General features: G+C 38.0%; 1 protein-coding gene across 1 annotated transcript; it reads left to right on the forward strand.

The window, feature by feature from the left end:
- Nucleotides 1-15,174: 15,174 nt before the first annotated feature.
- Nucleotides 15,175-60,600, forward strand: PPP4R3A (protein phosphatase 4 regulatory subunit 3A; the record flags this gene model as incomplete). The annotated part of the gene is made up of 15 exons (XM_082485379.1): nucleotides 15,175-15,316; nucleotides 23,792-23,847; nucleotides 33,649-33,747; nucleotides 36,521-37,138; nucleotides 46,041-46,118; nucleotides 46,220-46,336; nucleotides 46,833-46,949; nucleotides 48,314-48,445; nucleotides 48,540-48,642; nucleotides 49,927-50,085; nucleotides 51,319-51,488; nucleotides 53,311-53,453; nucleotides 56,033-56,223; nucleotides 56,749-56,975; nucleotides 59,316-60,600. 15 exons carry the CDS (start codon nucleotides 15,175-15,177, stop codon nucleotides 59,427-59,429), a joined length of 2,466 nt encoding a protein of 821 aa, XP_082341505.1. The 3' UTR covers nucleotides 59,430-60,600.
- Nucleotides 60,601-62,133: the final 1,533 nt, after the last annotated feature.

Raw genomic sequence — 62,133 nt, forward strand, 5'->3', positions numbered from 1 at the left:
ATGCAAATGTTTAAATCATAGTCATCAATGACGAAAGCACCTGTGCCAGACTTTCCACTTCAAGTCTATTCTCGTCACCACTGGCAGAGGTGCTGATAAGATGTCGTGAGTTAAAATAGAAAGACAGGAGAGGATATCTGTAAACCTCGCTCTTTCCCTCCAAAAACACTGTTGTTAAAACAACTGGCATAGTATGCCAGTCATGATAATTCTGAAATTGTAAGAAATATGGGAAGAAAAAAAGGTTTTTAATCAAGATTTTCAAATAGAGGCTTTTAAACAGATCGTTGTTTTGTGTGTTAATAAACCTAAAAAATTAAAACAGAGTTGACACCATACCAAGAAGTAGTAGAAGTTTTATGGCTCCTCTGTGAAGATGTCATGTGGAATCTGCTCATAGGTTTTTTTAACCCTTACCTCCCTCTCCATGTTCCTGGCTTTTGCCTACACTACAAAAGGCTTCTAAACTTTAAAGATCTCTCCTTTATAGACACTTTGTAACAACTAAAGCACAGGTTCACTTTCTGCTTGTCCTGGGAGAGGGAAAAGCCCATTAGACGGCTTGTCACCATTTTGTGAGTCTAACAAAGTAGAACCTTTGGCGATGGGATGAGCTGGGGCTGACTAAAGGAAATCTCAGGTGAGCGGCTGGGTTATTCAGGCAGTGCTGGCTTTAAGCATAAGAACAGAAAGCCAGAAATTTACAGGGACAGAAGAGGAGCTTCCCCAAGACCATCCTCCCCAAAAAGCTCCCTTCGTACCAGTACGGCTCTGAACTCACTGCTTATGCCCTTGGTCCCAGTATGCATCTGCCTCTATTCCTGCTGCCAAACTACGGAAGGGAGAGTCCTATGCAAGCAGAGGTATTCTCTCCAGCAATGGAAAGCAGGAAGATGGCATAGAAGTTCATCTTTCCCCTTGCCTTCTCTTCTCCTTCTTGGTTTGGGCAGGGGGAGTTGGATCCATCCAGTGCTGGCCTTTTTGCTTTCCAAAGAGTCTTTTAGGAATTTCAAATACAGTTCATTTTTCTTCCCTAATGGAGCAATTTTCTGCTGGAAAATCCTGTCTCATCAAAACAAAGAATACCATCAACATTTTGACAGAAAATTACTGAGATTTTAAAAGGTCAGAATTTTTGGATGTGGCAATATCAGTGGAAACAATGAAGTAGAGATGAAATTTTTAAATCTTCACAAAAGCATTTTGTAAGTCTGAAAACCTTTTTTTTAATATCACATTCTTTGAAAAATCCTATGATTTCAATATTTTTCCTGATTAGAAATGAAATAAAAATTTTGGCCTAGTATCTGTTAGTATCTGCTTGCAGGAAATATTATTTTGAAATCACCTACACCATATAGGGATAGTTGCATTGGTTACTCATTACTTCTTCTGTAAACCCTTAGTAAAGAAACTGAGCTAGAATCGGTTTTCATGGCCTTTCCACAGATTCCTGAATTGTATAAAAGTGTGCTAACAAGTCATCTTGAGCTGAATACAACTGCACCTTGACTGAGAGAATGTCTTCACTTCCAGCTTTCTCAGACTGTACAGAGAAGGTAAGAAATAAACCAGAAATGTCCAAATTATTGTCTCTAAGCTAAATTGTGGTACTTAGCCAGACACCCAACCACTATTGGAGTAAGAACTGCTCAAGGAAAATTGTGCTCAAATGAAGGAGACATTCCAAACCTTCACCGAGGCTTGAAAGGCTTAATGAATGCCTGAAATAACCAGAGCAGTTTTTCCTTCAAATGTAGCCATAAAACAACATACAACTTAAATTTCAGGTTCTAAGAATGAAGTATCCAGTTACAATGCTTCCAATCTGTTTCCAACTTAAGCATTTCAGGTCCATCAGTAAGCTGTCATTGCCTTATTTTGTCACAGTTACTGAAGTCAGCCAAAGGACAGGCTGGGAAGACAAAGGTAAGGATAATTTTAAATTTGAAATTATCGAACAATTTTGAGCCCAATGAGTCCATGGCAAAACCCAGTAATTTCAGTGAAACCAGGAATCATGATATTTAAAGGTCATTGCATAACAACAGAAGCCAGAAATCTTTCTGAGTATTACTCTAAGAAAAGCACCCCTTTCCCTCCATACTGTTACTTCTCTTGTGCCCATGCCTTCACCATAGTTTGTGGTTACAGTGGGTTCTCTATACAGTTATTTTGCAATATTATCAGGAATCTTTTTCTCCTTGTCACTCATCATGCCTACAAAGAGGCTAGACTGAACTAATGACAAGGCTGTGTGCAGGAATCCCCAAAAAGTCACGTCCTGGGAAAACTTAGAACAGTGTTTGCAATGTGAAGAAGAAAGGGCACTGTACATGGGATAAACCAGAGGCTGATACATGCTAATTGATAGGGGAAGTAAAAAACACTGAGAATGTATTTGGCTTGAGGAGGGAACAAAGTTGTGTAGGACCTTGCAAGGGTAGAGATTAGTCCTATAACAGGGGATATGGTAAAGCAGACATTTCAGACTAGTGATGGGTATGAACAGAATGACAGGTGAGAACATAAACTAAGCACAAATCATTTGGGTGTGCTGAAAGGAATGAGGAGAAATGCAGTAAAGATAGAAGGAAGGCAGCTGCATGAGTGAAAGAGGGAGATGATCATGATTGGATCCATGGTTTCCTTGGTGAGATCAGGAAAGGGTTTTAGTGCTGGTCCGTGTGATATATAAAAGGTGACAGGAAAGCATAAATCATAATCCCAATGATTTGGGATTATCAGAAGTGAGAAGCACAGAGGAAAGCAGGAAGGGATCAAGGCTGCAGCTTTACTGAATGGCATTAGTCTTGTTTTCCTTTATCTCTAGTTGCCCTAGGATTCTGTCATGCCTGCAAAGCACTGTGAGATCTTTAGGTGATCAGGGCTCTAGGGCGGCAGTGTCAGGGGACCTATTGGCAGCTGGCAATTCTGTTGTTCCCAGACATATGCATTAAATTGAATGGCTATGGTACCACATATTTGAAATACTAGAGAATGTCTTGAAATCAGCGAGCCTCAAACACCTATGGAGGCTAATAAAAATCAGAAAACCCTAATAGGCAACAAATGGAAGTGAGGAAGAAATCAGGCCCACACATTTTCCATGCACTGCTGGAAGAATGTGAAAAATGGATCTGACACCTTCTGCTGCTGTTTATATACCACATTCGTCAACTGAGTAGGGGGGGTTGATTGTTTATCCACCTTACCCTCCAGTCCAGTACTGGACTCCCTAGATCATGACCCCACACAGCTTTCATAGCATCCCGAGCCACGTGCTGACCCAAAGATACAAGTCCATGGCTACTGAAATGTCTCAGTCAGTATGAACATCACCTACAGCTGCCTGCAAGGAATTTGGGCTTGTTTTGTAATGGGTCTCAAGACTGTCCGGCACTGATGGTGGTCAACCAGATTGAGCTGGAGCCTACGAATGATGCCTCGGGTATGGACCCTGCATCACATGCTGGGTTTTATTCTCTTTCTCATGAAGATTCACTTTATATATTTGGACAATCTCTCACAGTCAGCAGATTGCTCTACTGATCCTTGAGCATTGTATTGGAGACAGGATTCCAAACAATCCCAAATGCCTCTGTCAGTGGTGACTGTAATCTGTCACCTAATGGAAGGTAGTGCTCAGTGCCTCACAGGAATCAGTTAGAGGAAAAGATAGAACAAAAATAAAGAAATTAACTAGTTCTCTTTCCCTATCTGTCTGTGAAACCAAAAACTACATTAGGTGCATTTAATAAATCTGGGGGAAAAAAAATAAAATATTTTTGAAGTGGTGTAGGTTTTTTTTTATTATACAGGTATCGATGAAGCACCAGTAATGTTAAAAATAAAAGACTAATCAGGAAAAATACTCCAGACTACCATATATAATCCAGAGTCTCCATTTTTAAATGTATCTGTAAGTTTTATAATTTCAATTAAAATAAATATTATGACCAGAAATGGGTATAAGCCACAGTTGCAGAACTAAACACTATTTACCTTTGAGACAGTTCCAATATGAATTGAAATATCTTTTCAACAACATATTTATAATTGAGCCCATAACTAGAGAAGATAAATTGGGCTTTATATTTTATGCGTCACGTAATCTTTTAAGATGGTAGTCCCAGAGGCTATGAAGGAAACTTTTGATTGGTCTTTTGTGTGTGAACCTTTGGAATAAGTTGCTTTAACTTGCTAAAACTTGCTTCATCTTGTTAAAAATGCTGCCTTTTTTAACTAACCAGTTTATTCTACAAACCATCACCTAGATTTTTTGCCTTAGAAATACAATTTATTAATCTGTGTGATTATATTGATATATAGATTTTAGAAGAATAAGAATGCCTTATTTGAGTTAATTGAATTATACTAGTTGATTTCGAACCCTGTAAACGTCTTCTGTCTTCTCCTAATGCACTGCCTTATGGGAATTGTTGTCTGGACCTGTGTCACCTGTGTAGAGCTGGGCTGTGATGATGAGGCTACATCTCCTGAAGCAGAATGTGGTCCTGCTACCCAAACTAGGAAACTGCACTTTTATTTCAATCTGACTCATAAGGAAACCTTTCTTATCAATCAAGAAGAAATAAAATATGTAAAGAAAACAGTGACCCAGCTTTTGGTCTGCTTGATAGCAGACCTTTTGTGAGCACCACAATACAAAAAATACCCATGACTAGACAAAATTGTTAGTTAACTGAAGGTCCTTATTTAAATCTTGCTTGATTGTTTTTAAGAGCAGCATAGGCGTGTTCCTTCCTAGCCTTGCTTTTGCTAGATTCTGTATTCAAATTTCAGCAGTTCTTATGGAACTGACTGAAAATGGTGTCAAATGTTTCTGCTCAGCAAAGCCTACATTTTTTTCTTTTTTTCTGCAAAACAAAGAATCCATCAATGACAATGATGATTTCTTTTAAAAGGTATCTCGGCTTTTCCATTTCAAAGTATCAGCTATTCCTGGACTTTCCCATTGTCACCTGTCTGATGAACTTCAGGTACCATAAATAGACTGTAATTTATGTAAATTATAGTCACCTTATGTCATCGTGTCACTATAATTGAGTGTAATTTCAAAATAACAATCATACCATTTCATATGAAAAACAAATGAGTTACATCAAAAGCTTCTCTGTGCAAGTCCAACCTCAACTCACAGTTTTGTTGAACAGTGTCCTGATCACGCGTTTGACGATTTGCAGAATTAGTTTCCCTCAAATATTGCATTATAGCTTTCTAAACATGGGAAGCTGAATCTGTTTTGGTCAAATTCAAACTCCATCTAGACTGTGCCTGCCAGTTGCATAGAGCTCTGGAACCCCTTCAGCTCTGGTCTTGTCCCTGGGGCTTGTTATGGCTTGTGACCTACCTCCTCTTAGCGCGCATCTCTAAGGGGAAGGAGTCGGCACCAGGGTTGCGCATTACCTCCCACTCAGTCTCCAGCCCTCTGCCTACCTGCAGAGAAGTTTCCACTACAAGGTACTGCTGGCCTGTGACCCTTGGGACCCCAAAGATGTTCGCACGCAGTGGACCTTCATCAGTATATATTATTTGTTAAGATGATGTTTATTGATAGTTGGAATGCAGCTAGAAAGTGCTTTTAAAAGTTTATTATCATTATCTTTGTTTTTCAGTTGGAAAATGATAACACACATAGATCCATACTGGGGTTTGGGACATCATGATTCAGCCCTTAGCTCAAAACACCTGTAGTCAAAGGAAACACAAAAAAAAGGTAGAATAAGGAACTAATGAAATGAATATCATTCTAGCTCAGATTTTAATTTACAAAATACCATGTTGCCATAACACAATTGATACCAACTATGTAAAAACATCTCTTTCGATATGCCATCACTGAAATTGCTTTCCTGTGGTGACCATCCACCTCCCACCTTGCAACCTACTGATTTTGTTCTGAAATACTGAAGCAGAACAAAATTTCTGCTGAGCTCCCAGATTGTTTGCATCTGAGAGAAAAAGACCGGACTCTTCCACCTCTGTGCTGAGAATAATTTTGGTTTTGAATTAGAAATAATAAATTCAATGCATTAAAACTTTGATATGGAATGTTAGTAATAATTGAATAACGGATATTTTAAATGTTTTCTGTTTCAGATTTATGTCGATGCTGTGGCCTTTTCTGAAAAATATTTTATTTGGATATTAGCAATTGTATTATTAGTGGGCACTATCTTTGCAGCATCTCTGAGACAAAATTATGATGGAAATGGAAATTCAGGAGGAATAACAAAGGATCACCATTACAAACTTCAAATACCACAACTGTTACTTCTACCTAGGTGGAGAAGCGGGGCTTTCAAATTACGTACACAAGAAGTTACCCAAAAGATAAATTATTCCTTTCCCTGCATGTTTATTGAACCTCTTACAGATTTTTATGTTAAAGGTAGCTCCCGATTTGATAATATAATACTAATAATCTGAAACACTTATTTTTACATATGTGACTTCTCCATTAGAATTTGACTTACCATTTCCAAATTGTTTTTGAAATCTCCAGAAAGTATACATTTACAAGATTTTTTATGCAGAAGATTTCAGAAAATGTGAAGAATTCTCTTCTCACCGTACTGGTTTAGTGAGTATTAAACACAATTAAACAGGTAGGAATGAGATATATTCTTATAGATTCTCTCATGATTATTTTCTCAGCTTCCATCACCAATGAAAATTTTAAACCTCATAAATAAATACTGCATGTTAATTAGTTTAGACAATTGTGAGTTAATATTTAATAACTATTCAGTAATTTCTACATAGTGACAAGCTGTAGTGATGATTACCGAAATGGTGTGCACTTACACTGTCTTTGGGAGCAACATCCAAGAGTGCTCTTAGTGGTATTTATCTGGGACTATTTATTAGTGCTGTTTATTTAGTACTATTCCTAGTCCTTTTGGCACGCATCAGACAGCTGCCCAGCAGAGGCCTCAGGGCCCTGCAGCATGTGTGACTGCACTCACGCTACACTTCAACGCACTGGGGCGTGAAAGCTGCCATAGCCCCTTCGCGCCTCACTGCTGCAGACCTTACTCGCGCACAGACCATTTCCAGCCTTCTTCCTCCTGCACATCCGCTGATAATCCCCACATGCCACTAATGCCTTTGCCCATCAGTCACAGAAAGTCTCTGCCTTAAGAGCTCTGTTTTGAGGCTATCCATACTCTCTGTGACACAGCCTGGTGGCAGATTAGTACATTGGACTAGTGCATCGGACTTCAGCATCCATGTCACCTTGCAGCACAGCATTCCGTCATTTTCTTCAATGAGGTATGAAAAATACCTTCTTTTTCTTGTTTTGACCATCCTACCCACCAGCTGGACTTCTTGCTCCTCAAACTGACCCTTGCTGACTTTCTTCATGCCTTTCAAGATGTTACAGATGTCTGCCACATCCTATCTCTGGCACAAGCCAGAAAGGAGCCAACATGTATGGAAAATGAGTGAACGAGGCTGGGAATGTAGAATCAGGAGCATTTCAATGGGACTATGGAGATACACCCATTCCAAAACAATTTAGGTTGTTATTTCTAGGTGACAATAAGAGCAAAAACTCCAATTTTGCATTTGGTCTGCTGAGTTTCGCTATTGGCTAGAGAAGAGATGCGATGTGAGGACAGTGCACATTTCCCTCCCTAAATACCTAGCGTCTATTACTGCAGAGCTCATCCACAGATTACAGAGCCTGGGTGTCAGGTTCTCACCTCTGCTTCATTAGCTTTATATGCCAAATGGAAGATACTAGAGCTGACTTAGCTAATTAGTTAAGTAATCTCTCTAGTAGTTGGATGTGCTCACAATCTGCCTGCTGTTCATATTACCTAGTTGCAACTTGTACCACAATCGTTCCTGCTCTGTGCAAGTCTCCAATTATTTGCATTTTTAAGGCCATCATTGTCATGAACACTGAAGTGACTCATAACTTTTTAAAGTGAAAAAATAATCCTATATTTGAGTTGCTGTCAGTACAATGGCTGATTCTAAAACACTTCCTTCAAAAAAATCATCTTCCTCCTTTTTACCAGAACATTTTTTCAGGTTTCTGACTTTTTTTAACATTTATTACATTTTATTACATACAGAAGCATTGTTAGCTTCAACAGCTTTTGTCCAAGAACCTGATCCTAAATTTCCACAGGTCCAGTCCAGTCATCCCAGACAGCTGCTGTAATTAAAGCATCAACTTAGTGAGTCTCCGTGTGTGAGTGTGTATGGCTGAGTGTCTACCTGGCTGCCTCCACGTGCTGCTGTCTTGCTCTGGCTCTGACAATGGCCCTTCTCCTCCCCTTTTGATCTTTCTTCCTTTTCACTCCAAATCCACCTATGTAGTTCTTATTTACACAAACTGGAAACAGATTTAACAGGTACCACACTCACCTCAGGATGCTCCTAAGGTAATGAGGAATTTATTTTCATGTCAGTATTGCATTGGTTAGTAATTTTTTAGGTGATTAGGTAGATCCATAATAGGAAAATTGGCTATTTTTTTTTCTTTTCTGGATTTCTAGTGGATTTTCAAAGCTTCTTGGAAGCAAGGTTATGATGTGTATCTCATACTTTCTGCCTTTCTATCCATCATTTTCTCAAAAGACTTTGCAGAAGCCTGTTGCAGTCTGAGTTACAGACAAAGTACTGAAAATCTTGTTAGAAAAAAGGATAGGATACATGGGAGCAAAAGTTAGCAATAGGAAGTCTGCCATAGGAAAAGGAGAAAAAGTACTCAAAAACTTCTTACTAAATGGCTTACAAATACATAATAATACATGTAAAAATAGAAATATGCATACAGACAGCTAGCATAATTCACATGTCTCGAGTTCCCCTCTCAGAAAAAGGGGAATTTTCACTATTGGATGAATAAATGACCCAGACATATTCTCTGCATTCAATAGCTTCAGCAGTGTTTTGAAGTTCTTCAGCCTCTGATGACAAGGCCTACATATTTAGATAAAGTGCAGCATTTCCAGAGAGGCATGCAGGAATTCAAAACAAACACAGCCTTTGCACGACTGTGCAGTTGCAGAAAATTCTTAAAAGGAAGCTCTGCTTGGAAGAGTAGGGTCTTTTCAGCACTGTGAAATTTAAGATGACAATATAGGGTTGAAAGAAAAGAGATGACATTTCTGTTGAGGGGATTCGTACGTACATTATGCAGGAGGAAGAGTCACAGAATTTTAAATGCTGACCTACACAGGGTCAGGTTTGTGGTTCAGGCACAAGAACGGGGCTAGTGCTTCTAGGGGATCTGTGGCAGGATGTGAGCTGAGCAACGGCATCCGAGACATGATTCATAGGGTATACTGCAAAACAGTGCACGCTGCAGGAATCCAAGGAGTTCAAGTGCAACAAATGCATCTGCAAAAAAATAAAAGTTCTTCAGAGAGGTCCTTTCTGACCATTTTCAATTTCTTAAAATCTTGTAACAATGAGGACACCAGAATTATAGAACATGGCATTAAAGCTACTTTTAGTCATGATGTTACGTTCTTCCACAGCTTGCTATGACATTCTTCCACAGCTTGCTAGCTTAGAATACACCCAAAAGGTATTAGATCTTACAAATTCAGCGTGATATAAGAAGTTTGTGTTGGATTGCTTGTTTACTATTCAGCTCAGCTTCTTTCAGAGCTGCCTTACTGTTTATTCCCATAGGGGTGACCTTGTCTTTGGCTGTATCTGAATGGCCCCGTTTAGGAGGTGTAAGTCAGAGCACAACCAGACGTTCCCTAGCTAACCATGGTGCCCCCACTCTGCCTGCCTGAGCTGCTCATACATTGACTCTCGAATCAACACCGTTTACAGCTCAGAATTTTAAGTTAAAGTGACATTGTTTGCCTTAAAAATGCAGTGATGACTGCTTATGAGCTCACAGGCATTTGTAAAGCTGGAATAAGACAGACGCAGCTGCCAGTAACCTTCCCAGCTGTCCCAGCCATTCCTTATCCTCCATCAGAGCCTTCAGTAGGTGAACCTGTCTGTTTCTGACCACTCTGTCCTCAGCAGTACGTATAACTCTTCCAGGCTCTCCGAGTCATACACAGTTTTTATTCACGGAGATTTTATATTGACTTTCTAATTATTACTACAAATCCTGCATAGCATCAGTCTTACTCTTGTTTTCTCCACAATCATCTAGAATCATCTCTACTGATCAATAATTCTTTTTGAGCCATGTTGGTCACCCCATATCTGACCCATGCAAAGCGAGCTTTCTTCATAGAATACAATGTTAACTTTCCAGAAAAAAAACTATCCAAGTATATTATATCAGCACCATTTCCCTTAGGAGCAACTTTGTAATTTAACAAGAAATTAAACATTTTTTTCCATAAAGCTGCGTCAGCTGCTACTGCTATATTCTTATCTTATAATTCCTTATTGCATCCTGTATCAGCATTTATTGCTGGTGATTTACATCAGATAAATCAGTGTATTATTATCTGTGTTCTCACTTGTCCAATTTGAATACTTGTAGTCAGTCTTCATGTCTTGCAGAATTTCTGCAATAATTTAAGCTTTATTAAAAAATTAATATGGTTTCATGCTTCCTGAGATCACACATGCAAAGTCGTTTAGGAATCTCAAATTCCAGTTCTTTAGGACCTGTGTACCTTAAAATGTTTCTCTTTAAGAAAAGTTGTTCACTATCTTTCTTAATAATGACCAGGAAGGCACTTAGTCATCATCATATGATACAAATACATCACACATTCTTTCAAGTATAGAACAAATTTATTTATTAGAGTTCTACTTTTTTTGTATCAACATTTTTTTTAAATCTAGATGTAATAGGCCTATAACAGTGTTAAGATTTTGAAAACTTGAGTTGTTCCTAAAACTGCCAACCATGCATATTCCTTGATGTTCTCGTCCATTTTCCTATGCTTGATAACTTGTAGTGATTGCTAGGTTTGCCTTTTTTCTACATCTTGTATATGTTTATTTCAAACTGCTGTGTTCACTTCCCCACTAAACTACAAATGTATTTTTCTGAATCTCCCTTCTTTCTTGATCTCAATACCCTGACATATGTCCATCTATTTCTTCTTCATTGAGACTTTCTACTTTGATACAATTTTTCTACGCAATTTTTCTTTTCACTCAGTCATTCCTTTTCCACACCTTTTTTGGGAACAAGTCCAAACATATGTCTTGGGAACAAGAAGACATAGCCAGTGTCTAAGTGTGTGTATATGGTATGGCTTGTAACCTTGTTTGCACATACTGAACGTAGCCCATATCTAAATATTCAGGCAAGCACTTTCACTCTAGTAGTTATCTTTACCACAATAAAGTCTGAAGTTGTTAATTTCCTTATTTTTCTATATTTTTGGTTTGGTCAGAAAATCATTAGGTAGGGTTTTTTGGAACTCCAATAATGCTTTAATGTGTAGCTCCAAGTTAGGTATCTGATCTGAAGTTCCTCATAACAATGTAATTTTCTTTCACAAAATTATGAAAGAAAAAGTTATCTTGTTCTTTAGTCTTGACTCCTGTGCAAGAGGCCCTCACTGGTAAACCCATTTTAGGCTTATTACTATTACATTGATCCATATGAATTTACTTTCCTATGAATATGAGAAGGTTAAAACTGTATTCAATACTCCATTTCTTCATTTATTACTCAATTCCTGGTGGGCCAAAACCTCTGCCAGGCAAAGTCCTCAATTATTTACAGGAATAAAGGGAGCCTAACGTTTTAACTCCGTTAAGAGTGGCTTCTCATGGTCCCTGAACATATTCCTTCTGGACATAGTCCTTCAAACCTCTGGAAATGGAGAGAAGGAATTGATATGTGACCTGGCACACTTTTGCCTTCTAACTTATGACACTAAAAACATAAACTTTTTTTCTTTCACAACTGCTTTCCAGCATGGGAAGTTGCCCTCAATGCCCAACCTTTCTTCTGGAATCACTGGGGTGGAAATGTTTAAAAAAAATAAAACCCTTGGCAAATATAATGAGAATTGGGATAAAACCTGACAATTGGGCACTACTGTTGGGCTGAGCATTGTTCAGACTGATATCAAAAGAACACAAGGCCAACGAAAAGAAGCTGAACATAAAATTTTCATAAAGCAAACTATGCAAACTGAAATCTGATTGAACTTCTTGTTTTCAATTCACAAAGAAACCTGAAAGAATCAAACCCACAATGAACAGTGGCCTATGCTTAATCTGACGGCCACAAGAGGGTACAATTTGTAAATTGTAAATGAGTGCAATGGTCGGTCCCACGGAGGTTTCCCCAAGTGACAACAATCTTTTTTGAAGTCACAAAAATCCCTTTTCCAGAACTGCCTAAAAGAAATTCTGGCACGGCACCTCCCCAGGTATATCCCCCCAGGAGCTCACAGGTCGCTGAAGGCACCCACTTTCTGTGTGCTTGCTGCGTGATGGTTTCCCTTTAGCAAGGCCCATCATCTGCTGTTTGCAGACAACTGAAGCTTTCCAAACCTTTCATGCCATTCAAAAGGCAGCCAGCCAAGGGAGGTGATTCTGCCCCTCTCCTCTGCTCTGGTGAGACCCCACTGGGAGTACTGCATCCAGCTCTGGAGTCCCCAACATAAGAAGGACATGGACCTGTTGTAGCAAGTCCAGAGGCGGGCCATGAAGATGATCAGAGGGCTGGAGCACCTCTGCTGTGAGGACAGGCTGAGAGAGTTGAGGTTGTTCAGCCTGGAGAAGAGAAGGCTCCGGGGAGACCTTATAGCAGCCTTTCAATACCTGAAGAGGACCTCGCAGGAAGCTGGAGAGGGACTTTTCACAAGGGCATGTAGTGATAGGATGAGGGGGAATGGCTTCAAACTGGAAGAGGGGAGATTTAGATTAGATATTAGGGAGAAATTCTTTACTCTGAGAGTGGTGAGACACTGGCACAGGTTGCCTAGAGAAGCTGTGGATGCCCCATCCCTGGAGATGTTCAAGGCCAGGTTGGACGGGGCTTTGAGCAACCTGGTCTGGTGGAAGGTGTCCCTGCCCATGGCAGGGGGGGTGGAACTGGATGATCTTTAGGGTCCCGTCCAACCTAAACCATTCTATGGTTCTACGATCAGGCAAGAACACTGTATTAAGAACAACTGAGCACAACATACACTATGGGTGCCCAAACAATACTCTGAAGGCATTTGTCCTTAGGCATTGGAGCCAGGCCCAAAAGCGAAGGCCCAATGGCTCCATCTGAGCACATCTGGAAACTGGATGCCAGTTCTGGAGCCAGACACTGCCTTTCTGTTGGGGTGAGCAAAACAGAAGATAGAGAAAGAAAAGTGGTACTTGACTGGAGGCTTCCTTGTGATGTGTAATTAATTCTGAGGTGAAAGCTCGTAATCTGTGGTTTTGGCTCTAACCAGCCCCCATGTAACTCACTTTGATAAACAAGTATCAAAACTTGTTTATAGAATAGAATCACAGAATGGTTTGGGTTGGAAGGGGCCTTTAAAGCCCACCTAGGCCAACCCCCCTGCCATGGGCAGGGACATCTTCAACTGGATCAGGTTGCTCGGAGCCCCGTCCACCCTGACCTTAAATGTTTCCAGGGATGGGGAATCTCCCACCTCTCTGGGCAACCTGTTCACAGGAAGTTTGAAAGTATAAAATAAAAATAAAGTGCTCTAATTGAGTATATAAACGACAATGAGCTCCCACATATGTAACGTATGTAGAATGTACTCTGAAATGGATTCTCTCATGCAGTGGCGTGTCTGTGGGGTCCCAAATGCACTCGTATTTTTCCATATTTTAGGGAAATCTGTCAAGCGTATGTCCTGATGTCAGCAGTAGTGGCGGCAAAAGCGGCGACTCGACGGCTTCTGTCGGTTACCGCCATTGCGAGACCCCGCCCCCTCTGCCCACCGAGACCCAGGAGCCGCTTAGCTTTCGGATCACTCAGCAACGCGTGACAGAAAAAAAAAAAAAAAAAAAAAAAAAAAAGACAGGGAAAACAGTCCCGCCGCGCTGACAGAACCAGGCCGCCCCGGCACCCGCGCTCCGGGGGTCGCTGGCCCTTTAAATGCTGGCGCGCGGCCCCTGCCGCCGCTGGTTGGGAGACCCCGCGCCTCCAGTGAGAGGTGAAACCAAGATGGCGGCCGCGCAGTGACTGAGGCGGAGCCGGAGGGAGCCGGGCTGGACGGGCCGAGCCGCGCCGAGTTGAGCCGCATCGCGCCGCCGCGCGCCCCTCGCCCCTCTCGGCAGGGCAGAGCGCTTCGCTGCCGGCCGGGTCGCTGAGTGACTGGAGCGCAGCCACGTCGCAGAGCGCGGTGAGGAGTGGGGACTGAGCCGCCGCCGCAGCACCGGGAGGAGGAGGAGGAGGAGGAAGAGGAGGAAGAAGAATATGGCGGCGGAGTCGGGCTGGGAGTGAAGCCGCCGCCCGCGACGGGAGCCCATGGGGGAGACGGGGCGCTGAGGCCGCCTGCCCGCTTCATCCCGGCCCGGGACAGGCAGTGCCCACAGGCCCCGGCCAGCCCCGGCGGGAAGGAGGGCGGCTCCGCGCAGCCCCGCGCGGACGGACGGCGAGCGAGGGGCTTCGGGCCTGGGCAGCTGCTGCACAATAGAGCCGAGCTCCAGGCCGGGGCGAGCGGCCCCTCTCCCGCCTGCCTCCCCCCTCCTGCTTCACCCCGGCCTCGCCAGCCTCCCGCCTGCTTCCCTCGTCAGGGCCCCGGCCTCCAGGGTCGCCGGCTCCTGTCACCCCGGGCCGGCTGCCCGTTGCCGCCCGTGCCATCTGCTGTCCACCGCTGCTTCCACTCCTGTGGATCCTCTTCTTCTCCGGGATCCCTTCTTCGCCGCCTCTCCTGCCCGCCCTTCACCCTGCGAAGAGCCTCTTTCCTCTCTGCGGCTCTCCCCTGCGTAGGCTCGCTTGCCTTTTGTGCAGCGCCTGACTGTGCCTGGAGCAGCTCCTCTTTCACATCTTCACCTCTTTTCTTGTTCCCCCTCTTCCCCTGCGCCCCCCGATGCTGTAACCCTCGATAATGAGGATCCCGTTGGAGCGCTGAAGAGGAGCAAGAAAAGCTTGTTTGGCGTGCCCGTGTGGGGCTGCTACCTTCTTTTCCGCTCCCCTCCTTTGAGGGGGGCCTAGCCCCCGACCAGCCTCCTGCTCCTCCAGCAATTGCAAGCCAGAGTGGTGGCTGTGGTGTGGCAGGCGGCAGGATGACTGACACCCGGCGGAGGGTGAAGGTTTACACGCTAAATGAGGACCGCCAGTGGGATGATCGAGGCACAGGGCATGTGTCCTCTTGCTACGTGGAGAGGCTGAAGGGCATGTCTCTGCTAGTCAGGGCAGAGAGTGATGGTAAGTGTGTATGTCTGAAGGTACAATCTTAACTCATCCTACCCAGAAAGGAACTGGGCTTAGCTTTGTGTCTGTTGCCTTAATGTTTTGCTGCTTAATTCAAATGTGATTCCTAAAAGCAAGTAGGTGCTAACCATAGTTCATTCGTGTTAGGCCAAGTGAAAGAAATGGAAGGTTGCCATCAAGTGCAAGCGTAGTAGGCACTTGGTTCATAGTGAATGCACGGTGTCTCATACAAAATATGTTCAGGTCTTGTTGTAAATCTTGCATGGGTTTGGATATCTAGTGATCTGTCACTAGATGCCTGATGTACTCCAGTTTCAAAACTGATCACTGTGATGTATTCTTCCTTAGATGTTTCTGGAAAAGATCCCCTCGTGAAAGGAGTTGTTCAAAACTTAGGTCGTATTTTTTTAGTACGAATTTTTAAAAGGTCATTGGATGGCCAACACCCTCTTTTTCTTCTTCCTCCCTCTTTTCTTTGTAGCAAGAATTATGCAAGACGTTCCAACAGTTATCAAGATGTATCAACAGTTATCAAAGTACAGTTGTTAGTAGTAGTAAAGACAATACAATGGACAGAACAGCATTTTCAGAGATTTTTTTTTTAATGGGGTAGTAGTTCTCAGTCCTTCAGCAGTTCTAATCTTACTGTAAATAAATTTAAAAGGATGCGTTATCAATTTCCTTCACATTTTCTGATAACATATGATAATAGTATAGATTGAGTTACTGGTTAAGTGAGTTCATGACTGCTATGATCAGAGTAGATCTTAAAATGTATACTTTGCAATATGTGATGTACCATTTTGCTAGTAAAGTCTGTCAGTGCATGACTTACAGTAGCTATATATCTAATGAAGTAGTATCTAGTGACTTGTAGATCTAGTTGTAGCTTGTGACTGTCAACAGACCTTGGAATCTTGTTTATTTTTCATTGTAGGCACTGGGATGAGAAGCAACTTGAGAATTATTAATTCTTACTGTGTGAGAAAGTTCTGACAAACTGTACGATAATGTCTACAGCAGAGATCATAAACTGATATGGAGGAATCAAACTTTCATCTTAGCAGGATTTTGATAATTGAGCTTCTGATAAGCATGAATCTCAGTGTCTTGTAGTTTCTTGGTTATACTTTAAAAAGTTAAATTGATAGTTGATTATTTTACACTGAAGAAGATGCATTTATAGTTTGGCCAACTTCATAGTGTAAGAGAAAACATTCAAAATGAAAATAGACTTAGTTTAATTTCAACAGGAGGGAGGGAGGTAAAAAGAAGGTTATCACTAAATTTTTAAGCTAATCTTTACAGTATATTTGGTTGTAGGTATAGTGTTTTCTGTCTACATGGCTGCTGTGCTCATGTTTAAACACTGTCATGTCTTTTATACACTAAACAATTCCCTGATTTTTTTTGTTTTAATTCTTTTTAGAAAAGAAAGCAAAAGAACTGCAGTTCATAACCTGCTTGTGAAGAAATAGCCCATTCAAACTAAAATCCCTTTATTGACTTTCAGTGGGATATGTGTGCTTAAGACTGATTAGAACCTGAATTGGACTGTTGTTGCTAGCTTACTTGTTGTAAATGAACATCTGTAAGAAGGAAAATACAAATAGGTATAAATGATCCCAAAACAAAGATGAAGTCATTACTTCGTGCTGCATAGCTAAGATACTCTAGTCAAAGCAGAACTGGCTCAAACTTACTAATTGAACCTAATACACAGAAGTATATTTAATAGGATACACACATTAGGCTCCTCTCAAACAGCATACATATCCTTCAAGAGTATTAAATAATATTCAGAGCTTAAGTTCTTAATTTAGTAGGTAATATCAGTCCTGGGTAAATGTGCATTCTATTAATAGGCTAGTTTTTCTAACTTGCTTGTGTAAACGCCTCATAAAATTTGATTTATATCTTGTTTACTCCCAGTGTCAATTGTTTGTGGGCTAATTTTGAAGGCAAATGCAGTCATTTTTACGTGTGAGCAGCAAATGGTTTGGAAAAAGGTAATGCTAGGCTTGTGTTTTAGGTACTATGCAATTTGTGTGTTCTCTCGTGCACTTTCTTACCTATGTGAAGTAGTCACTGTGATTTATTTTTTTTATCCTCCCCCCCCCGTTGTCAAAAACATACAAGTACTAAGAACCTGACCTATACACCATTTGTCTCCATGTTTCCATTGCGTTCTTGTATTGTCTTTCTTTGACAGCTCCTCCTCTTTCCACAATGAAACTTCTTCCTTCCTCCTTTTCTAAACCAGCTTTTCCTAGCCTTTGTGCGGAGATCCACCCTGTGCAGGCTGACATGTTCTTGCTGACTTACTCCAGGAAGCCCATTGAAAACCTCGGGATCTGCCTGAAGCTGAGGGCTCCGTTTCCTGAGTTGGGGAGGCGGTGGGGGTTGTTAGCAGTAGTTCCTGCTGTGGCTGGGAAATTCCCACTCCTGTTAAAGGGCCAGTTTGGCTGTGCACAGAGCAACAGCGGAATTACCAGAGGTTCGTTTGGCTGACCCTGTGGGCTAGCACGTAGTTCAGTCTTAAGATTGTGCAGCTGTGGCTTGGTGTAGCTTCATGGCTGCTTTACGAGTGGTTGAGATTTTATGGCAGGGTCAGGGTGTTCAGATAGGGGAGCTGCAATCAGTATGCCAAGTCCAAGGTGAGCTGTCATCTGGAATTGGAGCAATAAGAATGGAATGAGTGCAATTATTTTTATTTTTTTTTTATTTATAGGAATGTGTTTTTTTTTTTTCTTGGGTTGGTGTTTTTAACACCATCTTAAGAAAAGAATTTAGGAGTGATTTGTGTTGCTATCTGAGGTGTCTAATGCTCCCAGGTGCTAAGCTTTAAATTATTGCAGTCAATTTCAAGTAAACTATTATAGTACAGAAATATCATAAACTGCTTTCAGATCAGCTATATTATGCTTTGAAACAGGGAATTGTATTTTTTTATACTTAAACAACTCTTTTTTACTTAAAACCCTCAAAAGTTTCTTTATGTGATTCCTAGTTGCAGTGTATTCTACTTGAATTGCAGTAGCGTAGTAGTGAACTCTTTTACACAAATGATCACCTTCCATGTGAGTTTCTGTGTGTAATCAGAAGCCTTTGATTTCTTACTGGTTTCTCATATGATATTTTAGGCTGCTGTGACCTGCCTCATTCTTAAAATGTCTATGTGCTTCTAGATTTTCACTGCATGGTTTCACATCGTTTTTTTTTTTTTTTTTTTGAGCACAGATGACTGAAGTGACCTCTAAAATGAACATTTCTGTCCAACTACCTTGGGTTAATTTGAAGGCTTGAACTTCTAATTAAAGCTTAATAGTCCTGTAACTAAACTTTTTGACAAGCCAAAGTGAAGTTCCCTATTGGAGGCCGTGTTTGCCAGCTGTCTTTTAGGAACTATTTAATCACTTTTATTCAGAAGTTGTAGTTTGCCACTTCTGAACTTTGTATGTTAATGACACCTGCCACGGGGCAGGCATCCGCAGCCTCGTTTTTTCTTTAGACTAGCGATCAGTAACCCTGCACTACTGCTAGAAGGCTTAGCCAAAATTTGGCTTAAGTTTTTACCTTGTTCAAACCGGAAGGATTAGTTTGTTTATTTTTAGGAGAACAACACAGAAAATTTTGTTTTATATACTTACCTTAGGTTAACATGAAAAAAAAAAATGGGAGGGGGGTGGATTTTTTTTGTTTGATTCTGTTCTCCCCTCTCCTTAAGTGTTTGGGTTTGACTCTTCAGAAATGTGATAGACGAGGAATAGTCCCTTGCAAATGCAGACTGCATTCTTGGTCCTCAGTTTGAGCTATTTGTAAGTTTCTGTGGGTTGGTTTCTGTGATTCAGTAGCAGCAGAACTGATTGCAGAACTTAAAACTCTGTGTGCATCTTGCAAAAAAAACAGCTCTTGAATTGAAATTTTCATTTAAACGTAAACATATTTGTACTTGTGAGGAGTAACAAGTGGCACTGTACCTTTTCTGCTTTTGAGGAAGGATTCACATAACAGTTTGATGGGAGAGGAGCAGCATTCCATATCAGCAGGTCTGTTCCATATACATGTATGTAAACAAGTCTGCAGATCTGTTGTTTAAAAGTACTGGATTGGGATATTTGATGTCTTCTAAATATCTTTGAAAATAGCATTGTATATCTGTATGTAATCTCTTTTGAGTAAGTCTTTCCCTATACACGCATTCCTTTCACAGCACAGAACAGTGGTGTTATACTAACAAAAAAACCCAGCTGTGCTATATGGCATTACAGTGGCAAATAACAGAATTCTGCAAATCAATGTTTTCTTCTTTGTGGGTGGTTTCAGATGTTACTTTCTGGCACCATGTTTTGCAGTTACCTTTACAAATTTGTTCAAGGCTATAATTTAGCAAATAACTAGATCTGCATAATTTTGGGGGATTTATTAAAACTATAGCTTGTATTAAGGTGGATTTTCAGATCTTACCTGACTTTGAATAGAGTCATTGGGTCAATGAAGATGAAAATTTGTTTGTGTATTTTTATAAAGTGGACTGGATAGTCTTAATGTATTCGAGGATAGTACCAAAAGAAAAATACCTACATAGAAAGCAATTGCTTGTGACAAATGCAAGAGTAAGCATCTTGAACTGTATTTAGGGTTCAATACTGATGTTGACTTTAAATGGAGAACTTTATTTGCGGTACATTAAATTTCTGTAATCTTTTTGTAAAGAATATATTTGTGTTACAGACATCTGTTACTGTTGCCTGGTTCCCAGAAGCAAGTAACAGAGACCTAAGACTACCTCATAGCAGGAAGGGACCTGATCCTGTAAAACTTACTGTATGAAAATAAACTCACTGAATTAACTAGTAGAATAGTCACTGATTTTGAGTCATTGAACCCATCTTGGGGAACAAATCTGCATCAGATGCTGCAGAAGGATGGATTTGAGGCAGTTACAGGTTATAGAACACAGTTTATGCTTCAATACGTTTCTATCTCCAATTTCATATTTTTCTAGTTATTGTCTGGAATGGTGAGGGCTAAGTTGAATCATGTGGTAATGAGAAGCAAGTCAAGCCTTATAAGGCTTGATTGGTCTTTCTTGGAAGCGTCAGGTTTAGTAGAGAAGAAGAAATGCTCTTTTGTGGTAAGTCTAGTAAAGAGGTCATTCTCTAGTGTCTGCTTCTAGCCTGGAAGATGAAATGTCTGCATTCAATTGTCTTCAAGATTCTTTTTTTTTAATAGTATTTTGTCAAACATGGTGGTTCAAGTTATGTATGATATTCTGCTAATTTCAGGATTTCCATGTCTGTAGATCTGTGTTCAACAGTTAAAATCAAATGTTGACATTATCAATCGTTTTTAATTCTGACAGAAGTCTAATTCATATTTGCTAGTATTAAATATTTCTAGAAGTTAGTTAACTGAGTTAGTAACACAAAATAATATTCTAAAACTTCATGTAGTTGAAGCTGAGGCTTTGAAACTGAAAGTAAGATTGAAGTGAAATATTGCCTATCACTGATCGTAACGGAAAAGGGAATGCTGTTTTTAAATGTTCACTAGCCAAATGCAAAATTCAAAGCTCAAGACTATGACCAGAGTACCACAGTGTATTGGATTTATCAGTAAAGCTCATCTTAGATATTTTCCTTCTCTGTCCCGCTCTATAGTTTGTGATTTAATTTTTTTTCTTTAGTTACGCTGTCACACTTAAGTGAATAAGCTGCTTTGTTAACAGATCCGATGCAGGCTAGAAAACTGAAAAAAAATCTTAAAAAAAGAAAGAGTAGTATATGTGGTTTTGGGGGTAGATGCTTTTTTGTTGTGTCTTGTTTTTCCTTGAGGGCTATTTAGTTCAGTTTTGTTGTTGGATTGTATCTGAGTTTGTAAACAGCTCTTACTGCAGGAGCAGTTGAGACAGGGCAATAGCTTCTCAAGCCAACTTCATTAGCAAAGGCTGCTTCTTGTACAAGAACAGACTTAGAAATTAGGAAGAAGCAGCTGTCACAGGTAAGTTATTTATTAATTAAGAAAAATTAATTGTATCTGATTATCACATACATAGTAAGATAATGAATATCAAAATCCTTAGTAAAGCTCCTAAATTCATGAAGTAATAACCTTTCTTGTCAGACAGCAAACTGTTCTGATATTTATGTAATTTAATGATACACCACTCTCTCAGCAAGTGAAGTTCTATGATCTGGTTCTTCAGCCCCTCTTCCCTCACCTACCCCAACCTAACATCTTCATCAGTGACAAACAGTGGGATCGAGTGCACCTTCAGCAGATTTGCAGATGACACCAAGCTGAGTGGTGTGGTTGACACATCCGAGGGACAAGATGCCATCCAGAAGGACCTGGGCAGGCTCGAAGAACCTCATGAGGTTCAACAAGGCCAAGTGCGAGGTCCTGCACCTGGGTCAGGGCAACCCCCGGTATCAATACAGGCTGGGGGTGAAGGGATTGAGAGCAGCCCTGCTGAGAAGGACTTGGGGGTACTGGTGGGTGAAAAAGCTCAACGTGAGCCAACAGTGTGCACTCGCAGCCCAGAAAGCCAACCGTATCCTGAGCTGCATCCCCAGCAGTACGGCCAGCAGGGCGAGGGAGGTGATTCTGCCCCTCTCCTCTGCTCTGGTGAGACCTTACCTGGAGTACTGTGTCCAGCTCTGTGGGGCCCCAACATAAGAAGGACATGGACCCATTGGAGCAGGTCCAGAGGAGGGCCACAAAAATGATCAGAGGGCTGGAGCACCTCTGCTGTGAGGACAGGCTGAGAGAATTGGGACTGTTCAGCCTGGAGAAGAGAAGGCTCCAGGGAGATCTTATTGCGGCCTTCCAGTACCAAAAGGGGGCTTATAAGAAAGATGAGGACAGACTTTTTAGTATGGCTTGTCGCAATAGGACAAGGGGTAATGGTTTTAAAGTAAAAGAGGGTAGATTCAGACTTGATACAAAGAAGCAAATTTTTACACTGAGGGTGGTGAAATGCTGGCACAGGTACCTGGAGAGGTGGGAAATGCCCCGTCCCTGGAAACATTCCAGGTCAGGTTGGATGGGGCTCTGAACAACCTGATTTAGTGGAAGATGTCCCTACTCACTGCAGGGGCATTGGACTAGATGGGCTTTAAAGGTCCCTTCCAACCCAAACTATTCTATGATCTTCTGTTAGTCATAGCAATTCTTCAAGGAAAGGAATGTGTTGGGTTGTTTTTTTTTTTTTTTCTTTTTTTGTAAATGTAGCCTATGAGATTGAGGATAGTGATACTTAGTAAACAAACATTGGTTTGGGATATTTTTTGCTGTGTATTTTGTAATTGGTGTACTCTTCAGATGGTGAAATCTGGCTAGTCATTGTTGATTCTTCTGTGCGATTTGGAGGTACAATTTTAAATTCCAAGTATGTTTTTCAAATTCAAGTAACTTGTTTTCTTGTCCTGTCTTCAGGTTCTCAAGCTTCCATATTTGAGGTGGTTGAAGCATTTTAATTTTTCTTTAGTGTAGGTTTTGCGAGGATATTTGGCAAATATAAGACTGCCTTAGAACTATAGCTATGAAACTGAGAAATTGAGACTTTTCTTAAAAAACAAATTTAAGCAGGTAAATGAATGGAGAAGTGCCTCTTTAAAGGGGCACTTGTGTTTTAATTACAAGACTGACTATGCAAGTTAATTTATCAGCACTTCTTCATGTATGTTGAGTGAAGCTCTGCAGATATCTGAATTTAAGTCATGGCTGTAGAGAGTCCATCATGCACTGGCATTTGTGCAGCTGAGCAGCAAGGTGGATGAAGGAAATGATCTGGCTGAAAATAACCTTTAAAAGTTCTTTTATTTTTGGTCCAGTCAACCCTCTGAACCATTTAAATGTGACATGCATTAACACTAATGCTTATGCAAAAGGAAGGGCAAGAAAACACACATGAGAATAGAATTGCTGTTGTTTCTTAAATCGGTATAAGCTGCTGTGAAACCATTCTTCCTAAGTTTATCAAGTCTGAAGTTTTTTGGTATTGGCAGTCACAATGGTTGCTGCTCTAAGCATTAGTTTCTAGATCTGCTTTCCAGCAAAATAATACAAGTGTGTTAGCTAAACTTTAAGAACAACTACCCTATCATGAGCAATTTTTGTCCAGAACAACTGTAGGTGATCTATGGAATGCAGTTGTGATGCTTTTTGTGTGCTGATTTTTTTGCAGACTTTATCATCTCTAAAACGTTTTCTGTGGAAAAGTCATTACTCTGAATAAGAAGGAGGTTAAAAATCCAGTCCTCAAAACACTCTTGAATGTTCTGCACTATGGGAACAATATCTTTGAGGGGGAAATTAAATACAAAGCTGCAGAACATGGGTTTAACAGCCTTATTGTTGGGAGGAAAGGTGTTAATACCTATGTGAGGAAAGAGCGATCAGAAAATAAGCGTTGAGATTGAAATTTTAGTACACATGTAAATAAGTGGAACTTTTTTTTTCTAGGCTCTCTTCTTTTGGAGTCCAAAATTAACCCGAACACTGCGTACCAGAAGCAACAGGTAAACATACTTTTTTTTCCTCATGTTTAAGGCAGGCTCTTTAACTTCAGCAATATAGTTATTTTTTTGCCTCTGTTGCAAATTATATTTTATGCTCTTGTACCAAAAATAAGAGGCAAAATAGTTCTCAACACTTATGTGCATTTCATGATATGTGTGTGTTATTTCTCTGTGTTTTTTGTGAAGTTATCTATATAACTTGCACTCTGGGTTGTACCAAAAAATGCTTTAGGAGAGATGGGCAAAGCATAGTTATGAAAATCACAAAGTAGCTGAGGTTCCTTCTTTATATTTCAGATACTACAACTTTCAATGTATTTTATTTAAGAGAAGACTAGAAGGCTTTCAAGTTATTTACATGTTTATCTTTGTTTGGCTTTTACTTGGAAGCTGGATATGGGTTACTACTGCTTCAAAGCATTCTGTATACATAAAAGCAGTTTCTCACCTCTAGTTTGGCCTTTCCTTCAATTGTTTAGGCCATACGTTGTGAGCCTCTAAAGAATGCTACTGAGATGGGTGAGAAGTAAACTGTAGATCTTGCACTTTGTTTGCTGTTCTTATTTCATGGATGCTGAGGATTGCCCTTACAGGTTTAGAAAAGCTGAACCAGATTATATTTTGTTTCCTGTCTGGTCAGCTCAGACTTGCTAAAATCCTGTCTGGTACAGTTAATGTATTGAAACATTCTTCAGTCTTCAGCTTTTATTACTTTATTATAAGCGTAGACATACAGTAGTTTTGCTCACAGGCAGTCCTGGTGGTTGTGCGGCTGCAGCTGTTTGTAGGATTGTATGTTGAACTGAATAGGGAGAACCAGTCTGGGTTAAAAGTACCCTTCCTTGGAAAATTTAATCTATATCTGCCCCTTGTTATAATTAATCATGCCCCATATAAACAGTCTGTACTGAACAACTGGTAAGGCCAGTGTAGGGTGGAGAATCAATTGCAGGGAGCAAGAAAGGACAAGACGATGAAAAATGCTAAGCAAACTAACTCCTAGTTGTAATCCTGACTAGCTTGAGGTCATGGTTCTATGATACAGTAACTCAAGCTTTAGGGCTCCTAAAATGACATTGAATATTTCACAGCTCTACGGCATAAAGTGCTGATCTAACGTGAACTTGCCTTGCTAGTTCAAATCTGTTCAAAGAGCATTGAGGGGTGAGCTTTGTATCAATAGGCTTTATGCCAGATCAAACATGAAGCCTACTTAAAGTAGGCATAAAATTGTAGGATCAGTGCAAACCAGCACATGTGGCTGTCACTGCAACAGCATTTCATATCTGTGCTCATTGCTACTCTGGGTCAGACATGTAATCTAGCACTGCACAAATCCAATACCGGGGATTGCAAAAATATGGTTAGGGAAATAAAAGTATTAAACACGAATCTGTCCTGTTAGAACAGCACTGTATGTTTTCTGTGCTGGAGAAGGAAAAGTGCTGTTCTTAAAACTTTCCAGTGCTGCATAGACAGAACTTTCTATTTGCAGGTGAATTGTTCATATTATTTAAGCAAAGCAGTCTCTAATATAGATTGAATATAGGCCTCCAGTCTGAGCCTTAGAAATGCCAAATCTTTCTTGGTGTGTGTATTCATCCTACTTTGTAGCATGTTATCTTTCACATGAGGCCTACTTATCCTTTCCCTTAGTAAAAGGCAAGTTCTGAGTTTAAACCTGATTCCGTATGAGCTAAGCTTGGAGCCTTGCAGCTGAAAGGAAGAGTTGCTTCTCTTCAGCTCTGCTCATAGAACTCTGAACTCCCTAAACTCACTAAACCAAAAGAAAATCAACTTGGTACCCCAAATCTCTCTTAAAATCTGGTAACTCTCTACATCAGCAGAAGTTTTGAGCCACCTCACACAAGATCCGTTTGTGGAACTGTAGTGTGGAAGAGTGAGATCTTTCCTTTTTGGCTGCAGAATACTGCTTAGGTTACCTCAGCTACTAGTGAAATTGCAGCCTGAGACAGAAGACTTAGTTTTGAGTTTGCCTGCAGTTGTCAGTTGCACTCATAAAATTTCAAGAAAAATGTCCTAGAAATGTAAGACTTAAAACTTCAAAGTAACTTTCCAGTGTTATGGTCTTACCAACCTTCTATCTCAAAACTTTGTTTTGAGGGTGAATCTTCATTCCATTTTAAAGGGGTATATAGCCGTGCGTCTGTTTTCACTGTGACACACGTATAGCATGTGGCTTGGGGGCACTTCAGATATCTATTTGAATAAGTGGATGAGTTCTGACTTTTGTCTAGGCTGACATGAGGCTTGTAAGAAGAAACAATCTTTTATTGGACCTACTAATATAACTTGTGGTTGGAAGGAAGGAAGATGTGTGACAGATAAGCTTTTGGGGAAACTTGCTATGCCCATTGTTTTGGATTCTTCCACAAACCTGTAGAGACCTTTGTGATAAACAGTGAAGTTCTTCCACTGGTGAATGAACCTTCTACCTATGCTGCACTATTAGTGCCAGTGTGAAACATATTGTCTCATGAATTGTTGATATCACAAATGATGCAATCTCAGGGTACACATATGTATATTTTAATGATAACTGTCACAACTTCTTTGTCAAAATAATAGTGTGAAGACCTGAGTACAAGTTTGCCTTGCTGCCTCTGTTCTCTTGGTGTGTAAAATATCAAAAACAAAACAACCAAAACAAACCACAAAACAAACAACAAAAGCCATACCCTGTGAACCTGAACTTCAAGTAAAATTTTGTCAAATTGTCTGCCTCCGATTTCTTGGGGTTTAGGATAATGACTGCCCTTTATTGTGGACTAGTCAGGTCTCTGTGTGCACATAAATGTTCCTCAAATTGGTGGTAGATACAACTGTCTGCTTTTCCCTTTGGAGAGGAAGAATACTTGGTAGATCTTGAGACCTGCTTGGGGACTTATTTTCATACATCAGCACGATCCTGAGATACTTCAGCTCACACAGTCTAGTCCGCAGTCTTTTCAGATTTACCTGCCACCTAGAGGTTTAACATAATTCATTAAAGCATGAAACACACAGGCTGTCTTTTAACTATCTTTTCGCTAGCCAGATAAATTAGATTAGTCTTTCTGTGACAATAAAGAGTTATTTTCTGCTATGCATTCAGAAAGAAAGTTATGTCTATGTATCTGATCCTGTAACATAGAATTGCTACCAGTGGCAGTTTTGGGATGCTTTGAACCACGTACTTTCTGGCAAACTCATCCTTATCTATACTAGAGCTAGAAGAAAGGAATCCGTAGGAGGAAAATAAGCTAGAAAGAAAACAACTTTAGAAATTGACGTCCTGTGCCTCAGAAAAAGGACTAATTTTTTTTTATGTTAAAGTACTATTTGTAGGCAGAAGATTTCTTCTGAAAAAGCAAAATGTGCATCAGTACAGCCACTCACCCTCCTGACTTGTATTCTTGTTTAGGGCTATATGTTAAGTTTCTTACTTATATTCTTATTTTAAAATGTTACAATAATGGTCCTATAACTTTAGTATGAAATATAATGGATTTAATTATTGGTAAGTAGCACACAGCTTAAAATCAATTTTTTAGTAAGTGAAATTTACTTATACTTGGGGTTGCTGGACCACACGTAGAATGCTTAGGTTTCCTCTTTTGTTGTTGATTGTTTTCTTAATATACTAGTAAAGGGAGAAGATACTTTAATTGTAATGTCCTGATGAAGTCAGTTTACACACTTCAATCCATGCCCTTTTTTATGTATGTTTATTTTTTTTCTTAAAGGCATTAAAATGATGCTGAATGACAGGTGCTGTTTTTAAACAAGTGATCCTTATTCAGAAAATGACTAATTGCCCTGGTATTTTGGGACAACACACCTCTTCCTATGCAACCTTAAAGGACAAATAAACTCTACATACATATCAGCTTTCTCCCTAGATAAGTGCTATGGGTGTGGACTGGGGTATATGCCTTTCAATATACTTTGCCAGTGCTTTAGCAATAGAACAGTAAAGACTTATATCCTCAACTTTATTTTAGATACATCCATGTACATCCTGTAACCCAGTGATGAACTATGTATTGCATCCCTTTTTGTGCCTGAAACAAGGAAGACTTGAGTTGCTTACAGCTTCCAGCTACAAAGTCTTGCCTCTGCACTAGAAACTTCAGTGTCTCGTGTCCTCTGCTTTTGCAGTCCCCTTTTCAGTTCCTCACAAGAATACAAAGCTGAAATTCATCCAGAGTACCATCTACTAGCTATGTAGCTCGAAGGTGGTGACCCTTGAGTGATGGAGAGTGGACTTATGTATAACAAAGCTAAACTTTGAAAAGATCCAAAAAGCAACTGGCAGAATGCTCAGAGAAGATGACCTTCCTGCCTTTGCTGTCAGGACAAGCAAGCCGACAGTGAAACTATTACAATAAAATTTGTGCCTGTTGTAGCTAAGATAGTAAGGACAAGTGTGTGGTTTTGTGGAGTGAGGGCCAAACAAGGGGAGTGACTGCTGTTGATTTTGGGTTGGGTTGGTTCATCTGTTTTAAATGATCACATGTTCCTTTGCCTTCACACGTGTTTTCCTATGAAATCTAATTTTCGTGCTGGTTTGGATATGGTCACTAGGCCAGCGAGTTGAGATTCTGTTACAGAACTAATAAACTGATTTTATTCTGTGTGATTCATGGGAATGCAGCTATGAAACGGCTAACTAGAAAGTCACATATGACTGTTGAGCTTTCGTAGAAGCTAATAGAATACATTTTGCCAAAAGACTGAGTGTCCTTTTGATATGTTATTCCAGTTTTTGGGGATAACTTGTTAGCACATCCAGATATCCAGGTTCTAGGCGAACAAATGCATGAAACCTAATGCAGAATTGAAACTTTGTATTACATTACTGGGGTGGGCTTTTTAGCCTGAAGAATAGCTGTGTATATTTAACTTCAAAAACTTGCACAGCACCAGTAGTTTATTTCATATGCAGAAAGCTGCCTATGAAACTGTACTTTTGATTCCAAATAATTAGCTAGCAAGATGCTGAAAGGTGGCTTGGCATGTCCAAGGAACGGTCCATAACTGTAAACAGTGTGAGGGCTTAGGTAAGCAAGACTAGCAGTCAGGCAGTCCAAGATGGGGAGAAACAACCTTTCTTTGTTGAACTTCCTTAGGGGCTAGGAAAGTATCATAGGCCTACATTGTTTGAGGGCTAGTAGGAAGAGATTAATTTGCTTTTAAGACAGAATGCAAGAATTTATGAAAGAGCTATCTGATTTAGGGGTTCACTACTTCTTGGGAGTAGCTTAAATCTCATAGGGATGCCAAGAGAATATTTTGGAGCTTCAGAGAAGACTAGTGTTGTCCTTGGATGTGAACACCAGTGGGAGGATATTGTCAAACAATAACAATTTTCTTAACTTTATCACATTAGGAAAGAAATCTTAAATCAGTTTTACAGCAGAATCAAATCCTGAGTACTAGTTCCTCTGAAATTGTTCCTTATGAAATCCCTGGGTTTACTTTGGAGATTGTATGAATGCTGTACAACACACCTGCTAATCAGCATGCTAATAGCTAAATAAAACTGATTTAATGTCTAATAAAAGCATGACATGAGTGTTGTGGCAAAAGCTTGAGACTGATAATGTGTATTTGACAGCATTTCTGTTAAGGAAAGTAAGCCTTTTGGAAAGCATTTCAAAAAGTGAGGAGAAATCATATGGTAGATACTAAGTCCTGTCCATCTAAGTACAATTGCCACTGCTTGCTGGCTTAAGCTATCGTAGTAGTATTTTCGAAGGTTAGCCTCTTAGGAGTGAAGTCTCAAATAAAGCTGTAGTACACAGTAGTGTTTCCCTGAAAACCTCTAACTAACCAGAAATTGCTCCACATGAGCTTGATGCAGCCAACAGGGAGAAAAGCAGCAGAGAAATGCCCTTCTAGTCTGAAGAAGATTTGCCTCAAGCTGTATCTTTAGAAGGATAAGAGTGCAAAAAGTTAACCTCCATTGGTAGAAATGATAAATAACTCTTTATGGGAATGTTAAATACATAGGTCTTCTGAAAAGAGGGCGTGCTCAGAATTTTTGCTTAAAATTAAGAATTCCTGATTATATTAGGGCAGTCATAATGAACAATAATATAAAAGAAGACAAATTTATGTTAACAGTCTTAGGGAAACGTCAGATTTTGTATGGGCTAAGGTAGCGATGACATATCCAGCTGGCATTATTGTAAAAATTTTTTTTTTGCAAAGCAGCAAATGCTTTTCAAACTTTAAATAAGATCATGACCTCTACATAAGTAGTTTTCTGATTAACATCCTATTTAAAAAAGATCTTGCCAAGAACTCTAATGCATCTTACAAAATGTGAGTAGCTAGAATGCTGGGATTCTTGCAGGGCACTCAGTCTAAAAGCTTTCAATGATAAAACATCACACAACTTAGCTATGATTTAATACTGTGGTTTCACGTTTTGTGTTTAATGACAAGCTAGATAAGAACAAACTTTCAATGTTTATTTTAGTCATCCCATCCAGTTCCTTGTGTGGAGGCTAACATTTTGTCTGTAGTGCCAAAAAAGGGATATATTTTTGATCAAACTGAACCAGAACTGCTTTTATGCATCATATAAGATTGAAGATTTTTTGCTCGTAGAGGGGTGATGTGCAAGACCCGTCTCCTTACCTCTTTAACCAATGTCTCCTATTACTAAGCATATTTATTCACACTCCTGTTTTCTCTTGGAATGGAGGAAGCAACGTTAAGAAATTTCAGTTGGTTTGTGGAGTTGCAAAAAGTAATGGAAGCAGCAAATAGTCCTATTCCATAGCTGAGAGTAGTTAGGGGATTCACATTACACTGAGGAGATTTAAGATCAAACACATAAAAGGAGTCCTTTAAATAAAGCAAGCAGAAACTAGACTTTTATTCATGGTTTTTATCTTTAACTACATCTAGAATTTCCTTCAGTCACTTCTCCCTACATGTATAAGTCTTGTACTGCTCTTCTTTGTGATGATTATAAGCTTTGTGGGATTAAGAAAATGAAATTACATTAATAACTGTCTGCATTTAACAGTGAATTTAAACTTTGACTGAACTGTGTATTATGCAACAGAGTGAAGTGCTTTTCTCGCTTTGTTTCATGTTCTCTTTGTAAAAGCTCTTTGAGGCAATGAAAGGATGTACAAACAAATGTTCTCTTACTAAAGATCTGGAGAGTAGCAATTGATAGATTTCTGTTGAGGCACTGATATTAATCCATAATATGAAATCCTTGTGTGATAAGACAACAAATCACTAATCATTTGAAATTGTTAATGTTGCCAATGGGAAAACACTTTTCTAATATTAATAAACCAAATTTGAAGATCGTTGTTCTGCTGCTCAAATAATTTTTCAGCAGTTTCTTGTTTTGCTTTCCAAAGAAGAAACAATTAAAAAAAAGTATCAGAGTGAGTAGAGGTGAAAAAATACTGTCTGAACTTCCATGTATGATAGTAAATGATCTTGTTTAACAAGAACAATTGTTATGCCATGGCCAAATACACTTATGTACATCTGTGACTATAGTTTTCAAAAGCAGCTTTACCTTTGTGCCTTCCCTTTCATTTTTCTCTGCCTGCCTTCCTCCTTCCATCCCTCCTCTCCCCAGATGAAAAAGACAGACTGACTTGTCTTGGTCCAGTGCTGTATTTTATTCAAGACTTAAAGCTTTTGTGTATTGAGCTTACTGCAGTTAATGTAAATAACACTGTCATTTTTATTCTTTCAATTATTTCCCTATTTGTTAGTCATGTTCGTTATAGAGAAGAAAATACGCTTCTTTTGGAAATGGCTTGCTTAGAAATCTAGCCACTTTCACTTAAATGGAATGTAATTAGATAGGAATGTTGCAAATTCTGCTAGGGTCTACTTAAGATTTAGAGTTAGGGTTGGGTTTTTTTAAATGAAATAAGCGCCGCTCAGTGGGAAGCTGATGAGACAAGTGGCCTTGAAAATTACTGCTGTATAAATACTAATTGCAGAGATGAATGTATTAGATTTGGAACCTGATACATACAATGAATACTGCAGTAAGGTACATACTATTTGTAAAAAAAAAAAAAAAAAAAAGCCCTTTTTTTCTTTTGGACCTTCCCTTTCTAAATTTTTGTAAGCTGTTATTTTTCTTAGGCTACAGGAGTCAGCAGTACTAGATGCTATCAATCTGTTATTACCAGAGTATTTGCACCATGACCTGTCTTGTAGAGAATAATATTAATTGTGACTTTCTTCTTCCTTTTGTATTTTGGAGGTGGTCTTCCTAAATCCCTTTCTTCTGTGTACCACCTCTTCCTCAACCCTTTGGAAAAGGAAAAGGTAAACTATTTGCCATTTGCAAGGTAAAGCCATTAGCGCCTCTGAAGCAGGATAGCTGCTCTGGTAATGGCAAATTGATTATATTGCATTGCTTGACCAAATCCTAATGCAGGATCGTGCTATTTAGATTATAGTTTAGTTTAAGGAGTTTTCTAGTAAATGCATACCAAAATCTAATCGTAAGACTTCTCTTTATCCTCAGTGTTCACTTATTCGAAATAAATTAAGCCTAATTCATAAACTGTCTTAAGCTTCATGAATGTCTTTTAGTTTTTATAGTGCTTTTGCAAATATTAAAAAGTAATTCCTTTAAGCAAAATCTGTACTTAATGAAGCAAAAATACTGTGTTTAATGGTTCTTATTGAAATAGAAGTAGAAAACTTCTCATATGTCTTGTCCTAGTGAGTAAATGCATGTTTTAACACTTAACTGAGATAATGCAGTTTCATGGGGCTATATATATTTAATGTGGCTATATTTTGGCTAGCTGTTATAGGAATACAAAAGACATGTAAAACAAAACCTGAATCAATAAGTAAATAATGCAGATTATATTTTTTTATATTTTCTTTTTTTTTATTAATCTAACAGTTATTTAGCAGACCGTCTGTAAGCTACTGCATCAAATACCTTATCAATGTGTTGTATTGCTGTTTGCAGCATCAGTTTCCGCTTCCATATATTGTTTTTGCATGCAATATGAGGGCTCTGGTAAACTCTTGAACTATTCTAGTAAGTAGATGAGAGCTTAAGTGTCTGGGTAGTAAACGTAGCTAAGCACGGTTTCAACTAACTTCTAGAAATCTAGGGCAAAACATCCTTTCAGAATTATATTTTGGAATGAGTACAAATGGTGTGCGTGGTTCAGTGTAATAGGTATACAAACCCTTAGGCAGTTAACTGGTTGCATATTCAAGTTTCTTGTTTGAAGTTTGTAGGCATCTTGGGGCTGCTTTTTAAGCAGCTGTTCTGTGCAAGAGCACCGTGTCTTCTGGGGCCTACAAAAATGAAAAAAAAAAAAAAAAAAAAAAAAGATTGTAACTTTGATCCTACAACATACGTGCAGTTTTATGTGGTCCAATTAAAACAGATTTAAGAAAAAAAACACCCCAAACCTGTTGCTTTTGTTACCATATTTTATCAGAGGATGCATTGAGGTAGAAGTACTTATTCTAGATCAACCTCTTTGAGATTTACAATATTATGGTCACGTGAATTAAGAACTAAAACTCCCGATATCTTTCTGGAACTTTTTCATTCTGATTTATGCAGAAATGTTTTGAATCCTAAGAATCCTAAGAATGTCAGAACATATAAAAATCTTACAAAGTGTGATGATTTCACTTGTGTTTAATACTGTCCTGTCATAATTAGGTGTCGAGGTGTTTTTATTTTAAAATTTTGCTCTTTAAGCACTATTCAGGTTTGTAAAATCTGAAATATGTTGCCTGAAAATACTCTTCCTCTCTTTAAAGGATACCTTGATTGTATGGTCTGAAGCTGAAAATTATGATTTGGCACTTAGCTTTCAAGAAAAAGCAGGATGTGATGAAATATGGGAAAAAATATGTCAGGTAAGTTTGATAAATGTGATTGAGACAACCAAAATCATCTTACTCTGTGTGTGTGCATGTTTTCAAAATTTTTAGACTGTTTGAAGAGGTGCATGTGAGCATAGTAGATACAAAGTAAAAACTATTGTCTTAGCTACCTACCCCAAATTTTGCATTTTCGGGTTTGGAAACTTTCTCCTTTTTCCAGAAATTTGATATGAACTTAAACTATATTTGGGGTATTTTTTTAGAGCATTTTCAGGTCTTTTTGCTTAACATAACTTTTTAGCTCTATTATTGCCCAAGGAAGTTCAGCTCAAAATGAGCACTTAAAAAGTTTCATAACAATTAATTTCACAAATAACTTTTTCCAGGTTGGGCAGAAGGGAAGAGGTTACCTATCCAAAGTTTTATTGTAGAGAGAAGAATGTATGTGAGCTCTTAGTGAATTTTATAATGTGTTTCTGCTAGATTTTACCATATCTTATTAACATTTCTCATTCTTCTCTTTCTCTTATCTCATTCTTCTGTTTCAGGTGAGGGGAATATTGAATTTCTCAACAGAACTTTTTTCCATGTAAATGTGATAGTATGCTTCTATTGACTGTCAGGGTATGAGAGACTGATCTGATAGTTGAAGTAGGAGATAGCTCTATCGCTGTATTGTCACCTTAAAGCTATAATTCTTCCAGTTTAAAGAAATCAAACAATTTATATGTAGCATATGTATATTTTAATACGTGCTAATTAACTGTTTATGTTTTACCACTACAACTGGATGACTATATGTCACTGAATCAGTATTGTTTCTGGATAACATTTGGTCAGGTATTAGCTATTAACCAATACCTAAAAGAGTTTAGTCAATATATTCACTGATGGTAGTGCAATTTGTCAGTTCTTGTTTAGTTTTTTACTTCCATTCCAAGCACTACAACTTTTCTCAATTTCTATGCTATGTTAGGTGGAATTTCTCTAAATTTGTCTAATTTTCTCTCTATGTGCTCTCTCTTTCTATTCTTAACAAACATGTAGCACTTTCCACTGTGTCTTTTGGAGTTTGTTCTCACTGATTTCAGAAATAAGGCAAAAGAAATCTGTTTTCATAATTGCGTGTGTATAGATCATTCCTTTTTTTAGCAATGAGTCTTTTCAACAGTTTAACAGTTTCAACTTATGTAAATAAGTACTGAAACTTATGTAAATAAGTACAGAAACATTTCCAGGAACCTTGGCAATCAAAGGACCAAAAGTTGGGGACAGAAACAGAATGGGGGAAAGGGGAAATTGTGTTCTTGGGCAATACCCAAATAAGAAGTCCAGTTTCCTCAGACTTATGTAAAGATCTAATATTTTTGTAAGAAACCAGTGTCTTTACATCCCGTTTTGAGGCCATGTTATTGTATTTGTGTCTAGCGTACTTTAAAGATCTTAAGATTCCTCAGTCATTAAAGTTTCTTCTGAAAGGAAAACTTTGATACCACTTGTACTGGAAGTGGTTGCTAATGTATAAGCAGAACAGTACGTGGGTTTTCACAGCATTCTGGATTTTGTACGGCAAGTGTGGGCTTGCTGTTATCCATGAAGAATCATTTCTCCCAGATTTTTTTTGCTGATTTTCCAGATTAAAAAGAACAGTGCCTTATACCATTCTACACAGCAGTGCCTTTATTGATTTGACACATCAGACTCCGGATACTGCAATTAAGATATCATTAAAGCTGAAATGCTCTGGTGCCCAAGCATCTGTCTCTGTTTTTTTCACTAAGTCATACTTTCCGTAGTTTCCTCATTGTATCTCTAGAGAGATTTTTGCAGGTCCAGTGCCTTGTTTTTCTGACAGCTGCAGATTGCCACTACTCTTTTGTTAAACTCTTTGGTTTGGGGTTTTTCTGTTCTTAAGAGGGCATTCTGTGGCTCTGTTGAGTATTTAGAAAGTGCACGGTAACAGATATTGACTTGTAGCTCTCCAGAACTGAAAACAACAATTAAATTAACAAGACTGGACCCTCTTCTCTATTTGAGGTAGCAGAAGCTTTGAAAAGCATCAAGAACAGTTAAATAGCCTATAGATAAATGTTTAAAGCTATTGCTGCAATAATGTAGTACTGGTTTGTGTTTGAAGATCTATCTGCAGAGTATAAAGACTGGAAACAAATAGCTTAGTTCAGTAGTCTATGAAAAAGTTGTGATCCATACTAGTAATTATGCATTTCCTTTTTTATTTGAAGTACTCAGAAAATGTAGCTTTTTTCTTTATTCTTCCTCTTTTTTATAGAAAATAAATGGAATTAAATATCTAATGTAGAAATAATTTTGTAAAGCCTTCTGTTTGAAGAAGTCTTTTCATTATGTCTTATTTTGCAATCGAGCTGTACTCATAGAATTATAGAATCATAGAATTGCTGAGGTTGGAAGGGACCTTTAAGATCATCAAGTCCAGCCATTAACCTGCCGTGACAAAACCACTTCTAAACCATGTCCCTAAGCACCTCATCTACCCTTTTTTTAAACACCTCCAGGGATGGCAGATCCACCACCTCCCTGGGCAGCCTATTCCAATGTTTAATAACCCTTTCAGTGAAAAAATTTTTCCTAGTATCCAATCTAAACCTCCCCTGACATAACTTGAACCCATTTCCTCTTGTCCTACTCAATGTCAGTCTTAGATTTGCACTTCTATTTTGGCCAGACAAAGAGAAAGTGTGGGGCATTTGAAATGGTATTTTTAAAAAAGTGCTCAAGTAGCAGTAAACATTAAACTCCACTTTTTTGAAAACTTCTTATTTTGTAGGTTCAAGGCAAAGACCCTTCTGTCGATATTACTCAGGACCTTGTCGATGAATCTGAGGAAGAACGTTTTGATGATATGTCATCACCAGGTCTAGAATTGCCATCTTGTGAATTAAGTCGACTAGAAGAAATTGCAGAACTTGTGGCATCTTCACTGCCTTCACCATTACGTCGTGAAAAACTCGCACTTGCACTGGAAAATGAGGGCTATATTAAGAAGCTCTTAGAAATTTTTCATGTGTGCGAAGACTTGGAGAACATTGAAGGACTACACCACTTATATGAAATTATCAAGGGAATTTTCCTTTTGAACAGAACTGCACTTTTTGAAGTCATGTTTTCCGAGGAATGTATAATGGACGTAATTGGATGCCTAGAATATGATCCGTCTTTATCACAGTCACGGAAACACAGGGAATTTCTGACTAAAACGGCAAAATTTAAAGAGGTGATTCCTATATCCGATCCAGAGCTGAAGCAAAAAATACATCAGACATACAGAGTACAGTATATTCAAGATATGGTCCTACCCACTCCCTCAGTTTTTGAGGAAAATATGCTATCAACACTTCATTCTTTCATTTTTTTTAATAAAGTGGAAATAGTTGGTATGTTACAGGTAAGTTTTAGAATTTCACAGTTTATTTGTGCTTGGGCAGAGAAAGTTGGATAATTTTTCTTGGAAAGATCGAGGTCCTTCAGTGGAACCTTCTTCTGTGATTCTGAAAGAGGTTTTGAAGTATGACATAAAAGGCATTTGAGTACTGAGCTGATTTGTCCAAAATCTGAAATTTAAGAACTAGATTCTCTGTAACTGATTTAAATGGAGAAAACACATGTAGAATCCTGAATGCGGTTGTTTGGAATGAGTAGTACTGTTTGCATTTTGAAGGTTTGATATTTTTAGCGGTTTTTTTTTCTGTATTTTGGGACTTCTTAGGCTCTACAGTTAAGGATAATTTTTGTCATGTTACCATGACAAAAAAAAATCCAATTACTTCACCTAAATTTCACAAATATAATGTCATACCAGGATATAGCTGTTTCTAATTTTGAAGTAAATTAAATTAGTTGTTTGGAAACTACAAGTTCAAAACATAAGATTGTCCTGGGTGCTTGAATGTTTTCTTAGTTTGTCTTATAAGTCCCTAAATAATTCTGCTTGGAATTGCCAGTTTTTCATGACGTATGTCTTACAGCAAATGTAAAGAGATTATGTGGTGCTTTAGATATATTACCTACTTGTCTTAAGTATTCTGCACCAACCCACAGACTTCCTGAACTGTGTAGAAATAGGTGGCACGTCTCTGTGGTGGGAGCTTCCTAAATCTTTCAGCTGACTCAGCAAAGTGTTACAGCACGTGTATTTTGGTTTGTAGAAGATGATTATCATCATCTTGATTTTCCTAATGTTTAATAAATGAATAGCCACTGTCTTTGTAGGGGCTGTGTGATTTGGAGAACTGGACGAAGTGCTAGATGCTAATGGCTACCTTAATTGTATTTATCTTCAGTTGAATCTCAGAATGTACCCTGTTTAATTTCATGGAAAATACAACAAAGTAGAGTGATAATTCCTTTTGTAAGCTCATATGGCAAATCATTGTCAAAACTAGACGTCCTGACTTTTCATCCAACACACAGTTGGTCAGAGTACTGGTATTATTTAATCCACTCTCTCAGAGCATTAATCCATCGTGTCCACACATGGGGTGTTTGATAAGCAGCCAGATGTGCAAGATGTCACGCAGGCCTGGCAGCTGAGGCGTGTGCCCTGGGAACAGACCATCACTTACTGAAACAGCCACTGGAGCCTGGTGGAACACCCAGGGCATCTTTGGTAGTGCTAGACACCAGCTTAGGCCCAACTGAACCAAAATCTTCATGTCTGTATGTGCGTCCTTGATCAACAAAGTCACAAATGTGTATCTGAATCAGTCAGAGGGCCTTAATCGTTTTGGAGGGGCCAGTTTGGGAAAGCTTACAAGCCTGACTAACAGTGCTGAAAAAGATTCAGTTAAGATGTCTCAACTCAAGCATCCAGTATGACTAGTGTCTAAAATATCTTGACCTCTTTGCAAGGGTCGCTAAAAGCAACAGTTTACATGATACATTTTGGCTTGAGGAGGAGGAGGGGAAGAATTATTCAGGAGTCTTGGTGTCAGTGGATGTTTCTGAGAGAGATCTTGATCTTTGAAAAGGAAACCGAGCAAGGAAAAAGGGGGCCCGATCCTGCAAAATCAGTTGCCAGAAATCCCAAGGTAACTTGAGCGAGGATTTGTAGTTGATTAGTTTACTTTTTTCTGTCTCATACAACCTGTGTTAGGCTAATATATGTGGGGTAAGCTTGGGTTGGAATATCAAGGTTTACTGTGGTTGCAAAACTTGTTAGTTGCAATTTACAGTTGAAATAGAGCCTCAGATCTGATTTTGATTTGTTCTGTGACCGCAGGTTTCTGAACCTTATCTCCAATTCTGTTGCTGTTGTCTATGGTTGAGAATAAAGTATACTCCCTGTGCGGTGGAGCCAGAAGAATTAGCATTGCATAACTTTCAAAGTTAGATAAATATTTCAAATTGTTATAGTGCTTTCTACAGCTTTGAGGAGCCAAGAGTGGTAGTACACAAGGAAGAAATTATATCCTGTGCTATACTGCATTTCCTAGTCCTTTCACAGTGCAGTTTTATAGCATTGAGGGGGAACTCCCTGACTTTATAAATAAGTTTATAAATAAGAATCTGTTGGAAATCATTTGACATTGACGATCAATTCTTGGTTTTGAGGGAATTAAAAGAGGCTATCACAAATTGTATGCCAATTGCATTTCTAAGAGATTAAAAGGCTTTATTGAATGATTGATTGATTGATTTTTCAACTTCTCACAGTGTAGCTCTAAACCAAGGTTTAAACCTACTTACCTGGCATTTGTTTATTCATTTATTTGTAGAGCAATATGCCAGGTTGCATTTTTCTGTAATCTCTGCCCCCTAAAGTTTTGTTCTCCCCTTTCCTTTCTCCGTTGGTCATTCCCACAGTCCATGTATAAAATGTGTTTGTTCCTTCTCATTTCATTAAGCAGAATAAATAATGTTCTCAGAACAAAATTTAAAGACTGCTTTTGTTGATTTCACTTGTAACTTATTCTTAAGGTCTTTCTTCCATTAGTGTATGGTTTAACATGCATTTCTGTAGCTGAGTGTATCACAATACTTTGGTGGGAGGGCGAAAGATTTAAAGTTGTCAGTAATTGGAGTTCCTGGCATTCATTATTTTAGATCTTGCGAGATCCTGGTGCTCACTAACGTTGCCTGTTTACTTAAGAAGCTGTTTCTTTTGTAAGTCATTATTAATTGGAGTGTTTCTGGGATGCTTGATGGTAGTTTTGGGGAGCCACGGATAAGTCTCAAGTTCCTAGTGAGCTGATGCGTAATAGAGGGTTTTAATCCTTCTGATGTTGATTTTAGATTGTCTCTGCTGGACCATTGAGGGTGTGACCAAAGAGCTATTTTTTAGGAAATTTTACTTCTCAGATTAAAAGTAAACTTCCTGAGCAGCTGGTATCCTGCGACATATTGAACTATTGCATGTACAACTGAGCTGTTTTATATTCTGTTCTTTTCTCTCTCAGTGGCTGGGAAGGACAGAAGAAAAACTGTTACCTCCACCATAAAAAAAAAGATGAGCTCTAAAGAGCCCTTTTCATGTCAGGCTCTTTATTAACTGAAGTGGCACTTTGCAATACCCTCATCTCAAATTGACCGAGCCATACCTTAGTTACAGAAAAGTGACTGGAAATTTGTACAAGGTTCTGTGCAGATTGTGCCTTATACTTTTTGATAGGCTGGGTGACTTTACTCAAAATTACCACTGTGTAAGTTATTTAAGGTATTTGGTGTCAACATGGGACAGTTAAGGTCACTAAAGCTCACTGACATTTAAGGGCAGTTTTTCATTTATAACTAGTGAATTCTGTAAATATGAACATGTTGTTTCTTAAGAATTCTGGCTTTATTAGGAGAGATTTTGGATGTCTTAAAAAAAAAAAAAAGGATAAATTCTGTAGTTGTGGAAAATACCTGTTTCCATGATTTTGCTTTCTAGGCAAATAGGTAGGTAAATAACTCCTGCCCATTCTGTGGTAAAACCAAAAATAGAGAATGGGTCACCTTTGGCACTTAGGATTATGAACTGTATTCCTCCCTCCTTCTTCACTAAGGTTAGCTTTCCCATAATCTTTAAAAAAATCCTTACACTGATGGGCTTTTCTGAGAAATGGAGGTTAGTTTATTTGTGATTTAATTGTCTAAGAGCTCTCATTTCAAGTAACTATATCAAGATGTCACTCAACTAGCTACTGTTTTTCATGATGGATAGTAAACCCATGATACCAGTATTTCCAGGCTACAGAATTAACTGCTGTGGAAACCTGCTCAATTACAGGTTTTATGGTCGCTGTACGTAAGATACGAAAGAGGTATATAACATTTTTTTCCAATTTCAGCCCCTCCTAATATGCTCTTACTGCTTGGGGTCCAGCCTGTTCTAGTCTTGAGATGTCATAGCCACCAAGAAACCTTGCTGAAACATGGAGTTCGCCAAGTTTTGAGAGTGGGGGTGGGACAGGTAAGTGGTGTTTCTTACTTTATATGACGCTCTTTTGCAATTTAAAAAATATATTCTAATGTTCACACTGGAGGCCACCAGTTCTTTCCCTTTGTTTTATTAACTAGTTCTTAAAAAACAAAAACTTGCAAAACTGCGCCATAGAGTGAGCAAACACTGTTTCCTTCCGTTCTCTCCCCCCTTTCTCATTGGCGTGTTCTTTTTGCCAGCAAGATCTTGCGGTGTTTTTATCTTCCAGGATACAGAATATTGCTAGGATTACTTTTGAGTATATGCATTTAGACTTCAGAGTCTTTTATTTTCAGGAAAGTGGAGTGTGGAAGGGGAAAATTGGACATATGTTAAAATAATGTATATACCTAGTACAGCAGTGATCACATGACATTACTGTACTGGTAAATCAGCTTTTTTAAATACAGAAATCATATTACAGATAGTCCCTATCTCCCTTTTTAATAACTGAAAAATGGTAGGCATTTAGGTACATCTGTATATTTTATTGGATTTATATATAACAATAGGCTGTTCTTAATTTTGAAAGTGGTTTTACCGATAGTTACTTATTCTTAGCAGAACCCTGTGGATGTAAACATAATTTTCTGTAGTTGTTTCAGAGGAAGAATTGTGTCAGTGCATGTTGGTAGTTTTACCCAAATGTATTAGGATGGGAATGTCTCCTGCCCGTCTGCTGTTTTGCAGTAGTTGGCCCAGGAATAACTGTGGAGATTTACTTTCAGCAAAATTTACCTCGAAAAAAGGATGGCGCTTCTGGAGGAAATGACTTAGTGAAAGAAGTTTGCAAGTGATGCACGTTAATGATTTCTGAGATTAACTTCTTCATTGTAGAAAATGACTTTTCAATGTAGTATAGAAACTCCAAATGTGATTAGGTGGATCCCGCTGCTGTTTCAGTGTGTTGTCTCAAGTGGAAATAGTTTATTGATAGTGACTGAAGGCATGTGTGGGAAGGCAGGCTGAGATAAAGGAGACTGAAACATTTTGAACTCTGAAATCTTCCAGTGGGGTAGCAGGAAGGAATGTATGTTTGAAGCTGTGATTCTCTCTTTGCTGGTAACTTTTTGTGAAAAAACTTTCGTTTTCTGGGCTAAAATATTATTTCTGCCAAAAATGAATACAGAGGTGGAAACCAGGATAGAAAGTATACTCCTTTTCCAGTGTAGGTGTCATTGAGTTTCTTGGATGTTTTTTGATGTTTTTTGTCATTCATCTGTAATCACAGACATGAAGTATCTGATAACTGGAAGTTAATTATATTTGAGAGGCCTGCTTTTGAAGAATGCTTTTTTTTAAGTGCCTTTTGGGAGGAGAAAGACTGCTTTGAAAGTTGAATCACAAATGTAAATAGAGTCTTTTTTTTGTGATCGTACTTTGTGGGTTTTCTTGTTTTTAAAGTCATAAATGATTGAGTGAGTAGAACTTTGAAAGGTGTTAAATCCTTGGAGCATCTACTTAGATCTTGCAAAAGCTTAAAGGAATAACTTAGTGTTTGGTATATGCATAGTTTAAGTGTTGCACATTTAATAATTTCCATGCATGGGGAAAATAGCTAGATTCTACAATTACCCTTTAAACTATTGTTTGCAGTTTTATTTTCTTGGAAAACAGTTGCGACCTTCCCAGCTCCTAAGATACATCCACATGCATTTTGATACTTGTCTGCGTGAAGACGCCAGCTACTGCAAAGAATTATGCATTTGCACTGTGTTCACAGACATATTTTAGGGGTTTTTTGCAAGTTGCAAAAAAACCAGAAACACTTAAGCTTGTGTCGTTCTAGCATTCAGTGTTGGTGCTTTGTGACTAAAGTATATGAAGGCTGCTCTCAGACTGTGTGTTTCCATAGATTCTGGTGGTGATGTTCAGGAATGTATCTTTAGATAAGCTGCCCTTGTCAGTAATTTTACAGCTTGTGAGAGAGAGTCTTGTATTTAGAATGTTCAGTGTTGCAATCACAATTTTTCTATAAATGTGAGAGGGTTGAGATTTTTCCCATCAATAACAACCTGTTTGCCTTTCATTAAGCATCTGGAATGAGATAGCGCCTAAACGCATTTCAGGGCTAAGACATAACAGCAAAGTTAGTAATAGGCTGCTTTTATTTTCTTGGAATAACTACTATTTACAGAATATTAGCCATGTATGGGCGGGATGTTTCAAATCACTTTAGTCCATCTTAATTCATCTGATTTTAAATAGATCACGATTGTTCTGAGGCCTAGAGATTTCAGATAATCCTGTTAATTTAAAATTACCATGTATTTAATGGAGTTTGGGAGAGGAGATGGTGTGGAAAATGCTTTAAATACTATATTTAATACAGAATTGTAAAATACTGTATTATAGTATGTATATGGAAGGATGAAAAATGGTTACATAGCGAACTTCTGCAAATTCTTCCTGAAACATTAAGTGTCAGCAATGAAGTCTTCATCCCTTCCCAGTGTTCGGAAGTCCCCTCTACAGGTCCCGGATGTTTGCAAGCCCAGTAAGAGGGTGAGTGTGTTGGCCTCCGCTGCAGATGGCCACATCTTGCACTGGGCAAGGATCTGGTGAGAGCACTGGGCCGGGGTCCTGTCCACACCTTCCACTGCCTCTCGTGCTCTGCCCTGTGGTGCTGGAGGTGCAGCGCCCCCGGCCACCTCTGTCTCTGGGGCTCGGCCCTGGGTCATAAATGAGACCCACGTATCACCAGCAGTGTAGGGTCTCCACGTCTCCTTCCACATTTTGACTTTAAAAAAAAATATATTTATACTTTGGGTAATATTGTGTACCCTTTTTTATGCAGAAGCACACTAATAATGGCTCTGATATAGTTAAATTCTGAAATTTCCATTATTTTTTTCCCAATGCCAATGACCATTCTGAGATATGCACTCACTGAGGCTTGCACTTACTGTCAGGTATTACGAAGAAGGTGAAAAGTTCATTTCACAGTGAGAATGGAAATCGGGGTTACGCTTTCCAGCTGGGGATAAGCATGCATCTTCTCAGTAGTTTTGATAGATGAGATTAGTTTTACATCTTGATCAAAACAGCAAAAAGAGAAATGAAAGCAAATTACTTAGTCGTATCTTAAATGCACTGCTAATCGTGGTGAATAATGTGCATGTTCTTCAAAAGAGCTGGTTTTATGTTTTATTTTTTGTTTTTGTGGTGGTGTTTTTATTTCAGTAAACAAGTATGTCACTCTACTGTGGGTTACTTATGTTACCTGTAATGTCTAACAAGTTAAATATTCGACCAGAAAACTTACCAAGCCATGTAACAGCTGGATAGCAGGTAGTGAAACATCCTTGTATTCTTTCATCACAGCTTAAGTTATGTTTCTTGAAATCAAAGGCCTGAGTAGTTCTTTTGAACGTTTTTGACTGTTGAAATCTAAAAGTCAAACTTTACATTTCCAGTGCTTGATCCTCCAGAGTGAATTTTGTTAAACTTCAAATGAGGCCTCTCCTATCTCTTTTTGTTTTGATTTTGAAGCAGTCACAGAAATAGTACCTGAAATTGTGTCCAGAAAACACTCTTTTTCATTATCACTTGACTGTTTGGTCAGATTAGAAGTACAGCACAGCATCAAACAAGAGGAAACATGTGGCAGATCCTAAATATAGGGTTTACCTTATAGTGTGGTGAAATGCCTTCTAGGGCAGCAGCTCATGCCAGACTATTCTGGGTTTAGCTGTGTTGTGCAGTGCCAAGTAGAGATCCTGGACTGGGGTGTGACAGCGTTACAGCTGCATTAGCATGGTGTGCTGGTGGAACTGAGGTGTGCATTTTGTCAGCAAGGTAGCAAGGTGAGCCTGGATGAGGTACCTAGATAATTAGCAGTATTAGAAAGTTTATGTGGCTGTATCTGAAGTACTTTCACGATTCGGCTTTATGCTGTGTAAACGTAAGCAAGGCAACTTGGGTTTCTAGCACTGTGGTTTGGGATGGAGGGTTGTTGCACATGGTGTTACTGACTTCACAAGAGACACCGCTCCGTCAGCTTTTTGAAAAAATCTATTCATATCTGATGCAGAGGTATCTTTTTCAAGCAAGTGCTGTCTTATTACTGTATAATATTGGGGAAAGGATGAGGGAAGGTTTACTTCTGTTTTAATAATCTTCTAGTTGTTAGGACCGTGACGGTTATGGGAAGCTAAGTATTGCTGCTTCTTTCAGTCTAAATACATGTCTGTAATGTGGTGGCTGCTGTTTGTAGTTTTGCCCAGGTACCACACCATGAAAAATAACGGAATGGTTTTTGATTGCTGCCAGCCAGCATGCCCAGTAAATGCTGTACATAATAGGACCAGTTATTTTGATTTGGTTTCTAGAATTCTCCCTTCTCGCAGCGCTGAGGGAAAGAATCTCACCTCGTTCCTGCTGTTAGGCAGCTCTCCCTTCATCATGTCCTTGCTTTAGCTCTGCCGCAAAGATCTCATAACGTTCCAAAGATACATGTGTGTATGTCGGGCTGAGTGGGAGATCATGTTTATAAATACATGTAAGCAGCTGAAGCAAGGGTATTGTAGTGTGGTTTAGGGGGACGGGCATGTGACAAGGGGGAAGGAAGTTAGAGAAGTCATAGAGAAAATGATGAGAATGGCAGTAGAAAATAGAAAAAGGACAGCCAGAGGGCAATGCAAGATACACCGTAAGTGAGAATGAAGTGTTGGGGGGTGGACTGGTGTTGAACATGATAAAAGATCAAAAGCAAGATTCAGATTAATTTGTTTGAAAATTGAATTAGAAAGTTGATACTAGTATGATTACAGTACACAAGCGTGTGTTGTCTTAAATTGCAGGAGGCATGGTTTAGAAGAACTTTATATTATACTGCATGTCTTTTGATATTGTCAAATAAACAAATGGTATTGTTTTGCCTTTGTAGGAAGATGAAAAATTTCTGACAGACTTGTTTGCACAACTAACAGATGAAGCCACAGATGAGGAAAAAAGACAGGAATTGGTAAGAAATCTGTAAAATACACATGAAAGGGACAGTTACTACGAAGTGATTTGTGCATTTTTTTTTTAATTGCTGACTAGTGTATTATTCCTGTTTTGCAGGTAAATTTTCTGAAAGAGTTTTGTGCATTCTCTCAAACACTGCAACCTCAAAACAGAGATGCATTTTTCAAAACCTTGTCAAATATGGGCATACTGCCAGCACTAGAAGTCATATTGGTAAGTCGGTTCCATTTTATTTGTGATAATATCCCCAGAGAGGTTTCTTTAAAAAGTAAGCAAGACAGACTTCGGTCAGATGATTTTCTGAAGTGTTTGCTTCATTTGTCTTGTCTTAGCTTGAGATTCAAAACATTTAAAATATTTTTGTAAAACTTTAAAAGCCGTTTCAATATGACATTGGTAAGTGCCCTGGCATTCTTATTGTTTTGTTTTCTCATTCACTTTCCTATCTTTACGTGCTTCTTGGTGTACAGTTAAGTAAGAAAATAGGGATATAGACCAAAGGGCATGGAAACCATAACATTTATTTTGCCCAGCAGTTATTCAAATGTACAAAGAAGAGGCTAGAGCCAATTCAGTTTTAGAGTACAGTTTTAGTAATAGTTAGGTATGACGTTTAAGTATGAATTAAAAGCTCTGTGCTTTCTGTTTTTCATTCCATTTAAGTCTTTTCTTTTAAGGAAATAGAAATGGTTTTATTTGACTTTTCCAGGGTATGGATGATGCACAAGTACGAAGCGCAGCCACTGATATATTCTCATATTTGGTTGAATACAACCCATCCATGGTACGAGAGTTTGTCATGCAGGAAGCACAGCAGAATGACGATGTAAGTAGAGGGCCGCCAGAAACGTGTGTATTGTGTTTTTTTTTGTAATTACTCTTTTAAATTTACGACTCAATTAATGACATAAGCCCTAATTCTGAAGAAGTATGGAATATAGTTGTGATGGTTACAGGATACTGAACTACCATGTTTTTAAAAGTTCTGGTGAGATAAGTGTTTGCCTGCTTACATATTCCTGTTCCGTTGTGTGTGAAGTAAAACAGGTTACCATAAACCACCATTTTGGTTCACATCCATTTTGGTTAGCATCAGTTGTCATGCAAGCAAAACAAAATGTTTTTGAATTAAGACCTCCTTAAAATGTGAAATACAAGTTTCAGTCTTGATCTTGGCGTGTACCTGTGTTTTTAATTTACTTGTAAGAAACCTGTGTTCAGTTTATTATCACACACATTGAAAGTGCAATTATGGTCCTAAGTGTTAAGGAACACTTTTTGACAGAGGTTTTCATTTCCCAGAGATCCTCTGTAGCTGATAAATACAAAATGCTAAGCACACAACTAGTAGTAAGAAAGGTATTTCAAAGTGGTATTCAGTGGAGAGAAAAAACACTCTGCTGCCTTTTCCATAGAGGAGGTAGTTAATGTTTTTTTCTTGTATCTGCTAAAAACATGCCAGAGAACAGGAAGTTGCTGGTACTGCTGCTTCTGTACTGGAAGAAAGGGACAACTGGGAAAGGGAATATCACTGTTGGTTCCAGCCGCTTGAATCTGATGACTGTCCTCTTTTATGGGGGATGGTGGTAACCAAGCAACTTTAGTGTAGGGATTCCTAAATGTAAATACTATTTTCTGCTTTTATGTGTTATTCTTGTTTTCTGCGAATATACATTGGGGTTAATTTTAGGTGGAAATAATTTCATCAAGTTCGATAGCATTATAAAATTTACTGTTGTATGTTTGTGGAAATAAAACTCTTGGGATGTATTCTAAAGAAGGATAGAAATTAAAACTTCTGTACTCTGAAAATGCTTCCAGAAATCAGTTGAATTTTGAGACTGTTAAGTATCTGCCTCTGTACATTTTATCCTTTGGCATTTCAGTTCAGACTAAATTCTAAATTGTATTGTTAAATTCAGAACCATTTTTAGTTGCTTTGAAAGACTCTTCTTCACTGCTTGCCTTCTTACTGTTGAACCACTGACCAGAATGTGTCATTGGCTTGTAAAGTTAATTTGTTTCTGTTAAGTTTGGGGAGGGGTTGTTTGGTAGCTGTTTACATTTTACAAAATTTTGATAGAGCACCATTTTTAACCAGGTGGTAACCCCTTTAGAAGGTAATTTCAGATTTGGGGCAAAGGAGTAGCATTAAAATTGATTTTTGCCTTTTTTTTCCCCCCCCGTTAGGATATATTACTCATTAACCTCATTATAGAACACATGATTTGTGACACAGACCCAGAACTTGGAGGGGCAGTGCTACTCATGGGTTTGCTTCGTACTTTGGTTGATCCAGAAAATATGCTTGCCACTGCCAATGTAAGTAAATACCTTCAAATCAAATTACATATTTTTTTTTTAAGTATTTGGTGATATGTGTTACATATACTTTTTTTTTTTTTTCATTCTTTAGAAAACCGAAAAGACAGAGTTCTTGGGTTTCTTCTACAAACATTGTATGCATGTTCTGACAGCCCCATTATTGGCCAATACTACAGAGGACAAGCCTAGCAAAGGTAATGCCGCTCTGGCACATCAAGGCTGTTGAATGTCAGTGTTTAGAATAATGTTTAAAACAACAGTCGAAGGACATTTTCTGTCTTAAAGAGAATCTGAGACTATGATACATATTTCAAAGTAAAATGTAGATTCATGATTTAGTCATGTGAGTAATTTATAAGTATAAAATTCAGCAAAGAGATTTGATTTAGGATCATTTGCTGCAGATTTTGCTTCAGCAAAAATTAAAATATTTCTATAATTTTTAGTAACTCATGGGGCTGTTCAGTGATATAGACTTGTAAACGTGTAAATGTTTTTTAAGGTCAGGGATTACTAGAGAGGATGCAAAATTGCCCCTGAGAAGGTGTGTGTCACAATACTGTGCTGAATTTGAGGGCATTGGTTCTACACCAGACCAAGATAGCACAGATCAGTGATGAAGTAACTGTTCTTGCTGCCTACTAGCAGCAGTACTCTTTGTTTATTAATAGTGTAACAGATCCAAAATGGATGTAAAAGGAGGTATGTAAATGATACATAAATGTTTTATAAACTTTTTAATTTATTGTATAAATTTCCAAGGGATTGGTTAAATTAATCTGTTTTATCTCAACTGGCTTCCAGATAGATTGGAAGTGAGACTTTTACAATTTAAAATACTTGTGTTCTTTAATGGTCAACAATCTGGCAGTATTTTTAAAAAGGCAGCACTACCTTTTAAAAAAAGATTAAATCTATTGTGTATTTAATTTATTATTTGTCTACTTAAAAGCAGGATTTGAGTTATGTTTTGTATATGCTGATGTGATTATGTCCTAGAAGTATTAAAAGAGCCTGAGATATTTTTTGCAGAGTACTTTTGTTAAAAGGCATAATAGGTCACATTTTTGGTACAGACTTCATCAAGGCGCTGCATATAGGGCAATGCTTCATGATATAGACATGCAGACATCATCATGAGATTTTATTAAATAAGCCTGACCGCTTGTGTTAGTGTTAAGTTCTGTACTCTCTGAACCTTCAAACGCTGATTTTAGACAGACAAAATGTAATGGTTTCTATAGTTTAGGAGGGTTTCCTGCCCTATCTGTATAAATAGAAGATACTTAGTCCATAACAAGCTTATTCAATTTCTATTTTAAAGACTAAACATACCCTGCAACATGTTCCCTAAACTATCTGTGGAAATATACAAGAACTTGGAAACATTTACCAGACTGCAGTTGGATATTTAAAGTTGGCTTCTGAAGGCAATATCCTAGATATGTTTAATTATTTTGGGTTTGTTTTTATTACAGATGATTTTCAGACAGCCCAACTCTTGGCATTAATACTGGAATTGCTAACTTTCTGCGTGGAACATCATACTTATCACATAAAGAACTACATCATTAACAAAGATATCCTGCGAAGGGTACTTGTTCTCATGGCCTCAAAGCACGCTTTCTTGGCATTGTGTAAGTTTGAAAGCTAAAGGATAAACTAGTATTTTGTGAATGTGAAGTGTTACATATCTCATTCTGCTGGAAGAAAACTGTTCACAGATCATGACAATTTGTGACTGAATACAGAAATTCTACTGTTATACTCTGCTTCTCATACCAACTTATGTCACCTAGAATTAGTAAATAATTTTGCATTTATAGATGTCTCTCTTTTTCTCAAAAGCAGAAGGATTTTTCTTAATCTCACTGTAGAGGAGAATTGAGAAGGTGGTATCTCAATATTGAATATCCTAAGAGAACCATTGTAAGTTTGGTATTTTTTTAGGAGAAATTATGAGAGATATTTAATTAGAGGTGCAGTTATCTGGCTGCATTAAACTGCAGTGTGCTGCACTGGTAGTTTCTTGCCCATGCTCAGCACAGTAATAGCAAAGCAGTGTGGCTTAATTCTGGAGGCAAGTGACAGATTTTTTCCAAGATTCGGTTGTGCACATAGAGTAAAACAAAGCCTAAAGTTGACGGAGCAGTACCATACAATAAGAAGTACCTTTTAAATTTGAAACTTAATCACCTGAGTTTGGGTTTAGAACCCTTGAATAATCTTTTTTCATGTACATCTAGTTGCTAACCAAAATGTGGTGCCTTAGAGTGAGATGATATTCTCTGTTCATGCACGGACATTCACATACTTCTGTACGCTTCTGAGTTTCAGAAAGAGCTTTAAACTGGCTGTAAATTAAGTCCTTGCTTTAATATATGTGTGAAGAAAATGACATTTACCAATTTTTAAATTAGATAGCTTGCATCCTAGTCAAATAGGACTTAATTAAATGTAACCAAACTTACATTTGAGTAACAGGAATGATAAGCAAGTTTCCCAGTTCTTCTACTGAGAAAATACTTTACCTTTATCATAAGTAATGTAACAAATCAAAAATACACCTTTATGTTAGTAATAATGTAGCTAAACAGTAGTATATTATTTCTTCAGTGAACAGAGGTGGTTTCACTTGTACAATTATGATGGAGGATTTCTCTATGATAAAGTAGATAAGTAATCTTCAGCAGTATAGTCAAGACTGCTGAGAAGCAGAGACTAGCTGAACATATTACTTGGTTCTAATTAATAATGTAATGCTGTAAAAGAACTGAGGCTGCAAATTGTCCTAACTAATGCTGAGTAATTTCTAGATTTTATTTTTTCTTTTAAATTTAAAAATTCTTTTGACAACACTTCTGTTTCAGGTGCTCTTCGTTTCAAGAGAAAGATAATTGGGCTAAAGGATGAATTCTACAACCGTTACATAATGAAAAGTTTTTTGTTTGAACCTGTGGTCAAAGCATTTCTAAATAATGGTTCCCGTTATAATCTGATGAATTCTGCCATAATAGAGATGTTTGAATTTATCAGAGTGGTGAGTGCTCTTATATGCTGAAGATAATTACTGTATTGTTGAATCTTGTAGTTCAAGATGACTTTTCTTTTTGCTTGTACCCTAAATTATCCTATCGTAACGGAAATATATGATACGGTATTTAAATGAACCTTCTTTTATATCACTGTTACATATTTGTACGTGTTCAAACAGTACCATGACTTGAAAATTAAATGCACTCGATAGTGTATTCACAGTACCCAGATTTGCAAAGGCAGCACTAATCAAGTTTCATCATGTAGATTGGATGGGCCTGTTATGACTGGAATGTAATTTGAAACTACTGCTACAAAAACATCAAATTTAGCAGTGCTCTGTAATATCAACAGAATATGGAAACATATAGAAGAGATACCAGTCTTTTTTGATTATATTAACGGAGTGCTACAAAGTTCCTTCCCGGGGGAGTCTCTTAAAATATTCACACCAGTTTGGCTGTCTGCACAGTACTGTTTCCTCACTGTTGTTTGCATCCAGATTCTGACAAGATTCTGTACAGACTGTAAATGTGTGAGTGGGGCCAAGCTAGGGTGCAGGCAGTCGTGGAGGAGTAAGTGGGTGAGGAAAAAGGCAGGCTTTGTCACCTCTTGAAATCGTCTGTGCTGGTGACCTCTTTGAGTTGGGACTCAAGGCAATTCAAGACTGAGTTTACCTTATCATCGTGGAAGAGTTGATTTTAAGTTGGTTTTGAAGCTATGAAAAAGTTAATTCATATAGGTGGCCCTGACTTCTGTGCTGTGGTCTTTCAGCACTCTGTGAGATTGGGTGCTGATTCTATGGTTCATGCAATGGGGAAATAAATAATCTTTTATTTTCTTACCCTCCTTTTCACATAGATACCCAGGTTTCATTTCCAGAATACTTCTTGGTATCTGTAAATAATTTTTGTCAACTTTTTTTTCATCCCGGTTTGTTTTTAAAGAGAGCAAATTTAAAAAAAAGTGTGCTTTTGTTGTTACTGATGTATTACCATTCATAAGAGGTGACCTTTGAGCACGTAACCAAAAAGGAAAACAATCAATGTATTAAGATTTATGTTCCTTTGCTTATCCTTACTAGATTGTAATTCAGGTGTTTATTCTGCAGCCTATTCCAGGGGCTGTGCAGCGCTAAGAAAGCCAAACAATGCACAGGAGCAATTTTCCTGCTGCAGTATGCAGACCTGTGCTAGTCTCAGCTGTCTAGAGTGGCTTTGGACAGCCACAACGCTAAACTGGAATAGCAGAACAGTTGGGAGGTTTTTGTAAAGGACCTCGACCAGCACTGTATGGCCTCAAAGGAAAAGCTTGATGTTAGTTTCTGATGAAAAATATCTTCCTTGTTCTCATCCTAAACAAAGTCATTGAATAATTGTTTTTACGTAAGTAATTTATTTGCGGCGAAGAAAGAAACACTATGAATGCTAAGTCTGTATATCATAAACATTTTTTAATTGACTGATTACAACAGGTATCAGTTAATCTATCAATATAAAAACATTTATAAGTTATGATGGGAAAGACGTTTTAGAATTGGTTTTGGTATAATTTTCTATTAGGGTTTTAGGTTCCATTCATGTGTTTTGAAGGAGCTGTTGCTAGAAAATTGCTGCTATTATGTCTGTTTTGCTAATCAAATACTAGGAGCTCTAGATTTTTAGCTACACTTGTATGCATAGCCCTCATTTTTACATAAGCTAATTAATATGGTGCTTCCAACTGAATGTTTAAAAATAATCTCTCATTTCGGTTGCTTTTTACATTGCATTAAATAAATTCATTTGAATGAAAATAAGTCACTTTATGTTTGTTCGTTCCTATAGGAAGATATAAAATCGTTAACGGCTCATGTAATTGAAAATTACTGGAAGGCACTGGAAGATGTAGATTATGTGCAAACATTCAAAGGACTGAAACTACGATTTGAGCAACAAAGGGAAAGACAAGATAATCCAAAACTTGACAGGTAAAATGCACTAAATGCTCTTACTACTGTATCAGTGCTTTAATTCTGTTTGGGGCATATCGACGGGTTGTTGTGTGGTAGTGGGAAATGTAAATAATTTAGACTCCTGCTTGCATCTCGGGCATTGTTGAATTTACTTGATGAATAGTGTGATTTCCAGATGTGTTGCTTCAAACTCTTGATCAGATTTCAGCTAATATAGTAGTTGCTGCCCCCCAGTAATAATGTCATATCCTAGACTTATGCACACCGTTGTAATAACGCTAGAAGCCTATCAAGTATCTGAAGTTCATTTGCTTAAATAACAGATTCCCACTGTTTGATTTGAAAGATTGTTTAGTTGTGAATTACCATTTGGTGGATTTTTCCTTCGGAATTTCACATCAGAATGCCTTTTTAGATACGTGTGGGAGTGGATATTTAGATAAGCTCTACTGAAATGATTGAGAAACAGAATGTGCAAAGAAATTTTCAGAGGATGCCTTTTTGTCACTGTTAGATTTGCTGACGGAGTGAAAAACAATCTGATGTAACACTTGAATCACTCCTTCTGTTTGCCAGAGCAAAAATTCCCTTCCTTAGTACATGCTTACCCAAGGTTAAAAGGTTAGGGTGTATAAAAATAGGAAGTTTAGGACTTTTTACTCCATTTATTTTTGGCACTCGGTATTACTTGTATGTGTGGTTTCATTCAAACAAAATGCTTGTGTGAATAGATGAGTTACTCTTAAGAATTGTTAGCAAGATCTGTTCTTGTTCTGCTGTCTTGAATTAGTTTGAAAACACATTAAACAATTAATCCTGATCAGTTATACTAGGACATCTTGAAATTTCAGACTTTTTAAGTTTTTTTATTTCGTGCCACAAGATTTCTTAACCAATATTTAAATTTGAGACTTGTACGATTAAAATGAGAGTATAATTGTAGATTTCTTTTTAAATGTTGAAGCACTTTCAAGAGTATGTGCGGGATCTACAGTTTTGGGTACTAATTTTTTACAGGTGAGATGTTAGTATTTTGGCTTTTGTCAGCTAGGCTTAGCACTTAAACAGCTGTGAAATTCAAGCCTATGATTAGTGCATGTGTTGGGAAAAACACCCAGCCGCTTCCTTCAGTAATGTCCAGCCCGTATAGGAAGTAAAACATTAGTCTTAAGTTGAGCTAAGTAATTGTGTATAGTTGTGACGCGTGAGTTTATCCAACAGAAAATGATAGCTTCAAGAGGTCTGTAGCTCAACCAGCCTGGTTTTTGCCTTCTTCCCACATCTTGTATAGTGGCTGCACAACCCCTGTCACAGTCCATGTAATTTCTTAAGTAAAGCCTCAGAAATGAGAAAATGCAAAAATAACAAGAATCTGTTCACACATTTTAGCAGAGAATAGTTCAGTAAAGAAGGCGGACAAAAATTTTGTTGTGGGCCACAAAAGTATTCAGAAGAGTGCCATTTATGTAATAGTTTTGTTTATTAGCAGACCTTGAATTTAAATGCAATGCAAATGATGCAGTATGTACAGATCCAGATGATAGTGTTGGCAAGCGAGTTATTCAGAATTAGATTTATTTTTAAAAGTAAATTTAGCGTTCTTTTTTAATACCTTGTAATTTCCTAATTTTTCCTTCAGAAAAGACCTTTTCTCTAAATAGAATAAGCTCAGATGGTGTTATTAACATTTTGATTCCAGTAGCAGAGGCTTTATGAAAAACATTCAATTTCAGACTTACATTGTGGCCAGTAATTAGAACAAGTGCTACAGAAAATTTGACAAGGGTTTCATGCTTTTATTGGAAATTGACCATTAGAATCAACGCCTGACATTGAAAAGAGCGTTTTCAACCTCTCTTCTCCTTCTCCACCTGTTCTTCAGGGGGCACATCACTGTCCCTCTCCTCCAAGGCCATAATACTGCTTCTGTGAGGGAAAAAAAGAAAAGGAAGGGGGAGCTGAGATAGACCAATACTCTTAATAGATCAAATAGGGAGGGAGAAGTAGCACTTTGTATCCAAGGCCCTGAAGAATGGAAAATACTGATACTGACCAAAAAGTGTAACAGGTGGATGTGGCAGAAAGAGGTCGCTGACTTTTTAATGTATCTATTTTAAAGTGGAGTCATATTTAAGTTAGATTTTTTGGTTGGTTTTTTTTTTTTCTTTAACACATTGGACCCCAAATTCTGACAAGTTATAAAGTATTGCCAGAAAAAAAATCTGTAGTACCTAAACTCTTTTGTTTTGCAGTTTTTTGCGCAAACTGTAAAACCAAGCCTGAATGCAACACTTTAGTAACTTTTATTAAAATTGCTTTTAATGGTGCTGTTTGTAAGTTACAGAATTTTGGACAGATAGAGTAGTCTGAATGTGCTCTTAGCAGAGTTGTACTTTATTTGATGTTTTATGAAGAAAAGTTTTTAATGATATTTGTATTGAAAATAAAGATGCACATTACAGAGTGATTTGCTGGTATTTTTATTGCTCTAAATATTTCTATCTGTAAGCTCAGTGTAAATGTCAAGCAGAAGTTTTATTATGAATATGAGTTGTTTTTTTTAATCAAAAGTGTTAAAACTTACTGTTCTGCAGCATGCGCTCCATTTTGAGAAACCATAGATACAGAAGGGATGCAAGAACCCTGGAGGACGAGGAGGAAATGTGGTTTAATACTGATGAAGACGATATGGAAGATGGAGAGGCAGTGGTCCCCCCTTCTGACAAAACTAAAAATGATGAAGATATTATGGACCCTATCAGCAAATTCATGGAAAGGAAAAAATGTAAGTGATGAAAAGAAGAATGCCACGTGGCTTATGCAGAAGCCATAACTTGTATTCTTTAATCCTACTGCAATGAAGGATTTGGATGTATTTGTTCTGGAGTTCTTAGATTTTGAAATTGTGACACCAGGCTAATGGACTGCCCCTTCAAAACAAGTTTCGTTGTCTGTAAAAGCGGAATGACACAAAATATTGTTGTTGATTAAGTTCTTAAAGTATTTGAGTGACAGTCTTAGCTGATAGTCAAGTTTTCCTGTGTTACATTCGGGTTTATAATTCAAAATTTTTGATGTAAATGTTCAGGTGATATCATTGGTAGAACAAAAGCGTTCATTCCTGGCCAATGACAACACCTGGTAGGTGGTAGAGTAGTGTGAAGAAAAAGTCTGCGATGACTTACTTTACCATGTTGTACATAAAGTATTAAGCCTTTTCCCACACAGAAAAATGATTTGTAATTAAATGTTTCACTCAATAATATTGCTTTACATTGGGATTTTTTTGGTGTTTATTTTTTCTCTCCAGTGAAAGAGAGTGAAGAAAAGGAAGTTCTTCTGAAAACTAACCTTTCAGGCCGTCAGAGCCCAAGTTTCAAGCTTTCCTTTTCCAGCGGTACAAAATCTAACCTTACCAGCCAGTCATCTGCAAGTAATCTGCCTGGATCCCCAGGGTCTCCTGGGTCCCCAGGGTCCCCTGGGTCTCCAGGGTCGGTTTCTAAAAGCACATCTCAGATGGCAGCTATTACAACTAAGGTAATTTTGAATGGACATAGATTGAATTCATTGTTACAGACTAGGAATTTGCTTTAGCATCTCTCACAAGTTTGCATGAATTCTGACATGTTAAGCAGTAATGGACTGTCTGGTTTGTGTGTACTTTTTGTCTGACCTTCAGCATTTTTAAGGAGGTCTGACGTGTATATAAAGAGAATCATAGAATCATGATTCTAAAAAGAAGAAATAAAAGCTCTTCTAATGCCCGCACTCTTAAAGTATGGAGCATTCAACTAGCTGCTGCTTCAGCAACCTTTACTGTAAAATACAGACAATACTTTACTATTGTTAAATTGCACAGGGCTGTTTGGCAGGTGGAAATATAGAAATGCTTTGGAAACATTGCCAAATTTTGCCAGACTCCATGACATCCCACCACCCCCACTGAGAATCTCTACTGTTACCATTTTTAGTATTGTTCAGAATTCTATAACTGGCACATGTGATAGAAATAAATTGTATTATGAAAAGATCGTTGCTGTAAGCGAAAGTGTGAACAATTTTTAATTTCCTAGCATGATTTTTTTACCTTTTGAAATAACATATAGTTTTGGGTTGGAACATATTGAAGTAGAAGAAAGCCCATTTAAAAGAGTCAGTATAACTTGCAGTGAATATCCAAAACCAGCATTTTTAAATACATTTTAGGACACTGTTGGATTTTATCAGATTTTTTGCTAAAACTGTATTTAAACCAAGTCGGGGAAATAGAGTGACTGGTGTTTTCTCAGCACTGGGAGGCAGATACAGTAGTCTTGGTAGAGCGTAGTTCAGATAATGAGAATTTTCAGATAACGAGAATTTACTTTCATAACAAATGTTTCCATTTCTGAAAAGTCAGGTGCGTATCTCAGTTCTCAGGTAACCTCAGAATAACTCCGATTCATCCTTAGTTTTTAATGCCATCATACTGCTTGTTCACCTAACTCCTAGTAAATGCAAATGGGGTTTTAGGGTTTTTTTCTTTCTTCTATTTGAACATAGCTTAAGGGTTTGTGTTTGGATCACCTTCTGTTGCAAACACCTGAATGAGAAGAGTTTGGCTGTTGGAAGAACTAAGTGATGCTTCCTCTAAATTGTGTGGAGGAAGGGGAAAGCAGATTTATTTCATTTATGAAAAAAATACGATAGTTAGTCAAGTGCTTTATAAAAGGGGTAGAATTGGCTTGGAATTTAGTTCAGTCTGTTCTGAATCTCTGCTGGAGGCTTGTTCTCTCCCAGACAGTATAATTCCTTGAGTCCGAAACACAGTCTTTACATATGGAGCATATTGCATACAGTATTGACTCCAAAATTTCAAGTCATCCTGGCAAAAGAAAAATGTTCAGGTTACACTGAACATGCAGGGCGCTGAAAAACCATTGGCGAATTCAGGCATAAGCTACCTTTTTCAGTGTAATGTACACTGTTTATTAATGTGCCACAGTCACAAACTAGAAACTGTTGAAATTGGGTTTTTCAGTAGTGATGTGATCCTGTTATTTTATATGTAATGTAGTCAGTGTTATGTTGTATGTACAAAATGTGTGTAATTTTTTATTGAGTTGTATTTTGGTATACAGTTGGCTGAAATTTTCTGGTTTGGATGCCTATCAGTAGACACATTAGTAATATGATCTTCGAGTAAAGTACCAATAACTGCCATCGTAGTCAAATGCTGGTTAAGCTTCAGAAATTGCAAAGTATTATAGTTAGAGGAATTTTTTGAAGTTCATACCACTTCTTCAGGGGTCTAGCTCCCTAATCTTAAAATTTGTGGTTATTTGCAATACAAGGGAGTTTTTAACATTACTAGCTATGCTTTCATTTTCACTAGCCAAGTAGTTTAAATTTTGTAACCTGTACACCTAGTTACTACACATTTAAACTAGCTTTTGTGAAGAAACACTGTGTACTAAAAGTACCATAATTCAAAAATTCAAATTGAAGGATATTCTGTATTTGTTTCTGAAGTGCTGCCAGATTGCTGGTTGCAGCAGTCAGCTATGCTCAGTTAAAAAAAAAGTAATTTACATCTTTAGAGATAGAGCCGTAGATTTATTTTTTTTTATGTTCTTAAATTTCAACTGGAAATATTTCTATTTCAACTGGAAATATTTCAGTTGGATAGGTAAAACCCCGGTTTGGATTTATGCATTTAAACATTTTTCAGACGATGTCATTTTCATTCATCCTGATGGATTATTGTTGCTCTGCTTCATTTTATTCAAAACTTCATAAATCGGTATGCTTCTGTGCAAACATAATTTTCCAGTACAAACATAAGGTATCAATGTGCAAACATTTTCTTAATTATAATAATGGTGTCTGTCTTTGTAGGGAGGCCTCATTGGGCTTGTAGATTATCCCGATGATGATGAAGAGGATGATGAAGATGAAGATAAGGAGGAAACTTTACCTTTGTCAAAGAAAGCAAAGCTTGAGTCATCATAATGGCAACTGCTGAAGAACGTTACCAGTTGGGGGAAGGATATTTTTTCCAAAAACAAAACAAACCCACAGCAAAGCAGCAATCTTTTGTGAATTACTGTGTGTGACACAGATCAACCTATACAAACGGATTTCTGCCAATCAAGTGCCAATTCAAAGGAGCAGAAGAATGGGAAATATTTCATTTAGGGGAAAGACTTATGCCTTTGAGCTCTCCAGCTTGGACCACACGTTGCCCTTTTCTCAGGGAAGGAAATGGAAAAAAAAAAAAAAACCAACAAAAAACAAAACAACACAAAAAAGCCAACAGGGCAGGAGTTTTGTTCGTGGAACTCTGGATTGGCTGGTCAGTTGCTACAATCAGAATATGCTTTCTTGGACCATGTATGAGACTTCTGAAGAACAGGCGGGTTTTGCCATAATTCTTCACTCGTTAAGAATGCCAGCAGTTTCTTTGGATAAAAGAGACCTGCCTTTGAAATCGTACATTCTGAACATTTTAGTCAAGCTACAACAGGTTTTAAAAACCTCTACAGGGGAGGGCCGAATATAAAGTTTCCTCTTTTTTTTTTTTTTTAATCTGTTCCCTTTGCCCTTTAAACTGCAGAATTTTTTTTTGAGGTGGGGGATTTGTTTGTCCCTTCTTGATTAAAGATTGAGTGGAATTCTAGATGTGGTCACTTTTGTGTCATAATTTTTTTTTGCCCCCCTGAGTGTATGCTTAGTTGTTGAGTATATATTTGGGACCATTAAAATTTTTTGATGTAATATAATCTCACTGTTGTGCTGGTACCTGTTTCACCCTGTGTAATTTTGTTCTGCATCGCAGTTCTTAATATGTTTAGGATTTTATGGAAGATGGTATAGTTTATATTGGAAAAAAAAAACTAATCTTACCACAATGTGCATAAAAGCAATACTATTTTGTGACTAAATATTTTATATTAAATTTTACATCAGCAACTGTCTTGAGAAAAAATTCAGGGAAATAGGATGGAATCAAAAAACTGAAGCCTATAAATATGAAATTAGTATTCCAAAGAGACTTTGAAATTTCATAACTGAGAACAATGATGGTAGACTAATTCATCAAAAGCAAGATGGATGATTTAGGAATACCAGTATATTGACTCATTTGACTTACAAAAATAAAAAAGAAATAATTTAAGCTGAAGGAAAATGGCATTAGTGGTATTTTTTCAAAATCTCTGATTCCCTTTGGAATACCAGTTTTAGTGAATCAAAGATGGTTGTAGAATAAACTCCTTACATCATACCATCTTTTGAAATTTATTCTAGTACTCAGTTGAAAAACAGCAATTAAACTGTGGGTCTAACTCAATGACTACATTCTTTCCCCTTTTTCCAAAAATCTAAATAATAGTAGTTATTAATTTGAAACTAGATGTTATATCCTGCTTCCTTTTCCCTGCTTTTGCAGTGCTTCCTGTGAAGGAGGAGTTTACTTAGTTCCTTTGCAGACAAGAGACCCCTGCTTACATACATTTTCGAGAGTTGATTTCCTTTTGGACATTCAATGCACCAGTGTTGCAACAATTGTGATATTACACATTAATGTATTACATACAAACAGAAATAAGAGAAATGAAAACCCGAGGCCGGATCGTACATGATCACACCCTTTGTTTCTGAAAATTGTGGGTTGCGTGGCAGGTTCTGTGCGAACTGCAAATGTCAGAGCTTTTGTGCTCGGACTTTATTAATACATATTAGTAACTTCAGATTTAATTTCAGAGTGTGCATTAGAGAAAAATAATTAGCCATCTTTTCCTCAAAAAGTACATTTGAAATCACTTTCCAAGGTTGAGATTTTACAATGTGTTTGAAACATCTGTGACAGGGCAGTTCTCAGTAATAAGTTTTACACAGAGGGCAAGAGTCGGGCACTTGGTCGCTACAAGACTAGATACCGTCTCCTGCTGCAGAATGAGGCTCCCCGTGCTGTCTCAACAACCTGTCTGAAACCTGATTTTTGCAACTTTGGTGTCAGAGCAGACATCATGACAAGGAAATCTATAACTTTGCAGGTTTTCTTAATTAGCCCGAATGTAAATCCTTCCCAATCTGTCAGACTTTACTTGAGCATAAGGCTCTCAAAATTTATCCATGTAGCCATCGTCATGTCCTCCAGGCTGTATCTCAGGAAGTCATTCTTCTGAGTTGGTCAAAGGAACATTTTTTGTTGATGTTTTTTGTGTTCCTTCAGCTACTGAGTGCTTGATCTTGTGATGTTTGATGCTGCAGTCTTCTAAACTTTCAGATACTTTCATAATACTTGTAGGAATCTTGGATTTTGGACTTTAAGGACTTGAAGCATTACATTTAAGAGAAGAAATACTGTCCTTAGGTTACTGGGTTCGGTCAAAGTTATAATGGAAGGAGGAATATTTTTGAACTTTTAATATTTTTATGAAGCTCTAGAGGACTGGTAAAATATTGAGCTGCACATCTTTTAATTCTGTCTAACTTGTAGTTAGATGATTAGTTGTCTTCCTAGGGATCTAATGCTTGTGGCCTGACAGGACATCTCTACGCGTAGACGATATATTCATGGAAGTTGGAGCAGTCAGGAAGTGAGTGAGTTGGGGACAGTGGTGGGTATGCTCTTGCCTTGTGACTTTCACTTTTGTATTCATGGAAATCTTGAAATGTATTTCAGGGAAAAAAAAAAAGGAAGTAGTGGGAT

This window comes from Vanellus vanellus (assembly GCF_965231255.1).
Source record: "Vanellus vanellus genome assembly, chromosome: 6".
Lineage (NCBI taxonomy): Eukaryota > Metazoa > Chordata > Aves > Charadriiformes > Charadriidae > Vanellus > Vanellus vanellus.